General features: G+C 37.8%; 3 protein-coding genes across 3 annotated transcripts; all 3 read left to right on the top strand.

Moving 5' to 3' along the window:
* The first annotated feature begins 15335 nt into the window (after positions 1-15335).
* Positions 15336-17648, top strand: LOC142847202 (olfactory receptor 8B4-like). Its single transcript, XM_075967928.1, has 2 exons — positions 15336-15347; positions 16716-17648. The coding sequence occupies exons 1-2, from the start codon at positions 15336-15338 to the stop codon at positions 17646-17648; spliced, it is 945 nt and encodes a 314-aa protein (XP_075824043.1).
* A 32302-nt stretch (positions 17649-49950) lies between these two features.
* On the top strand, positions 49951-50892 carry LOC142847201 (olfactory receptor 8B8-like). Its single transcript, XM_075967927.1, has one exon. The coding sequence runs from the start codon at positions 49951-49953 to the stop codon at positions 50890-50892; it is 942 nt and encodes a 313-aa protein (XP_075824042.1).
* An 8926-nt stretch (positions 50893-59818) lies between these two features.
* LOC142847200 (olfactory receptor 8B8-like) lies at positions 59819-60760 on the top strand. The gene has a single exon (XM_075967926.1). The coding sequence runs from the start codon at positions 59819-59821 to the stop codon at positions 60758-60760; it is 942 nt and encodes a 313-aa protein (XP_075824041.1).
* Positions 60761-72089: the final 11329 nt, after the last annotated feature.

Here is a 72089-nt window from a genome sequence, read left to right as displayed (position 1 = left end):
TAAGTACATAGGGATAAGCAAAATCTTTGGAAAGAAAGAACTCCATGATCTTAGCACTTCAACATTACCATCCGTGGCATTTAGTGTATGTTCTTTCAGAATATTCCACCTCAGCCCTACTGCTCCCTCTGTGTGTGTGGGCAAGTGTGTGTGTATGTGTGTGTCTTTCTCTGTAAGTAGAATAACATGGACCTTTTTGCAAAAAGCTATATATGCATGTATAAATTATTATATTACCATTTTGTAATTTTATTTTCCTTCTGTAAACAGTAAACAGCTTTCAGTGCAACTAATTATCTATTAAATCATGTTCTTTAATAACTACATATCTATTTTGTTTAATACTGTCATGGCAGTGGGGTGCTAATACTTTCTGATTGCTGCAGAGAAAGATAGTATTGTTTCCTCCTCGTGAAATGGCTTTTAAATAGACATGAGCTCTATTTAGGACAGGCAGGTTCTCAGGACCTTGATTTACTCAACCATTTTCAACCTCATATTCTTTGGACAAAAGATAAACTGTTTTCCAGCTTAATTTGGATGTGGACTTAGATTAAAAAATATCATCCATGGTGTGATGTGCAATGAGGGAATTATAAGGTCATATAAGAGGTGCACATCCAAGCTACAACTTCTAATCCATTGTATCCATTACAAGGCTTTTGTTTTCTGTTTGACTCTTGTAGATAATTTCTTTTTTTTTTTTTTAATTTTTTTATTGATAAAAGGAGGATAAAGAAAAAAAAAATAAACAAATTTCCACCTCCTCCCACCAGGCTCCCATTTCCCTCCCCCTCCTCCCACTCTTCTCCCCCTCCTCCCACTCTTCTCCCCCTCCTCCCACCCCGCTCCCCTTCCCCCCACTCCTCTCCCCCTCCCTTTCCAGTCCAGAGAGCTGTCAGGGTTCCCTGCCCTGTGGTACGTCCTAGGTCCTCGCCCCTCCATCCATATCTAGGAAGGTGAACATCCAGACTGGCTAGGCTCCCACCAAGCCAGCACATGGCATAGGATCAAAACCGCGTGCCATTGTCCTTGGCGTCTCATCAGCCCTCATTGTTCGCCATGTTCCGAGAGTCCAGTTTTATCCCATGCTTTTTCTGGTAACAGTCCAGCTGGCCTTGGTGAGCTCGCAGTAGATCATCTCCACTGTCTCAGTGGGTGGGTGCACTCCTCGTGGTCCCGACATCTTTGCTCATGTTCTCACTCCTTCTGCTCCTCATTGGGACCTTGGGAGCTCAGTCCAGTGCTCCAGTGTGGGTCTCTGTCTCTATCTCCATCCATCGCCAGATGCAAGTTCTAGGATGGTATGCAATATATTCGTCAGTATTGCTCTAGGGTAGGGTCATTTCAGGTTCCCTATCCTCAGCTGCCCAGGGAACTAACTGGGGACCTCAGCTTGGGCACCTGGGAGCCCCTCTAGGGTCAAGTCTCCTGCCCACCCTAAAGTGGGTCCCTTAACTAAGAATTGTGGTTCCGTGCTCCCCTATCCAACCTTCCTTTATCCCGATCCTCCTGTTTCCCCAAGTCCACCCTCCTTCCCTTCTACCTTTTCTCTCCCCATCTCCCCTAACCCCCATCCCACCCCACCCCCAAGATCCCATTTTTCCCCCCGGCAATTTTGTCTACTTCCCTTATCCAAGAGGATAACTATATGTTTTTCCTTGGGTTCACCTTCTTACTTAGCTTCTTTAGATTCGCCTATTGTAGACTCCATGAACCCTATTTATGGCTAGAAACCAATTATGAGTGAGTACATCCCATGTTCGTCTTTTTGGGCCTGGGATACCTCACTCAGGATAGTGTTTTCTATTTCCATCCATTTGCATGCAAAATTCGAGAAGTCATTGTTTTTTACCGCAGCGTAGTACTCTAGTGTGTATATATTCCATACTTTCTTCATCCATTCTTCCATTGAAGGGCATCTAGGTTGTTTCCAGGTTCTGGCTATTACAAATAATACTGCTATGAACATAGTTGAACAAATGCTTTTGACCTGTGATAGAGCATCTCTTGGGTAAATTCCCAAGAGTGGTATGGCTGGGTCCAGGGGTAGGTTGATCCCGAATTTCCGGAGAAACCGAAACACTGACTTCCACAGTGGTTGCACAAGATTGCATTCCCACCAGCAATGGATGAGGGTACCCCTTCCTCCACAGCCTCTCCAGCAAAGGCTATCCTTGGTGTTTTTGACTTTAGCCAATCTTACAGGTGTAAGATGATATCTCAAAGTTGTTTTGATTTGCATTTCCCTGATCGCTAAGGAGGTTGAGCATGACCTTAAGTGTCTTTTGGCCATTTGAACTTCTTCTGTTGAGAATTCTCTGTTCAGTTCAGCGCCCCATTTTTTAATTGGGTTAATTAGCATTTTAAAGTCTAGTTTCTTGAGTTCTCTATATATTTTGGAGATCAGACCTTTGTCTGTTGCGGGGTTGGTGAAGATCTTCTCCCAGTCAGTAGGTTGCCTTTGTGTCTTAGTGACAGTGTCCTTTGCTTTACAGAAGCTTCTCAGTTTTAGTAGGTCCCATTTATTCAATGTTGCCCTTAATGTCTGTGCTTCTGGGGTTATACCTAAGAAGCGATCGCCTGTGCCCATTTGTTGTAGGGTATTGCCCACTTTCTCTTCTATCAGGTTCAGTGTTTTCGGGCTGATATTGAGGTCTTTAATCCATTTGGACTTGAGTTTTGTGCACGGTGATAGATATGGGTCTATTTTCATTCTTCTACAGGTTGACATCCAGTTGTGCCAGCACCATTTGTTGAAGATGCTTTCTTTCTTCCAATGTAAACTTTTAGCTCCTTTATCGAAAATGAGGTGTTCATAGGTTTGTGGGATAAAGTCCGGGTCTTCTATACGATTCCATTGGTCGACTTCTCTGTTTTTATGCCAGTACCACCCTGTTTTCATTACTGTAGCTCTGTAATAGAGTTTGAAGTCAGGGATGGTAATGCCTCCAGAAGATCCTTTATTGTATAGGATTGTTTTGGCTATCCTGGGTTTTTTGTTTTTCCATATAAAGTTGATTATTGTCCTCTCCAGATCTGTGAAGAATTTTGATGGGATCTTGATGGGGATTGCATTGAATCTATAAATTGCCTTTGGTAGAATTGCCATTTTTACTATGTTGATCCTCCCAATCCAAGAGCAAGGGATGTCCATCCATTTTTTGGTATCCTCTTCAATTTCTTTCTTCAATGCCTTAAAGTTCTTGTCAAATAGATTTTTCACTTCCTTGGTTAGATTTACCCCAAGATATTTTATGCTGTTTGTGGCTATCGTGAATGGAGAAGCTTCTCTGATTTCCCTCTCTGCTTCCATATCCTTTGAGTATAGGAGGGCGACTGATTTTTTGGAGTTGATCTTGTATCCTGCCACATTACTAAAGCTGTTTATCAGCTGTAAAAGTTCTTTGGTGGAATTTTGGGGGTCGCTTATGTACACTATCATATCATCTGCGAATAACGAAAGTTTAACTTCTTCATTTCCAATTCGAATCCCCTTGATCCCCTTATGCTGTCTTATTGCTATTGCTAGAACTTCCAGCACTATATTGAAGAGGTATGGCGAAAGTGGGCAGCCTTGTCGTGTTCCTGAGTTAAGTGGGATGGCTTTGAGTTTCTCTCCATTTAATTTGATGTTAGCTGTCGGCTTGCTGTATATAGCTTTTATTATATTTAGGTATGACCCTTGTATCCCTAATCTCTCCAAGACTTTTAACATAAATGGATGTTGAATTTTGTCAAATGCTTTTTCAGCATCTAATGAAATGATCATATGGTTTTTTTCTTTCAGTTTATTTATATGATGGATTACATTGATAGATTTTCGTATGTTGAACCAGCCCTGCATCTCAGGAATGAAGCCTACTTGATCATAATGGATAATTTTTCGGATGTGTTCTTGGATTCGGTTTGCCAGTATTTTGTTGAGGATTTTTGCGTCGATATTCATGAGTGAGATCGGCCTGTAATTCTCTTTCCTGGTTGAGTCTTTGTGTGGTTTTGGTATCAGAGTAACTGTAGCTTCATAAAAGGAATTTGGTAATGACCCTTCTGTTTCTATATTGTGGAATACATTGAGGAGTATAGGTATTAGGTCTTCTTGGAAGTTCTGGTAGAATTCCGCATTGAAACCATCTGGCCCTGGGCTTTTTTTGGTAGGGAGGTTTTTGATAACAGCTTCTAGTTCTTCGCGACTGACAGGTCTGTTTAGCTTGTTCACCTGGTCCTGATTTAATTTTGGTAAATCGTATTTATCTAAGAAAGTGTCCATTTCTTTTACATTTTCCAGTTTAGTGGCATATAAGCTTTTGTAATAAGATCTAATGACTCTCTGAATTTCCTCTGTGTTTGTGGTTATGTCCCCCTTTTCATTTCTGATCTTATTAATTTGCAAATTTTCTCTCTGCCGTTTGATTAGTTTGGATAGGGGTTTGTCAATCTTGTTGATTTTTTCCAGGAACCAGCTTCTTGATTCATTGATTCTTTGGATTGTTTTTTGTGTTTCTATTTTGTTGATTTCAGCCCTCAGTTTGATTATTTCCAGTCTTCTACTCCTCCTAGGTGAGTCTGCTTCTTTTTTTTCTAGAGCTTTCAGGTGGGCTGTTAAGTCTCCAATATGTACTTTCTCTGTTTTCTTTAAGTGGGCACTTAGTGCTATGAACTTTCCTCTCAGGACTGCTTTCATAGTGTCCCATAAGTTCGAGTATGTTGTTTCTTTATTTTCATTGAATTCAAGGAAGACTTTAATTTCTTTCTTTATTTCCTCCTTAATCCAGGTATGGTTCAGTAGTTGACTGTTCAGTTTCCATGAGTTTGTAGGCTTTCTGGGGGTAGCATTGTTGTTGAATTCTAACTTTAATCCATGGTGGTCTGATAAGACACAGGTGGTTAGTAATATTTTTTTGTAGCTGTGTAAGTTAGCTTTGTTACCAAGTATGTGGTCAATTTTCGAGAAGGTTCCATGAGCTGCAGAGAAAAAGGTATATTCTTTCCTATTTGGGTGGAATATTCTATAGATGTCTGTTAAGTCCATTTGCTTCATTACCTCCATTAATTCTCTAATTTCTCTGTTAGGTTTCTGTCTGATTGACCTGTCCATTGGTGAAAGAGGAGTGTTGAAGTCTCCTACTATTAGTGTGTGCGGTTTGATGGCTGCCTTGAATTTTAGCAATGTTTCTTTTACATACGTGGGTGCTTTTATATTAGGGGCATAGATATTCAGGATTGAGATTTCTTCCTGATGAATTTTTCCTGTTATGAGTATAAAATGTCCCTCTCCATCTCTTTTGATTGATTTAAGTTTGAAGTCAACTTTGTTAGAAATTAGTATGGCCACACCTGCTTGTTTCTTAGGTCCATTTGCTTGATAAGCCTTTTCCCAGCCCTTTACTCTGAGTAGGTGCCTGTCTTTGTGGTTGAGGTGTGTTTCTTGTAGACAGCAGAATGTTGGATCCTGTTTTCGTATCCAGTCTCTTAGCCTGTGCCTTTTTATAGGTGAGTTGAGTCCATTGACATTAAGTGATATTAATGACCAGTGGTTGTTAACTCCGGTCACTTTTTAAGTAGTAGGGTTTGTGTGTTTCCCTTCTTTGAGTTGCGCTGGTGAAGGGTCTCTAGATGTCTGAGTTATTGAGGTCTTTGTTGGACTCCTTGGTTAGTGATTTTCCTTCCATTATTTTCTGTAAGGCTGGGTTTGTGGCTACGTATTGCTTAAATTTGTTTTTATCCTGGAAAATTTTGTTTTCTCCATTTATGGTGAACGAAAGCTTGGCTGGATATAGTAGTCTGGGCTTGCATCCATGGTCTCTTAGTTTTTGCAGTACATCTATCCAGGACCTTCTGGCTTTCATGGTTTCCATAGAGAAGTCAGGTGTAAGTCTGATAGGTTTACCTTTATAAGTAAGTTGGCCTTTTTCCTTTGCGGCTCTTAATATTCTTTCTTTATTCTGTATATTTTGTGTTTTGATTATTATATGGCGAGGGGATGTTTTTTTTTGATCCAGCCTATTTGGGGTTCTGTATGCCTCTTGAACCTTCATAGGTACATCCTTCTTCAGGTTGGGAAAGTTTTCTTCTATAATTTTGTTAAGTATATTTTCTGGACCGTTGAGCTGCACTTCTTCTCCTTCTTCTACTCCAATTATTCTTAGGTTTGGTCTTTTTATTGTGTCCCATATTTCCTGAATGTTTTGTGATGAGAGTTTGTTGGACTTGCTGTTTTCTTTGATAAGTGCGTTTATTTTCTCTATGTTATCCTCAGACTCTGAGATTCTTTCTTCTATCTCTTGTATTCTGCTGGTTATGCTTGTTTCTGTAGTCTCTATTCGTTTACCTAGATTTTCCATGTCCAGCCGGCCCTCTGTTTGTGTTTTCTTCTTTGCCTCCATTTCATTTTTCAAATCATGAACTGTTTCCATTATCTGCTTGATTGTTTTTCCTTGCTTTCCTAGGGTATCATTCACTGATTTACTCAATTCCTCGAACTTTCTGTTATACTTCTCATCCATTTCTATAAGGGCGTTTTTTATATGCTGTTTAAGGGTGTCAATCACTGTCATGAAGTCAGTTTTTTCTCCTTCTTCATGATTAAGGTGTTCATGTCCTCCTGTTGTGAGGTCGCTGGCTTCTGGTGGTTTCGTGTTGTTCTTCAGATTGTTGGGTGAATTCTTGCATTGGCGTCTCCCCATCTCTTCCTTCCAATATTCTCCTATGGATTTTCTTTTACAGGATCAGGTCTTCTTGCCAACTGATGTACCTTCCAAGTGATGTCACTCCCCCGTGATGTTTCTCATGGAGTCCAGTTCCGATCTCCTTGCTGCTTGGTTAGCTTCCAAACAAAGGCCCACCCTGCTTGCTGCAGGCAGGTTATGGAGACAAAGGAGCTACCACCTTCCCCTTTGCACTCACCTTCGGGTTCAGTCCCAGCGCCCAGGCAGGCTGAACAGGGCGGCACTCTGCTCCAAGAAGGGAGGGATGGAGGGAGACAGGGGGTAGGGGGATCTGGATGTAAGCTGGATGGGATAGGAAGAGAGAGGAGGTACCGGGCAGTGTAGCCCTGTAGGTTGATCAGGAAGTGTAGGCGGGCTGTTCCCGGGTGCCGCAGCACTCACTCACCACAATGATGTCTCACTAGGTGCCCTGATCGAAACTCCGTGCTGCTTGGTTCGCTCGCAGACAAAGGGCCCACCCTGCTTGCTGCAGGCGGGCTATGGGGACAAAGAAGCCCCCGAGCTCCCCTTTACCCTACGCTTGGGGTTGGGACCCAGCGCCCAAGCAGGCAGAGCAGGGAGGCTCTCTCTGTAGATAATTTCTTAGACGATTATAGTCTTATAGAGGGAGGAGAGAATGGTGAATTTACAGCCTTAACACACTCTAACAACACCAAACTCTCCTTATCGCGTATACCTGATTTAATTGTCAACATCATTTGCCGTTTTCTACATTTGAAACATTGGGCTTTTCCACTTTAGAACCCTCTTCACTTCCCTTTGTGGTTTCTTGTGCTCAGAATACCGTCTTGATTTCCAAGCTTGAAATCTATTTGTTATTCAAAACTATTAGTAATGGATTTCTCAAACTATATGATAAAGCAGAGTGTGCATTTCCATGGTAACAACATGATAATTAGAGACCGTTTTTGAACAGAATTAGCACAAACTACGTGCTATTAACTAAAAGATACATTTTCCATAAATGCTTGCAGTGATGTTTTTTGACTAAAACTATTTGCCACATTTAAAAAAATAAAGTACTAAAAAAAAATAAAAAAATAAAGTACTTAAATACTTGAGAATCTCATACATGCATATAGTATATTTTTGTCATAATTACCCCATTTCTCATCCAAATTCCTCTTAGATTAATCCCTTACATTACCATCTCCTCTCAATTTTTGTCTTCTTGTTCTTAAAACAAGCAAGCAAGCAAACAAACAAAACCAAAAAACAAAAAGCAAAAAAAAAAAATAATAAAGTTCAAGTTGTGCTGCCCATATACGAATGAGTTTGAGGCCAACAACTTCAGCATGGTCAACCTCCTGGGGGCCACACTCTTAGAGAAATTGATGCTCGCTGTCTCAGAAGCCTTCAACTGCCAAAAGTCATCAAAAGTCAGAGGTCGAGGTTGATGAAACCATTCCCCTCTGCACGCTAGAATGCTGACTGGCTTTGTCTTATACCAGTGTTGTGCCTCCAACTACGGTGACTGTGAGTTCATGACTGCAGTGGTCCTGCTGTGTCCAGAAGGCACTGGTGCATATCTCTCGCTCCAACAATCTTTCTGCTTAGGTCTCTAAGCCTTTTGGGGAGGGATTTAATACAGATATCCCATTTGTGGTTGAACAGTTGTGAGTTTCTGATTTAGCCACTGCCTATGCACAAGGAAACTTCTCTCTGGATATCTGAGAGCTGCATTAATAATCCATCGATATAGAGCTACATATTTAAATGGAAGTTTTGTAGTGGAATTTCAATTGTATTTTAGTAAATAAAGCTTGCCTGGGATTAGGAAAGTAATACAGTCCCACTGGTCAGCCTTACAGACCAGACAGTGGTAACACACACCTTTAATCCCAGTAGCCACAATAGTTGCCATTGAAACTGAGCAGTGCATGCCTTTAATCCCAGTGACGCACACCTTTAATCCCTTATGAAATGGGAGAAATAGCTCTCAGACATAGTTTCATTCTGAGATTCCTGGAGGCATGATTGCCATTTTGGATTGAGGTTGAGGTAAGAAGAGTCAGTGGCTGGCTGCTTTGGTTTTACTGGTCTTCAAGTTGAACCCCAATTTCTCTCCCTGAGTTTTTATTAATTGTGCTTAGCAGTTTGATCCTATGTTCATTTAGCAAAACCATAGTAGTAAGTTAATGCCTGAGGCCTATGGACTCTCCAGTGATGCATTCTTGGTCAGATCCCCCAAATTTAACAAGAAAATTTTGTTGAAAAAATGAGCTGTTCTATGTACTGATGTTAAAAATGTCGAATTCCTTGCTTTGTATTGATTTTTTAAAAGATGTGTAAAAACTATAATAGTGATTATACTCAAAGCTTATAAACCGACTCTATGATATACACAAAACAGGATATTATCATAACTCCAGATAATTTATACATACTAACCATTTAATTATTAGTAACATTAATTACTGAGCCATTAGATATTAATGGCTTAGATATTAAACAACTACCTTAAATCTAATTTTGTTTTTATGTAGCTGACATTTCATTTAAAAAACTGGACAGGTAGTTAATTGCATGCATATATCTTTAGCCAATAAAGCAATCCCCCCTCCAATAATGCAATTTATCTTCATTACATTTAGTAGCATAATTTTTTCACTTTTATTAGTTCTTTGAGAGTTTCATGCAATATATTTTTATCATTTTGTCCTCTCCCCCCATATCCTCCAGATTTACTTTCCTACCCATTCAACTTTGTATCTTCCCTTTTTAAAAAGCTTCTCAAGTTCCATCTTTTGTTGCTCATGTACTACTCCACTAAAGCCAAGTAAACCTACTAAGGAGTTTCCTTCCCAGTAGCTATCAGCTGCCAATAGCTCCTTAGCTAGGACTGAAGATCCCGCCTCCCCTTTCCATGTTGGAGTTTTCTGTGGTTTGATCTTGCACAGGCCTCAGGCTAATTGTCAAAACTGCAGTGAAGTCGTATGCGTAGCTGCCCCACTGTATTTCAGAAACCATGGCTTCCTTGTAGCCACCTGTTACCTCAAGCTCATAGTCAGAATACTCTAGAAGGCAAAACTTTGTGGATATTTCCCCAGTGTTGAGAGGGAATATTCCTTTGGGATGTGCATGGAATGGAGAAGATATCAGAAAAAGAAAAAAACCCCAGCAAAGTGACCAGGAGAATGACCGGTGCAGCTCTGGGTAACTTGGTTCAGCCAGATCTTGCTCACTATTTAGAAAAATCGCCTTTCATTATATATCTGAATCATGTTTTTGAAGTTTGTTTTTATATGCAAGCCAAGGATTTAACTTTGTAAAGCAGAAGGTGATTATGGTTAGCTTGAGAAAAAAGATTTTTTTTTTCTAAGAAGTGGGTTGGGTCGCAGATTCTTAGAACAGACTGGTGAACCAGCTGTTGGAGTCAGGCATGATGGGAAAGCCAGGTGGTGGAATTGTGGCCAAGACATTGAAAAACTGTTTGGTTAGACTGCGCTGGCTGCTCCTACTGATGCTGCCAACACCCTGCCTGTTTTTTAAAATGGAGATATTTGTTTTTTCTTCATTTTTTTTTTTGCCAAAATTCAGTACAAACAGTTTCTGCTTGTAATTTATTGGCATTGTCAGAGAAGGATTTGGAGTATGGGGCTCATAAAGGCTCATAGGAGGGCAGATTTCCCACACATGGAAAGAATTCAGAGGTTGAGCAGTCACAAAATATAATAACTTTATTTTCACTTATTTTTCTGTTTTGTGACTCGATTTCAGTTTCTTAGAGAGGTTTTTTTCAGACCTTCAAGAATATAAGGGTTCTACTTACGTCCCTAATTCCTCTTTTCACACTGATTGTATTTCTAATCAGTTTACGTGTAGGTTTTGTTTCGTTTTAGGTTTTTCCATCTGCATTATGTGTATGAGCCATACGACTTGTGTCTATTTTGATCACTGCCTCCTTTTTAGAGCAGAGATTTGGGTCTAAATTGAGTTAAGAGTTCTGTGTATGTAATTGTCTCTCAGTATACTTGGGGGTCTAGGGATAGAACAGATGTTCAAATCAGTCAATTTTAAATTATGTAGAGTGGCATACTATTTTAATACAGTTTACATATATTTATTTCACAGGTAGATTATTTATAATACCTAATGCAATGTCAATGCAATGCAAAGTGTTATAATGGTTGTTTAGAGAATAATAAAAAGAAACAAATTTGAGTGAATTAAGTATAGAGGGGACTTATCTTTCTCTGTACATTTTTGAGCTACTATTGTTTAAATCATGAAATCAGAAGGCTGACTCCCCTGACTTACTGGACCGTCTTATTTCTAGATTTGTTACATTGTATCTTTAATCCACAGTCTCCCCTACTCTCTGCTGATACTTCCTTCCAGGTAATGTCCTCCTATTTACTCTCTAGTTGACTGACTTCATTTTCTATTTATTTTATCTTCTATGATGTTTGATGCATTGATATGGTCAATTTGTCTTTGTTTAAACATATTTAGTTCATTTATTTAATATGCTGCCCTGACACACTTAATAATTCTACAAGTAGAAAAAACTATAAAGCATGTTTTTTTGTGTTTGTCATTCATGTGATTCTCATTTATGTTGTCTTGTCTCATTATGTTATCTCATTATGTTTGTGTTGGTTTAATGATTTATACAATGAGATCAAGATGCTTCTCTGGGGACTTGCTTTGGCATTTGTACCTAAATTTCATTCTCCATAGATGATTTATGCATATGTAATAATGATTTTCTAGCCTCACACATGGAGGTAATTATAGATTCTAAAAAAATAGTTTGTCCAATTTTCTATGTATTTTTTAATTTTATTATTATTTTTTATTCTTCTCTCACACATTACATCCTGACCACAGCTTCTTCTCCTCACACTCCTCCCTGTAAATGGAAGTTTCTGTCCCACCAAGTTCCACAGTCATTCAGTCCCAAATAAATACACAGAGGTTTATATTAATTATAAACTGTTTGGCCTAAAGCTCAGGCTTTTTACTAAGTAGCTTTGACGACTTAAATTCACCCATAATTCTGGCCTGTGTTTAGTCATGTGGCTTGGTACTTTTTCTCAGTAAGGCATTCTCATCTTGCTTACTGTATGTCTGGCTAGTGACTGTATCTCGGCCTTTTCTATTCCCAGAATTCTTCTAGTCTGATTGCCCTGCTTAGTCTTCCTGCCTGACTTTTGGCTAAGCAGCATTTATTAAACCAATACAAGTGCCAAAACTTTATGGTATACGAGAGCATTCTCCCACATCATTTCCCCTTTTATTCATTTCAAAACAAGAACAGTCACTTTAGGACTGAGGTAGAGTTAAGCTAGTGTTTGTCTGTTATGCTTTTGCGAACTTCAGGTTGAGCCTTAATATCTGTCTCTGAGTTTTTAACAATTGGGTTACACCTCCCAATCTCTGCCCCTACCTTCCGTCTCTCCTAGATCCACTTCTCCTCTGTTTCCCACCTACAAACAAGGCAGGTCTGCTAGGAATATCAACCAAACATGGTATAACAAATGACAAGAGTAGGCACAAACTCTCATGATATGGCTGGATGAGGTAACCAGTAGAAAGAAAAGGTCCCAAGTGTAGGCAAAAGGATCAGAGATACTCCCACCCACATTATTGGGAGTCCCACAAGAACACCAATCTGCCCAACCATACATATATGCAGAGGGTTTAGTTGAGGCCCATACAGAATCCATGAAACATGACTGGCAAAAAAAAAAACACTAAAAAAAACACCCCAAAATGTAAATTTTCTATTTGTTTAAGACCAAATTCAATCAGACATGTTTGGTCCTTTTCCTTTGTGAGATTTCTTTTTCTTCTTTTGATTGAGATATAAGATGCATCTTTCCCAAAGCTACAGAGAAACCCTGTCTCAAAAAACAAACAAACAAAAAACATGTATCTTTCAGGGTTCAGCATTATATGCTAGGTTTTATCTCTTGTGTTCCACACAGAAAACTCATGAAATCCACACTCACAGGTCCTCAGGAATCCACAGGTTCCCTGTTCTAGCAGCTGTTTCTCTACATTAGTACTTTCTATTTTTCCTCTTTACTCTTGTAGAGTTTTTATTTACTTTTTACTAGATCTTGAAGAAAAAAATAGATAATTTGTATATTTCACTAGAATTGCATACATTTTTTTTTAATCCAAGAGGAATCCTTCTGAATACAAAGCATTTTAATACTGCAAAAGAACTGATCTTTATAAATATTTGTTGAGTGATGAACAAAGTGGCTTTTACACTGATGAACAGGAGAATTCTTTCTCTTTCATGGCCACACAGCTGCTAGGTTGCTGCCCAAAGTAGGAGAATGCAGCGGGTAAAAAATATAAATTCCTGTTTTCTTCATAAAAAACAAACCTCAAAAACATCATTCAAATATAGTACTGAAAGGAGACTTTCTGGAGATTGAGCAAGATGTGACTAGACCAAGTAACTGAGACCTGTATTAGCTACTCCCATGGCCACTTTCTGGTGTCCCCCACGACCCCAGATATCTACTCTATACACATCCCAAAGGGTGTCTGTTCTCTCTCAACACTGGAAAAATAATTTTTTTTTCAAAAAAGTTTTGAAACATGGTCAGAGCTCTGTGGATATTCTGTACTGAATGGAACTGAAGGGTAATAGCAGAAAAATAAATGCAATATGAATATGCTTCTATGATCCCTTGTTGGATATCAGGAAGCATCAATTCTACCCTGATCTGTCAGTGAAAGAAACCCCAGACCATGAATAGAACCAGGATCCCATCACTTTGCTGGAAAAATGTCAGTCCTGTCACACCAAAAGCAAGTGCGATGCAAGGGGTATACATGTGTGTATGTGCGTGTGTGTGTGTTGGTAGGGCCATCTTTGGAAAATGCAATCTGCCACATGCATACACATCCCATAGTTGTTATAAACACAGCCTTATATTAGAAAACATCCAGCACAATGCTTGGAGCTCTGTAAATGCTCCAAATGTATTAATTATCTTTTCCATAGCTTTCCTCCTTTCATGCAAGAAAAATACAACAGAATTTTATTTTAAGAGACATATAATGGATGAGAAATATAAAACTGTGTTATTTTTCTTGCACGGTCTGCTATAATGGGTTGTCAGGGCAGCAAGCACCCATTTTCCAAATGAGAGAATTATGGCTCAAGATGTTTAGAAATTTATGCTTAAACTAATTTGGTAGGATGATTTATTTTTCATTTTCCACTTATCCTTTAAGCATTTAATTTAGGTCTAACATATATCTATAACTTGGTGAGTGTTTTGCTAACTAGATGCAGTTGAGGAGTAGTCATGCCAGAAATAGAATGCGGCCAGCAGCCCGTCTTTCATGTCTCTTTCTAGTCACTAGCCTCCAACTTCCCAGAGAGAGGCAGCATCTTGACTTCTAAGATCACAAATTACTTTTTGTTTTTCAAATCTGTATGCATACATGTTAGTTTTATTCCTGTTGTGACCAAATATTTGGAAGAAATTACTAAATAAAGAGAAGGTACATTTTAACTTACATCTTCTGGGCTAGATATTTGGCAGGAAATCTTGGAGTTGGGATGTGTGGAGGAGGAAGCCACTCACATCATGGTAGAAGGAAGCACTGAACTAGGAAGGGTCTAATGACCAGGTATAATTTTCAAAGTCACAGCTCTGGTGTCCTGCTTCCTCTGGCTACATCTCATATCCCGAAGGTTCTACAAACTCCTCAAACACCGCAAGCACATAGGATCCAAGTATCCAATGCTTGAGCCCAGGAGGACACTTCATGTTTAAAGCACAAGTCCATGGTGTCATAGGCATGTGCCCTTTTGTGCTTGTTTCTTTTGTTGTATGATAGCTTGATATCATGAACTTTCATAGCTAAGTGGAATCTTATTTTGTTAACATCCTACTATTTATTATCCAATTTATAGTTGGTGGTATATAGGTTGCTTCCAGTTTCCGGCATATATATAAAATCCTGCTATGAACATTATTTAGCATGAGTTGAGATCAACCGACATGCTTATCAAGCATGTACCTGACAGTAGAGAGTGTTCTTTCTGAAGTTAAACAATGCGGACCAATTGCTTATCTTTTCCTTGGTTCCAATCTAATTTCTCTACACTTAGTTTTCTTTTCTCAGCTATTTTAGGTAGGTAGCTTGGGTTTCTAGCTTCTTGCTTAAAGTTCCTGGCTTCAGTAAATCAGAAGCAGCTTGCAGTTTAAGCCCTTCCTATGTTTGAAGGCAAAGTGATAATAAATGTGCGGGAAGGGAAAGTTCAGTCAAGAAGGACTTTGCAGGGCAAAGAAGTGGCAGGCAGAGAACCAACAGAAAGTAGACAAAAGTTAGTCACTCTGCAAACCACAGAGCCAGAGGCCCTGAATAGCTGCTTATGCTCTTTTTAGTAGAACAAATACAAAATCTGCGACCCACATTGAAGTATATTTATGAGCGAAATGACATGCTATTAATAAATTATACCAGGTTAAAAGGTACCTTTTAGGGCTACCTCAGGAAAATTGGAATTATTTTAGGTAGCTTTAGTGGAAGCTTTCAAATGCAGATATTCATGTTTGAGAGTTTGAAAGGTAGATTTATTGTCCAAATAAGAGTAAGATAAAACCCTGAACTACCGTTTCCTATCCTATGCAGATATGGGTGCTTCCTCATGTGTGCTGTAATATTTTAATCTCCTCATATATGATCAAGACCTGTTTGTAGCTTTTTGTAGCACTGGCGGCATTTGTGGTGGTGTCTCACAGCCCTAAGAAACTCAAGGACCTAGGAATGTCTTATGTGAGTTGTTCTCTTTGTCTTCCTCTCAAGGCTTTTAGAAGAAATAGGAAATGGTAGAAAATCAGTTTGCTTTCATTTTTTCCTTAAAGTCAATTTTAGGCTCCAAGAATGGAGAGGAAAATGAGATCCCAAACTTAGGAAATAATAATATAACATCCCTGGAGAACAGAGAATGTTTGGATGGAACTTCAGCTCCCCAAGACTATACATAAATATCTAACCCATTTAAACAAAGGCAGTAGTTTCATCTCCATAGAGACTGCATTTAGAGAGATTCCCAAAGGAATCTGTCTAATCAAGTCCCCAAGATCACCAACCTGTGCAACAGTTTTTGGTTCCTGTTAAAAGGGTTGTTTGTTTCCTTGAAGTTGATGGAGAGCCACTGGAACAATGCAGCTGAACTTTGGTCCATTCCTTGAACACTTCAGAGAATTTGGGTCAGAGAAAACTCAGTTTATAAACATCAGGAGAACAAGAAGAGTGAACATCCATGACTGTCAGATTCTGAATAATGGAAAAAGCTATCACATAAAGCCCTGCACTGAGAAAAACCAAGGAGAATAAAGGAAAGTTCTGAATTTTGTCCTTCCAGATGGTTTTGTTCTAAACATGTACACAAGGTTGCTAGAAAGCATTGATCACTCTTGTATCTTCAACACTGACTCCGGTGCAAGGTAAGTAAAGAGGTTTGGAGGTAGAAGGCAGTATATACAGAGATGGGAAGATGTTGGGCTTTGCTTTCTCTTTAGGCAGGAACTTTGTATGTGGGAGAGAGAGAGAGAGAGAGAGAGAGAGAGAGAGAGAGAGAGAGAGAGAGAGAGAGAGAGAGAGAGAGAGAGAGAGACATGCAGAGCATAGGTTTTGCAGATCTACATTTAACAAAGTAACAAAGGCTGGGTTGTACTCTTGCATCTTGAGTTATCTTTTTGAGAGTCCATGGGTAATCAATTGAAGTCATTGGCTTCCTCATCTATTAGGCAAGAACAAAATTCTTGTTGCCCATGAAAACAGAGCAGCTTGAATTTTCAATCATCCCAGGGGAAATGAGCTACTGTCAGTCAAACTATTAATGGCTTAAGATGAAGAAAAGTGTAGATGAGGGAGGAGAGGACAAAGAGAAGAGGGCACACACACATGCTGACTTATCTTCTAGAGCCTTTCTCCATTGTGCATGCTTATGCTTGTCATCTTCTGTGTGTTTTATTTCACTTCCCCAGGGCAACTTATCAGAAGAGAATGACTCTGAGAAACAACTCTGTGACTGAGTTTATCCTTGTGGGGTTTTCAGACCAACCAGCTCTCCAGCTACTCCTCTTCCTCTTCTTCTTAGTTATTTATGTGCTTACTGTGGTAGGCAATTTGGGCTTGATCACTTTAATTGGGCTGAATTCTAGCCTTCATACACCAATGTACTTTTTCCTTTTCAACTTGTCCTTTATAGATTTCTGTTATTCCTGTGTGTTTACCCCAAAAATGTTGAATGATTTTGTTTCAGAAAATGTTATCTCCTATGTGGGGTGCATGATTCAACTGTTTTTCTTCTGTTTCTTTGTCAATTCTGAGTGCTATGTGTTGGTGTCAATGGCCTATGACCGCTATGTGGCCATCTCCAACCCTCTGTTGTATGCAGTTGCCATGTCTCCTAAGGTATGTACTCTGCTGATGCTTGGTTCCTATGTGATAGGCTTTGCTGGGGCCATGGCCCATACTGGAAATATGCTGAGACTTAATTTCTGTGCTTCCAACACTATCCACCACTATCTCTGTGAAGTTCTTCCCCTCCTACCACTCTCCTGCACCAGCACCTACTCCAACAAGCTTGTGTTTTTTATTGTGGTTGGGGTGGTCATCACAGTATCCAGTATCAGCATCTTTATCTCTTATGCTTTGATCCTCTCTACCATTCTTAGGATTCCTTCTGCCGAGGGCAGATCCAAAGCCTTTGGCACATGTGGTTCCCATGTACTTGCTGTTGCTCTATTTTTTGGGTCAGGTGCGTTCACCTATTTAACAAATTCTTTCCCTGGGTCAATGGGAGAGGGAAGGTTTGCTTCAGTATTTTATACCAATGTGGTTCCCTTGTTTAACCCACTGATCTATAGTTTGAGGAATAAAGATGTTAAAATTGCCCTAGATAAAACCGTGAAGAGAGTGCTCTTCTGATGGATCTGGTGGTATCATTGGCAATTAATTCCCAGTAATCATGAAGACTAGCTTTCATGGTACCAGAAGATACCATCAAAACTTCCAAAAGAGAAGCAAGTAACAGTACTATTCAATTATGATGTCTATGTACCCTATTAATGAGCAGCATGGCACAGTAACCTTAAGAATCCAGTAGTGGCATGCATGCCTTGCTGGTAAACAGCGACTCTTCTCTAATTGTACTTACGGCCATGCCTCATACTGGCAACCTAGTTAACTACTCAGTGCTAGTGAAGTCATGGTTGTTAGAGGAGTCTCTATAATCATTAATTTACTGAACCAGCATAACTCTTAACAATAGTCTATAAACACTTGCCCTTATACCTACAGATAAATGTAGCATTTGCCCCTCATCAAGAAAACTTCCCTTTGCAACAGATGGAGACTGCTACAGAAAGCCACAACCAATAAAAAGGCAGAGTTCTGGAGCTCATTCCCAGTGGTTAGATATATACTACACTCCCATCTAAGGCTCAGGAAACATTGAGGAAGTGGAAAGATTGTAAGAGCCAGAGGACAAGGGAGTTTGCCATGAAATTGTAACTCCTAGAAATATTAGAAGCTACATGCATAAGTCTCACCAACATGATTGCCCAAATATGAACCGAACAAGAACGACACCAGTAATCAAACCACACTGAATGGAGAAAAGCCCATGACTCCTCAACCCAGAAGCAAGAACTAACTATAGGCAACTGAGGAAGAGATGGCCTTCTCCACGGAAAAGCACACTAGTCAGTGTCCAGTGCTAAATGTTCAGCCCTGAAATCATACATACAGGTAGCAAGCGTTACATTACTGAACAGGTTATATTTAGGAATTTATATGTATACACATATACACAGTCATACAATATTAGTTAACGAAAATAGGGCCATTAGTTTGAAGGAGAGTGGTGAGAAGCATATGGAAGGGTTTGGAGGGAGGAAAGGGAAAGGAGAAATGTTGTAATTAAATAAAAATTTTTTAAATAGTTAATCTGTTTTCATGTGGATAAAGAAACAAGAAAGTCAATCACTATTGTCAGCAACGAGTAGGCACAGGGGAGAAGTGAGGTCTTGATTCCCAAGGAGAAAGCAACTTTATGAAGTAAATATATAAAGTTCAAGAATAACTTTTCCTGCATTTGGTTTCTTTTGGCATTGGGATGAATGGAGTGAGAGCATAAGTTTCACTTAGTAAAACATTGACTTGGGTCTTTGGAAAAGGAGTCCCTCCATCCCACAGCATCTGAAATGTGGAACTGTTCTTGATTCTTACAATAGCCAGTTGAAAGTCATCAATAGCTCCTCCAGAAAACTTACTATTTCATAAACACAGAAGGCTATGAGCTGATCATAGGTCTTCTTGTTTGATAGTTTTATTTCATGATGAAGAATTTTTATCTCAATTATCAAGAATGGGAACATAGAGGAACTGCTGATTTACAGTGCTAGCTGGTGTCAGATGACCCAGAGAGAACTCTGCCAAAACCCAAGTCTGTCATCTCATTATTTCACCTCATGCTGATTTTCAGCAAGGCCATTTATTTTTTCCCTTAAGAGAAAGTGAGTTAAGATTCTTCTGGGTTTTACCTTTGGTCTACTTTCTTGTCTATTTGCAGTGTCTCTCCAAGTCACATGATTTTCATAGTCACCAATGTGATGCCAACTTTCTGATATGTAACTCTGACCCTGACTGTTTAATATGTAATGAGTTTTAGATTAAAAGCATGAAAAGGCTATCAACATGGATGCAAATCGAGATTTTTCTACTAGTCAAGGAGTGATACTTCTTTGAAGCATGTAGATAAATACATTGCTCTTTATGTCCATGAAGCATCTTTGCTTATTCTAAACATGAAAGGACAGAGATAAGCAAGAGACATCAAATAGTGAAAGGAGAGCCCAAGGAGCACTTAGGGGGTTCTTGGGAATAAAGGATAAGCGCCAGAGCCAAGGAACATTTAGGGGGTTCTTGGGAATGAAGGATGAGTGCCATGCTCCATTCTGAGGAACAGATGGGAAGGTGTCTGTGTCCAACTCAGTGCGATCCTCATTCTCAGCCCAGATCACACTCTCCTGTCACACTTCTGTAAGTGAAATTCATTTGGCAAGTGCATCAGCTGCTAGTAACCAAGGCTTGTTGTTGTGGTATGAGCATGTAAGGACTCAAGTGGTTCTTTCTGAACACATATGGCACCTGGAAGTGGGCAGTCCAGGACTGATGTGGCAGAGCTGAGTCACTGAGGACGTAATCTTTCTTTTCTCAGCTAAGAGTTCATTCTCAAAGATGCGTTATGGTTTCCAGATGGCCACTATGATTTTATGGTTTTGTTCATATTTTAAGCAGAAGGAAGACATGGGAGTGAGCAAGAGAAAGCAGAAGGGTGCTGTACCTATCCAATAAGCAACTTCTACTGACATTTTGTTAGTCATTTTACTTGCATGGGAGATGGGGAAATTTAGCATTCAATTGGAGAACATTATCATTCTAGAAATTCTTTTTTTTTTTTTTGCTAACAAGTAGGGGAATGGCTACTGGGTAGATAGCTAGACGTTTTTAGTAAAGGATTGGCTTCCACTTGCCTAGAAGGAACAGGTCAGAACTGGGTAACATATTCCTATTTTTGCTTCTGTGGTCCAGTCTAAGAGAAGAAAGTTTATTGAGTAAACTAAGGGAGGATAGATAAGACTGAAAGAAAGAGAGTAGCATAATAAGCCTACTGTCCCTATCGCTGGCTTATGGGAGCTGAAATGAAGCAAAACCTTGACAGGTCAAGCTGTGACTGCACTATCACATTTTCAATTCTCCTGTCTCCCACTGGGCGAATTCAGGATCTGAATTCTGAGAAGGAGGCGAGGTTACTGGCCTTTTTACTAACAAAGACATAATGGTAATTTGTTCCCCTTTGGATCCTGGAATTTTTTCTTACTACTGAAATCACACAGAAGAGAAATAAGTGATGAATATTGCTATGTCATTACAGAAATTAGGAAAACTATTATTTGGAAAAGCTTTACAAAGCTATAAGTTACAACCCAAAATTAATATATAACATTATGACAGATTAATAAGCAAAGTATTGAGGGAAACGACTTCCTGTCACACACATTATTTATAAGAATCAGCCACGTTTTCATGGATGATTCATTTCAAGACCCCTTTGGATTCCTGGCACCCCAGACAGTACTGACTCCCAGATATACTATGATTTATGCACACATATATAGCCATCATAAAGTTTAATTTTCAAATAAAGCATAGTAAAAAAATTAACAACACCAATAATAGAATAATTAAAATATCATGCTTTAATAAAATTACAAGCATTACTATTCTTGTGTTTTGAAGCAATTAACAAATCAAACAAAGTTGCCTTGGACACAAGCGTCATACTAATGCAACAGTTTGGTACCCAAGAAGGTCGCTAAAGTGGCGAGTAGCATGTACAGCATGGGTTTGAAAGGTAAAGGGATGGGTCTCTTCTCAGGGAGGATTGAGTAGAATGCTGGAAAATGTTGCTGAGAATTTCATAGGATTTATTTATTTATTTCCACTGAATATTTTCTGATTACGGCTAATTATAGGTGGCTGAAACTGTGGAAAGAAAACCCACTGTCATACCAAAGTGAAATAAACTGCATTTTTGACCAGCATGTAACAAACTAAAAACTGTACCATCAGAAAACAAAAATTCTATTACCTTTGATATTAAAGTTCTCTATTAAGTTACATTTAAATCACAAACTATATAGAAAAGGATGTGAAAATATCACGCAATACATTACAAATTGTGGGATATGTAAAGGGAGAAAAATAATCTTACATATTATACTGAACAATGATGTGAATTAAGTACTTAATATCAATGATATGAAATAAGTACTTAATAGAAAATTAATTAAAGTAGAAGAGGGAAGGAGATAGTAAAGCTAAAAGGAAAATAAACTGAATTAGAAAGCAAACAACAGCAATGTTAATAAATACCATTTCTTGAAGCCAATGATATGACCAATATCTGCTATTCTAATATAGAAAAATGGGAAGAAGAGCAAGTTTAAAAAGACATAGGGATGGAGGAAATAACACAGTAGGACAAATGAAAAGCTAAATGACAGTTTTCATTAATAGTTAAATGATTATAAAAATCAGTTTTTATGGCAAACTTTGTTCAGATGAAAAAATTCGATATAGTTGTCAAATGATTAAAACACAAAAATGCTCATTGCAGATGGTTTGCCCAGGAATTCTACCAATGAACAGAGAATTCAAATACTAAAGAAATTCAGAGCCCAGAAAAAGAAAAAAAATCCTTCAAAGTTGTTTTTATGAAGTCAACATAACTTGGGTCCGATATCTGAAAGACTGCATTCAGAACAAAATTACAGACAAATCCTCACTTCCCTGAAGAAAACTGTAAGAAATATTAGTAAATATTCAGCAACAGAAAAGAGTAACACATTACATCCAAATAGAGTTTACTTTATGGGGGCATAAATAGTGCAGTATTATACCTATTTTTCATCTCCTTTCCTTCCTTCCTTCATATATATATATATGAACCAACCCATGCTGGTCTTTACCTCACCAAGTAGCCAAGACTGGTTTGTACTCTGGATCCCCTTGCCTCAGCCTTCTGAGTGCTGAGATTTCAGGCAAAAGCCTACAACTTTGGCTGGGAGTCACTGATTGGTTTTCCTTTTTTGGTGTGTACACACAGGCACTTCTGCTTGTGTGCACAAAAGTGTGTGTAGGTGCTCATAGAGGGTAGAAGTCAATCTCAGGATTTGTGGTATCCACCTTGTTTTTTGAGACAGGGTCTTTTTTTTTTATTGATAAAAGGAGAATAAAAAAAAATTCTACCTCCTCCGAGCCTCCCATTTCCCTCCCCCTCCTCCCACTCTTCTCCCCCTCCTCCCACCCTTCTTCCCCTCCCCCCACTCCTCTCCCCCTCCCTCTCCAGTCCAAAGAGCAGTCAGGGTTCCCTGCCCAGTGGTAAGTCCTAGGTCCTCCCCCCTCCGTCCATGTCTAGGAAGGTGAGCATCCAAACTGGCTAGGCTCCCACAAAGCCAGAACATTAAGTAGGATCAAAACCCAGTGCCATTGTCCTTGGCGTCTCATCAGCCCTCATTGTTCGCCATGTTCAGAGAGTCCAGTTTTATCCCATGCTATTTCGGTAACAGTCCAGCTGGCCTTGGTGAGCTCCCAGTAGATCAGCTCCACTGTCTCAGTGGGTGGGTGCACCCCTCGTGGTCCCGACTTCTTTGCTCATGTTCTCCCTCCTTCTGCTCCTCATTGGGACCTTGGGATCTCAGTCCTTTGCCCCAGTGTGGGTCTCTGTTGAGACAGGGTCTTTAATGGCCTAGCCTGGAACTCCCCAAACATACTCACCTGATCAGAGCCCCGGACAGCTGCCTGGGTCGGCCTCCCAGGACTACAACTACAAATGTGACACCACACTTGGAATATTTTCCTGAGAATTCTGGGGATTTAACTCAGGTCTTCATATTTGCATAGCAGGCAGTTTACTGACTGAACTGGCTCCTCACCCCTTCGAATGTTTCCTAATGAAAACATTTAATTAATGGAATTTTAATAACAATTAATTTCAACATGAAGGATTTGCAGTAGTTTAATAGAGCTCAGTAGAAAAAGAATGAACTCATCTGCACAGGAAGAGACGATTTATGATTCATTCTTGATAGATTCATTTCATAAAAGGATATTGATAGGAATAACTTAAAGACTGTATGTCTTTTCCTTTCTTTTATTTAAATGCTAGAACTAGAGTCTTAATTGGCCATTTTTACTTGTTTTCATTTCTAGTCATCTATGATCATCAAAATACTTTATCCTAGCACACAATTACTAAATTTTATTTTGTAATGATATATTACTAATACAATGAAGGTACATTTTGAAGAATGTTAACTGCATTGTTCATGTTTAACTGTAGCTTCTTTCTGTTTCTAGAATATTCCAAGATTTAGACACATAATCTAAGCCCCAGGCCTGTTAGAATCAAAGTCAAAACAAACTGAGTATACTGTCCAGCTAATTCTTTCTTTCTTTTTACTTAATTGATGTGTCTTTTACATCATGTATTTTGACCCCATTCATTTTTCCATCCCTTCGCATCTGTCCTCTACCCCTGCTTCCCTCTCCAAATAAAACAAAATTTAAGAGAAAAAAGGAAACAAAAAAAGGGAAAGATTAAAGATCTTGTCATGGAAGCTGCAGTGTGACACAGTGAGTCACATAGTAAACCTGTGGTCCATGTATCTTCATTTGCAAGTGTTCATTGCAAAGTATCCGAGGTCTCTGGTTTTTGTTACACTATTGATGCTCACTAGGCCTCTTCTTGGCTATCCTGTCAGGATATCCTGGCCTTGTGTCATGGAGATCCTGCAGCTCTGGGTCTGTGGGTCAGGTCCCTCCATGTGCCCCAGCAGATCACAGATGGGGTGGATGTTGGGGCAGGACAAGTCATAACCCTGGTTCTGGGCCTGGGAAGCTCCAGGGTTGGTTCACATACCAGTTCTCCTTGTCCTCACCATCAGGGTGAACTCTCCAGCATTGCCACAGCTAATTCACCTCTTGCCTCGAGGGGTGGGGCCAGTTCTCCTGCTTTCACAGCCTTAGGGTGGGCTCTCCCACACCTACACCATCAGGGCCAGCTCTATTGTGCTGTCCTCTAGCCATACCATACATGTCAGATGAGTAATGGGGACAGCTCTCCCTTGCTCACCATATCCAGGCTGGATCACCCTCACCTCTGACCACCATGCTAGCTCTATTGTGCTGTCTAGGTGAGGAGCAGGGCCTGTGTTTCCTGAATGCTGCAGCTGGTAACAAGGAGGGCCAGCTCTCTCCTCTGTTACAGGCAGTAAGGGTTGAGGAATAAGGGGGAGACATCTCTCCTCCACTCATACAGCTACATGACCCAGGAATAGTGGGGACAGTTCTCTCATGCTTACAACTTTCAGACTCATCCACACTGCCAACAGGGTTGGTTCTATTGTGTTGCCCAGGTGAGGTGCAGGACCTGTTCTCCCAAGTGTTGCAGCCAGTTGGGGGCAGAAATAGTGTTCCTGTTCTTGTGACCTCAGGATCAGTTCTTCCAGCTGCTTCAGGTGTTGATAGGTGGGTTGAGTTTTTATCACTAATGTATTTAGAGCTTGCTAGTACAAATGAAAAAAAAAAAGAGAGAGACTTAATCTTGAAACCTGTGGAGTAGATGGCATACTTTTTATGTGACTCTTCCTTGATCATCTGGAAGAGCAGTCAGGGTTCCCTGCCCTGTGGGGAGTCCAAGGACCTCCCACTTTCTTCCAGGTCTAGTAAGGTGAACATCCAAACAGCCTAGGCTCCCACAAAAGCCAGTACGTGCAGTAGGATCAAAACCCAGTGCCATTGTTCTTGACTTCTCAGCAGTCCTCATTGTCCGCTGTGTTCAGCGAGTCCGGTTTTATCCCATGCTTTTTCAGACCCAGTCCAGCTGGCCTTGGTGAGTTCCCAATAAAACATCCCCATTGAAGAAAGTATGGAATATATACATATTAGAGTACTACTCAGCAGTAAAAAACAAGGACTTCTTGAATTTTGCATGCAAATGGACGGAAGTAAAAAGCACTATCCTGAGTGAGGTAAGCCAGACCCAAAAAGAGGAACATGGGATATACTCACTCATAATTGTCATATGCCTTTTACAAGGCATAAGTGACATTCCATTCTACTCACAGCTTATTGTTTGTAGAGAGTTGCAAACAGAGTCAGATTTAACAAATCTGCTGCTCACCAGACTGGGGGGTTGCACTTTAAGGCCATCATTATGTGGCACCAGCTGATTGACTTATAATTCACGTTCAGTGAATTCTAGGAAGAAATGAGATTGATTTGTAAGTTTTAGAAGTGGAAGAATTGACAGAGGAATGGAATCAGAGCAATCACCCTGAATCCCAGACAGCAAACTGGAGAAATAACTGATACCAGACACAAGAGGATTGCCAGGTAGATAATGTCCTGAATCCCACTGGTGGGGAATAATCTAACCTTGCTTTGATTTTAAAAGAGATGTGTACTTTTTAGTGGGCAAACAAAGCTGTCTGCTGAGAGATGTTGAATTGTTGTTCGCTTTTAGCAATAACACTCACAGGCCTGAGAAATGGGCTAGCTTAATTCTGGGATGGTGTCAGACATACAAGGACATTGCATGTAGTTGAATATGTGGCTTGTGTCACATAACTTTGCATATTTAAATAAAATATATAAAAATATTTTCTAATGTAATTTAGTTAAATAGGCTTTGGGGGTAAGAATGAAAAACAATGGAATCCATTTTACTTTCACAATTTATTTCAAAGAGTCTTAGAGGATGTGTAAAATTTAAGTTATTAAATGATCTTGACATGCTATGAACACTTACTTTACAGGAACATATTTTGGCTATAGATTGTACTGGCAAGCATTTAAAGCCAAGGGACACAAAAACTAAAACCGTTTTATGTAATCATGAATTCATCAGATCAGTCATTCATTTGGCATTTATTGTGTTACATGACTAGGTGCTATAATGAACAATAAACTATTCTGCAAGAAATAGTTATACTCAACGTTCAAATTTGTTTATGTTGGATTTATTTATTGGTGCCTTGTCTGTGATTGTCATGTCTTTTCTGTTTTGCCTTTCTTCATTGTACGATTTAGAAAGTGCCCATTAAGCATCTGCAAATTAAATGTATTCAAGTTGCTTAATTTGAATGTTGATTTAAAGAACATTTTAAAAAGTTTATGGTTTTTAATAAGGCATTGAAATTTTATATAAGGAGTTATGTAAAATCCATGGTTATACATTTCAGGGGCTTGAAAAAGATTCAAAATATAAATTTGCTGCTAAATTCTTTTTTTTTTCTTTTCTCTTTCACATGAGCAATGTTATTGAATCACCAGCACAACCTGGTGGCTACTTAAGTGAACTGCCTGGTGCTGTGGTTTAGTGTGTGAAGGTTCTCAGTTTGTGTCTTTTTTCTAGTACTGGCCAGGCAATGTGTGTGTGTGTGTGTGTGTGTGTGTGTGTGTGTGTGTGTGTGTGTATACCACTTTAAATAGTTTATCAGCTGTAATTAAAATTAGCTCAATGTTTTGTAAAGCAAATATAACCTCTTTAAACCTAAACAATGATCTACTAACATACTGACTGGAAGTTTTTTTTTCTCTGTATAGTGGGATTACTTTCTGGACAGCAAGAATGGATATGCACTCTTTATCCCAATTCTTCATACTTCATATATTATTTTATTTACTTAGAACATTTTGAAGGTTTGTGAGTTTTTACAGTTGACTGATATCCACTTAGTAGAGTTTGAGGAGCTTGTTTTTGTTGGGTGTGTGATGTCTTTTAGCTAGGGAGGGAGAGATGGCCTTTTCTTCAAGTAACTGTATTTAAGGCAGAGTTAGGCAGATGTGGAATGGTTGTTCACCATAGTTGTCTTAGGCCTTTCACCAGGGACTTGGGTGATTGCACCAAAAGACCTCTAAACCTGAGATTTTAAAATGACAAATGATTAACTAAGTTGAATAACATCTGAAGAGTTCCCACTAATTATTGCAAGAATTCAACTCCTGAGAACCCACTTACATGTTTGTGAGAGTCTCCAGAGAGAACGGGTTGTGCTCAGGGGTCAGTCATCCCACTGAAGCACTGCCAGCTTCCTGAGCACCCTCTGGCCCTCCCTTGGAACTTCCTTCCTCCTTTCCCTAAGTCACAGGTTATCACTCTGGTGGAGGGGAGGGAAGATGCTCCTGCATCTGTGCTTTTGGCAGCTTCACCTGCTACCTTCTCTCTCCAGTAAGTGAGCTACAGAATGCAGACCTACTTTCTAAGGTTCTTCTGTTCGCTCCTAGCAGGGAGTCCCACCTTCTGGGGCCCTTCATTTCCTTCCTGCTACACTGATTGGCTGCTTTACAGATGCTGGCCATTTTCATCTTGCTTTTCTGTACAAGAAGCATCTAAATGAGTCCTCGAGTTATTCTGCCCCCCCCCCCCCCGGCTTGGTGGCACGGAACTGAATTGTTACCTGGAGGGTTCGTTCCAGCTAACAAACATGAATACAAAACTCATCATCTTTCTATGATTTCATAAAGCCTACATGTTCATTAAGCACTATGAAACTTCTTTGGCCTTCTCTGAGTGCTGCTATATAAGTACTGATTTTACTGATTCTGGTAAATACCACAAAATTTAGTGAGGGTTTGCAATAAAATTATAAGCTAAAAAGGCTAAAAAAACAATAAAAATCCAAGTGAATCACAGATTAAAAACATTATCACATTAGGTTAAAATATATACACCATGTAATAATATATGAGGTATGAGGTTTACATATTGAGCAAATATATTTTGGATGCTATTTATTTATTCATTTATTTTATCACCTTCATTTTTTGAGGTGCAGAATGATGGAATTTTTATTTAGTTTTAAAATTACATTTTAAAAATTTATTTTACATAACAACTGCAGTTTTTCCTCCCTTCTCTCCTTCAGTTTCTCTGCTCCCCATCTACCCCCCTTCCATTCCTTCTCTGTCTCCATTCAGAAAGGGGCAGACTTCCCATAGGTTTGAGCAAAACTTGACACATCAAGATGAGGCAGAACCAAATGCTTCCCCCATTGCATCAAAACTGGGCCAGGTAATCCAGCATGGGGAACAGGTTCCCAAAAGCCAACTAAACACTAGGGATAGGTACTGTTCTCATTGCTAGGAGCCCTACAAAGAGACCAAGCTCCACAACTGTCACACACATGCAGAAGGACTAGGTCAGTCCCATCTAGGCTCCTCAACTATTGGTCCAGAGGCCATGATTTCCCACGGAGCTCAAGCCAGCTGTCTCTAGGGGTGCTCCCATCATGAGCCCCTTGGCTCATGTAATCCCTCTCCCTTTCTTCAGCAAGACTCCCAGAGCTCAGTCCAACGCTTGGCTGTGGATCTTTTCTTCTGCTTCCATTAGTTACTGGGCAGAGTATCTCTCATGAAAATGAGGGTAGTCACCAATATGATTACAGTAGATGGCTATTTAAGGTACCCTCTTCACTTCTTGGGTCCTTGTGGATTCCTGGTACCTTGAATTAATATAAACCATCATCAGCATCTCGATTTGCTTAGGCAGTTTAGGAAATTCACCATTGTAAGAAAAATGAGAGCAATGAATGTGGTGTGTGTTAACTTCATAAATATGAGCAAAAATTTCTCTGGAGCACACAGCAAAGCTCTCCCAGGCTGTTTCCTGTGGCGACGAGGCAGTCTCTACATTCTTCCCCAGTTACACAGAGTCAAGCTGTAAAATTTGCATTAAGCTGCTTCATCCATATTCATTTCTGAGCCCGGAATAACCAAGATGGTGTCAAAAGATGAAGCTGCAATAAATTTAGTTTGAATACCTTACTTAGTTTTTATTCACAGTTCTGGAATCCAGCAGTTCTCAGAACTAGAACAAGCTCAAAGAACTGCAGGGCTACCACATGATCACACATTTATGGACTGAAACAGAAATTATGAACTATACCGGTTATAGCTTAGGGCTTTGTTTATTCAACTGCCTGATTACCATGGGCTGTAGCCCAGCTGCCATGACTAGTGGGTTCTCATCTATATGCCCTATGCTGGGTGTAATTAATTAGGAAGGACTAATATGTGAAGACACTTTCAAGGCCTGAATTTAACTTAAATTAACAATGGACAATATGAGCTGTATTTGGACATAAGAGACAGCAGCCTGCATCCCTAAATTCCTGTATTAGGAGGTCACATATTGAATGTTTTCAATCCCATATTCTCTTGGATCTGCTCTCTCTTTCTATTGCTGCCTTGGATTCCTGACTATAATCTTTTCCCTTTGGGACCTGACTAGATACTTACCCTAAATACTGAGCTATATATTAGCTATTACCCACAATTAACCAATGTTAACTTTTTGTTATATTTCTTCTGCATTCTAATTTGTAATTACCATAAACTATTCCATTGTAGAACTGATGTTCTTGGGGATGTATCTTGCTTGTTACATTTGACTCTTTCCTCTTGCTGCTCCCTGCTTCGTTCCCACACCTCTCATGTCACATTATAAACCCCTATCTCTTGTTTATCTAAGTCATTTCCTTCTTGCGTTATTTATCTATAGATAACTCTCTCCATAGAGACTCCCAGCCTCTTAAGCCAATCTTCCTGTTTGGGCATCTATGCACATATGTGTACAAAATGGTTTTGTAGGTTCTCCTGGAGTTGAAACCCTTCCGGGACAAAGGTCTTAATTAAATGCTTTGTCATTATTTTAAGACGTCAGTGGTAGGAGATTTCTAAATTTGGAAATATATAGTGGAGGTTAGTGTTGAGGCAGAAGGAAGAACAATCCATGACACATGGTATTTTTAAATTATCTGTTGCTCTTCTGTTATTCTTGTAAAAAAGCCCATGAAGTTCAGAGTCACAGTGAATATAATTAACACTGTGCTGGATTTAGCTGGCCATCAAAGGGTTGTGTTTTTCCTATCAAACTTTCCGAGAGTGTGATTTGAGTGTAGCACTAATTAGGTAATGCAGGTGTACTGGGTCCTTTTGATCTTATTCTTCCCTATAATTTTTGAAAAATTATTTTATATTCTTATAGCTTTTTGTGACAACTACCAAACTGCAGCAAATGAGGCTGATATTTTACGAAAAAAAAACCCCTCAATATTGGAATAACAATAATGTCATCACTTGCCACAACAGGAAATTTAGTATTTTCCGTTTTGAAAAGTCAGGTACAAGAAAGGCTGCAAAAGCTACTGCTTTCAATGTTTCAGTGATTAATTGTGATGTGAGTTAGGACACCTTAACAACATTCCTTTTTTTTTTTTTGAGACAGTGTTTCTCTGTGTAGCTCTGGCTGTCTTGGAACTAGCTTTGTAGACCAGGCTCACAGAAATCTGCCTGCTTCTGCCTTCCGAGTTCTGGAATTAAAGACCTGTGCCACCACCGCTTGGCTTCCTTACAATATTCGTTAACATTTCTTAATGTTTACAACTTAGGAATGGACATAATTTTCATAGATATGCCTCTGACAGGTAGTTCCTGGTTTGCTTTATCATGTAAGAAAGGTACTGTGTTGAGGTTTATGTTGACAAATGAAACACAGAAATAAATCTATGAATTGATAGAAGGAATAATAGAGATACAGAGACTTGGAATGATGCTGTAAAACCATGCACAGAGAACTAGCAAATGAATTCTTCAGCTGTCAAGAGAAGGACACATTTCTCCATCAGTGGGACCCTTCTGCTCCACAATACTATAACCCATGATCCTGTTGCAGTCATAGATAGTTCCCAATGGTTCCCTATGTGTGCATGCTCAGGAGGGAGCATGCAATTTATTAAGCATGGGAAGATGCACCTGTGTTTGGTTTTGAACGTTTCTACCACAGGATTGTGGGTTTGAAGATTGGTATCTGATGTAGTGATGTTAAATTGTGGGGAAACATTTAAGAGGTGGAGCATAGTGGGAGGCGAGGTGCAGATACTTTCCTTTTTACGAATCAATGTTCTCCAAATGACTTAGTTTTTTCAGAGCTAGTTGGTGTTATAAAGCACACGTCTGTCCCTGCTATGTGTGGCAGACTCCCTTCTAGATTTTATTGTGATCTGGTGGCACAGGGAGGGGGCTCTCACCAGAGGCTGAGCAGTTGACACTGCCCAACCTTAGATCTTTAGTCAGAAACTGTGAGCTAAATAGATTTTATTTATAAAAACAACTCTCACTCATTTGTGATAGCAAAATAGAAGGGGCTACAGCAGTTTATTTTCTGGTTTCTACATCTAAAATTACCATTTATATAATGTTATATATAAATGAAATCTTACTTCATGTATGATCATACTATGATCTCCACAGTGTACTCGGAAGTGGACAAAACCTTGTTATTCGTGTCCCAGCCTTCTGCTGGTCTGCAAGCCTGCTATACAGGGATCGTGCAAACTCTTCACTACCCTTTGGAGTTTGTTTTTTCATGAATCCTGTCTTACTCTTACTCTAGATTCCCCCAAGAAATGGTAGATAATAGAGTTAGAAGATTTTGGATGAAGTTATAGATTTATAGAAGAAACATATGTAAGATATTCTTTGGATGTTTTTGTAACTGTAGCTAGCGTTGATATACTAAATCATTGAAGAGATGGAATCAGCTGTAAACAGAGACTGCATGTGTGTTCCAGGCTGCTCAGACCTGAATAATTACACAAAAACTATATTAATTATAAGAATGTTTGACCAATTAGCTCGAGATTCTTATTAACTAATTCTTACATCTTAAATTCACCAAGTTCTATTAATCTATGTATCACCACTAGGCTGTGACCTACCTAATGGCAAGGTTCTGTCATCCTTCTCCTTCCGCAGCTACATGGTGTCTCTCTGACCCTCCCTACTCTCTCTATATATCTCTGTTCAGATTTCCCACCTGGCTTTACTTTGTTAAGCCATTGATTGGAGCAGCTTTATTCACTAGTGAATAAAAGCAACACATATATAAATGACATCCCACCTCAATGGGTATTATGCTTTCTTAGCACAGAAGTAATATCTGAGGTTAATTGTTAATTAGATAGGTTTTAGAAAATCACTACATAGATACTTCAAAATGCTACATATAGTAAATACATACAATTTTGTATATTAATGGAAACTACATGAGTTTGATAAAGCAAGTGGGAGACAGTGTATCTAGATGCTATTGTTAGTTTAATATTGGTGTGATAACGCATATGAGTTCTTTTACAGACGAATACAGTGCCGTTGACAGCTAACAGCTCACTCCTCTGCTTCTTCTAGGAAGGGTAACTTGGGAGCTGAGGGGTGGACTTGCAAATAGACTTTTGTCATCATAGTCATTATACTTAAAATAAATTTCTAACTTTTGACCCATAGTGATACAGTACAAACTCAACAAAACCAATTATGCAGAAAACTAAGAGCTCTCTTCAAGGCTGGCAGAGAACTGGTGTGTGCTATACCCATACAAGTGACCATGAATGGGGACCTGAGGAGCACACTTTTCAGAATCTTTCCAAATTCCAAGAAATGTTCTAAAGCTATGTATGGAGGAAGTAACTTACTCCCACAACAATTACCATTTTAATTTTATAGATGATGTTAGCAGGGATTAGAGAAATTATGTAGCTTATTTAGAAGGAACTCTAGGTTTATTGATTTTTTTGTATGTGCACACACACACACAGAGCACATTCTGGCTCATACTTCCTCCTTCTCCTTCCCTTCCTTCCTTTCCTTCTCTTTAGCTCCCTTTCTCCTAGGCAGTTTTTCTTTTATTTTTATATCTTACGTACCTACACAATTTTGTATCTCTATAGAGAAAATCAGAACAACAAATTAGAGAAAACATGACATTTGTTTTCTATGATTAGTGTAATTCAACGAATTTTTTTTGAGAGTTGGACTCAACTCACTTGCTTTAAATATTTCTGAGGAGTGTTTCTGTCAAAATCTCTATTATTTCTATGTTTTCTTCCTTTTTAAGTTGTTTGAACATGCATTAAAACATATTTGACTTATCTACAGTATTTTAAGGTTTATATAACTGAATAAACATGCATAGTATACACACACACACACACACACATATATATATATATATATGTATATATATATAATGTCTGTGAGTTCACCTGGAGTTTAAATCCTTGCCTTCATATGTCTCTTTATCCTCTTCTGTTTATAATAGAATTGCCTTAAATATTTCTTCTTCATATATTTAAAATGTATACAACGATTGAACATCTTTTAGACCCAAGAATAAAATTTAATTTAGAAAATTCATGAGGAAAACCAAAGTCTTCCTCCTATTTTTGGTCTGTGTTTTGTCTTTCCTCCTGTTCCACAAGATTATTTTTGTCTTTTTTTTTGTTGCTGGTTGTTTGTTTTTTGATCAGTACTTCACTCTGCAGCCCTTGCTGTCCTGAAACTTCCTCTGTATACCAGCCTGGTCTCGAACTCAGAGAGCCTCCTACCTCTTCCACCTGAGTGCTTGGATTAAAGGTGTGCACCACCACTGCCTGGCTCAAAGAATGGTTTATTTTTTAATTTTTGTTTATATACTTGTATCTTTTCTAGATTTCAGATTTTGAATGGGGATGATCCATCTGTTTTTCTTTGGTGAGCATGGTGTGGTTCTCATTAGTTCCTGGAGGATATTTTATTGATGTAAAATCACATGTTGAGAGTTTTCAGCTTTGGTACTTGAAGCCTGTTTCAGTTTTAGCAATGTCTCTGTTGAGAACTAACAGCACTGCTATTGGATCATTTGTTATGGTGCTGTTGGCCTTCAAGACTCTGTATTTGTTTGCCAGTCTTTTTTCTATATTGCTCTGTTGAGAAATTTCTGTTTTATTTTTCAGTCCTTCAGTTCTGCTTTCTGTATCTTAGCTTATTTTCCTCTAGAGTTATTGTTTGTCTTCTGTAGTCTACTCTTCCTTTGATAAGATTATTTCTGACACGAAACTTCTAGTTTTTTTCTTTTATTTTCTCAGACATTTTATTATAAATACTTATTAAATAATTATGTGCCTGGATTAGATACATTAGCACCAATTCTCTATGTTTTCCATCCATCCTTTCTCCTTCTGTCTATCCCTTCTCTTTTCCCTCTCTCCACCTCAGCTTCCCACTCGCTTTCTGTAGGAGGTAGTACAGTTTCTTTCTTGTCACCACAACACAGGACTTGACCAAAGCAACTGAAGAGAGGGGCCTTTACTTCTGCTCATAGTCTGACACTGTGGAAAGCCATGGCATTTAGAGACACTCTGTTCTGGACAGTGGAACTGGAGGTTGTGGCTACTGTTTTCTCTTGTCTTGAATGATCAGGAGGCAGAGAGAGCAAACCAAAAGAGGGAGTCTGCTATAACCTGTAAAAGTCCATTGCTAATGGCCTACATCTGCCAGTTGGCACCAAAACTCAAAGGTTCTAAAACCTCCCAGACAACACCACTATTTTAGGACCTGGTGTTGAAACATGAACATTTTACATCTAACTTATAATAGCCATGACGAGTTTTCAGCAGTGTTTGACAGGGTAAAGACTTTGCTTTTTAAATTTTCACTTACAAAAGTATCATTTTTATTTTCTTTGGCTAGAAAGCTGAATTTGAAGAGGATATAGAGGTGGGGGTGTATCTGGGGTAGAGGAGAGGCACACACACAGGGTGGGAGGTATTGGTAGGGATGGAGGGAGAGGAAACTGATTGGGATATATTGTATGAGAGAAGAATCTATTTTCAATAAAAAAATTAACAGCTAACATTCACACACAAGTGTAAAAATTATCAGTATTTTCCTGATGCCAGCCTTTTATCTATGGGTCTGAACTATTTGGGAAACAGTAGAAAACCAGGAAATTTATCATCATGCTTCTCTTGTGTTCTGAGGCTGCCAGTCATTTTGCCTGATCCTCTACAACATCTTTCAAATTCTTGTGTGTATGTGTGTGTTTCCTTTTTAAAATAATTAATCAAGGTTTTTTGTCTGTAATTAGAAGTAGGAGCAGGGCAACGAGCATATTTTCCATCTTGTTAGAAGCAGAACTCTTTGAAAAATATGTCTTTGTGCTAGTGAGATGGTTGAGCAGGTAAAGGTGTTGGCTGTGAGGCAAGATGACCTGAGCTGGCTCCCCTGAACCTGCACTGTGGAAGAAGAGAACTGGCTGCCCCAGTCTGCCCTGTGATCTCCAAGAGTCACGCTATGGAATGCATACATGTACACATATTCCCTGCCTCACAAAAACAAAAACAAAAACAAAAACGCGGCTGGAGAGATGGCTTATCAAAAGTTAAGAGCACTGTTTGCTCTTACCAGGTTCAATTTTCAGCCATCACATGGTGACTCACTACAATCTTTAAGGAGATCTGGCGCCCTCTTCTGGCCTGCAGCCATACATGCAGGCAGACCACTGTACAAATAAATGAGTAAGTCTTTAAAACATTAAAAACATTTAAAAGTGTTTACTAAGATTAAAAGCTTCTTTTAGTTTGTTTCAAGAATCTTTATGATTGAATTTTGAAGCATTTTTGTGATTGCTCATTATTCTTAGATAAGTTTTTAAATCATTTTTATTATTTTGAGATTATATTATTACATCATTTCCCTTTTCCTTTCTCTAAGTCTTCCCATGCACCCTCCTTGCTTTATGTCAAATTTATTAATTTTTCATATTAATTATCATTACACGCATAATGTATGTATCAGATAATTTTGACATAGTATCATTCTAGAAATGCCATCAGTGGTTCATTTTCTGTTTCAACTTTGAGCTCTGTACAATATCCCCGTAAAGTTAAAGTTCTGACTTTATCTTGGACATAGAGGATAAGAGATCAGCCTCCACCTCTGTGCAGCTGGCTGTAATGCCACTATGTATGGGTGGACTTACTGGTCCCTAGTTGACCTTTCTGACTGTAGTGTCCTGGGAAGCAGTGTGTAGCACATCATCTTGTTTCCCCATTGCTTTTCTGTGCCTGTGTGGGGGCAGAAGCTCCGGTCTCTATAGTCTCCCTGATTCACACTGGAGGGGAGGTTGATTGCCACCTGCAGTATCTTATTCAAATCTGTTGTTTCTCAGCAGAAGTTTGGAGTTTTCCCTGGTCACAGTGGTTGGCGCCAGCTTTCCACTTGCAATGACCAGGCATGCAGAGAGCAGTTCAGCTCAAGGTTTCCCAGTGATATAGTCAAGGAGCAGGAATTACAAGCTGGGAAAAACTTTAAAAAATTGTAACAATCTGTGTTTGCATCTTTTCTGTTTCTGTAAAGTAAGAAAAAGATTTTCAGATCATTGCTTTTTAGTTTGAATTCTGAGTCCTCCCTGGAAAAATAAGGAATTCATCAATATACTTTTTCTCAAGTTCTGGGTTTTTAAACAGTCTTTAGAAATGTAACCATCTGTCCATGTTTATTCATTTTTTATTCAAGCAGTTGTTACTCTTAAGAAAGCTAAAGGGAAGAATGGAGCTCTTGATCTGGCTTGAATCATATTTTTTATTATTCAAATTTTTTAAAATACTCATTTGAATCTTCTCACATTTGGCATCTGCGCAGCTGTTGCTACACTGGGCTATCTCAGTAATCACCTACAATGGAAAGAAGCTGATCACAGATCCTCAGTTGCTGTTGAGATTTTCTTGCTTAGTAGAGGAGTATATTTCAGGCTGAAGGCATTTTCAAATATGCCTTTAGTTATATTTTATCATATGGCCTTGAACACTCTCCACTAGGTATGGTTTCCTACTCTGGTAGGAGTCTGTGGACAGCTTCAGATGTGTAAATCTCCAGTGTACCCTACGAAATTGTATTAGGATATACTTACTTACTTAAGCCCCACCATACCTTCAGAATGTTAGAGTCACTGAATCTCTGCTTACTTGTTACTGAATGTGACAGTTATCTGCAGCTGTGGTATATATAGTGTGTGTGGTCATGTGCTCACAAGTGAGCCAGTACTCAATACAGCTCAACTGCTCACACTCATAACCCTGCCCATCCTGGGGTGATGGGAGAGAGGATGAGGAATTGTGGATTAGAGGATCATATGCATATGAGGCCTTTGTGAAAGGTATTGTTTCCCTGATTTCTTCCTCAGGCAATTTGACATTTTATATAAGAAAGCTACTGATTTTTTTAGTTACTCTTGTATTCAGCCACATTGCTGAAAATATTTATCAGTTGTAGCAGTTATATGGTGGAATATTAGGGTCATGTATGTGTTCTATTATATCATTTGCAAATAAAGATACTCTGACATATTCTTTTCTAATTTATATCCCCCTGATGTTCAGTTGTCTTATTGATCCAGTTCATACTTCAAGTATTATACTGAATACATATGGAGAGAGTGGCCAACATTGTCTTGTTCCTGACTTTATTGAAATTTATTGAAATTGTTCTACATTTAATTTGAGGTTGTCTATAGGTTTTCTCTAAATTGTCTACATTATGCTTAGATATATCCCTCATTATTCTAATCTCTTCAGGACTTTATCATGAATGGTTTTTAGATTCTGGTTTTTAGATTTTCTGCATCTAATGAGATGATCATGTTTCTTTTTTTCTTTCAGTTTTTTTTTATATGATGTACTTAATTTATTGATTTCTTCATTGCCTTTAGTTTTTGTCTAGTGTTGAGGCCCAGTGAACTTTTCCCTACTGATATAAGCATGTCCATTGATACCTAAGCAAGTGACACAGAGAGGTGAAAATATAATTTTCAATCTTTGTGTGCATAGAACACAAAGAACTTTAAACATAGAAATTCACATGTATAGGGAGTAGTTTATCACAGTTCCATATATAGCCATCCTCTTTTTACTATTGTATTTGGGACAAGGTCTTATTGAATTACTCATGATGATCTTGAGCCTTTCCTAGAGTCTGGGTAGGTCTTGAACTTAGCATCTAGAGTTTTTATGATTATAGGCATATATAACCCGATCCATTTTTTCTTTATTTTTAGAGGGTTATAGTGAGATAAACAAAACAATGAAACAAACCTAAAAACACTGCCAGTTGTGGTGTATATACCATATTAGATACTATAATCACACCCATGGAAGTCTGTGGCAGAAAGATGAGCAATTCAAGGCTTTCCTGAACCACATAGTGAGTTCCAAGTCAACATGTGCTGTACAAGAGGACTGTGTCTCTCAAAAACAATGAACCAACAATCCAACCAAACAACCAATAAACAAAATAAACTGCTAAATAAACCAAAAACATTAAAATGAGAAACAGTATAAGTGAAATACAACCTTTCAAAGTTTGAAAAATGGAATTTTATGTAAAGAAATATAGTTTTAAGTTGAGGAATAATAACTGCATATATTCAAGTGACAATGTCTTCTGAAATCAGTTGTATTGTTCACCTGAAATACAAGTTGAATGACTATAATAGTGAGAACAAGGAAGATAGTCATTGGGTAGAGAATATAAATCTCCTAGAGAATGAAAAGATTGTTTCAAAAGTGGCATCTGAAGATTGTGTTCTTTCAGACTAAAAGGAAGAAGGAGAAGAAGAAGAAGAAGAAGAAGAAGAAGAAGAAGAAGAAGAAGAAGAAGAAGAAGAAGAAGAAGAAGAAGAAGAAGCATAAAATACAAATAGAATAAGTAGTAGTCATAGTAGTAGTAATAATAGTTGTAGTAGTTGTAGTTGTGGTAGCAGTAGAAGAAGGAAGAGGAGGAGGATGAGCAGGATAAAGAGGAGGAGGAAGACTAAGAGGAGGACAAAGAGGAGAAGGACTAGAAGGAGGAGGAGGTGGAGGAGGAGAAGAAGCAAGCCTATCTCAATACACTGTGCATTATTACTGAGCTGGTAGTTAGAAGCAGTACTGACTGCTGATCATTTGTTCCCTCTACTCCAGTTAAGAATCCTGATGAGCAACAGAAGGCCAGAATGGTGACCCGAGATATGGCTCAGTGGTTAAGAGCAGCTCTTTGTGAAGAGGATCCTGTTTCAATTTTCAGTACTCACATAATAGCTTACAACTATAATTGTGGTTCCACATTCAATACCTTCACATATAGGCAGGCAAAACACCAATGCACATAAAAGTAAATAAATTAAGAAAAGTCACACAGAAGACCAGAACGACCTTCGTGACTGAAGTCATACCTCATGCTTCCCTGGGAAATGAGATTTGTGATCACATTTTTGTGACATTTTAAGGTTTTTTCCCCACAATGTAGTTAACCTACTGATTAAATCTGAGTATTTACTATTTTCTTATCCTTGTTTATTGATAATTTTTTTGAGGGGTAAAGAACATTTGAACACATCTCTTTTAGTAAGATTTTATTAAGAAGAGCTATCCCACATCGGAAGGATGGGATTATTAGAAGCTTTCAAATTCTTGAAAATAAAAAAATAAGCCTAAAATGTTTACTCAATTTTTGAATTTCAAACTTTTTCCATATGTGAGTTACTAATGATTCTTTTTACAGTTTATATACAGGAGATGATTGAATTTAATGAAATAAATACATTTTTTTTTCTGGTTGATTTTTGGAAAATCTTATTTTCCTAGGTAGGTAAATATAAAACAATCAGATTTACATTTAGAATTAAAAAATAATGCTACATCCATAATGGAAATATCTTATTCAATATGATAGTTTAATATGTTTATTTAATCTCTCTAACAGTCAAAAGATACCCATATCAAAATTAATTTTACTGATGACTAGTCTCTTTTTGTGATATTTTATTATTGTCCAATAGATCAAACTCCATCTAAAGAGGCTATTGAAAATGGAGCCCAGTGAATCAAAGGTGAGTTATTGAAATGAAAATAATACTTACTGATAGAGTCTTCTAAGCAAGATGGTGGCTAGTGTCCAGGAGTGGCCATCTTAACTCAGCACTAATTTAAGTTCCGTTTGACGTTGGCATGGGTTAAACGCAGGTTTATGTTAGCAACGTGCTAGTGATTAGAGCCTTGTGGGCAATATGTTGAAGCTGTAACCTGGTAATTGTTAATCTGTAACCTGGTAATTGTTAATCTGTTGGTCCTGATGCTTCTGTAAACCTTGAAGCTATGCTAGTCACACAATGTATATTTAGCTTTGAGAGGGACTAAAGAGATAAATAAATTATACCAATCTCCTACTGCCTTACTCTGAATGTCTAACATGTCTGTGTGCAAAGTTTAACAGGGCAATCTGACCCAAAGGTAAGGGAATGCGAGGATACTGATACAGCATGAAGGCAGAGATGTCAATCTTATCACCTTCTTTGCCTCTCTAGAACAATCTGCAGGCTCAATTGATGAGTCCATGCCTATGGCAAAAGTCTATGAAAAGATCCTCAGGCAATCACAGCCATTCTTACCCACAAATCAACATGATGATTACAGCAAAACAAAGTGAGAGAATGCATACTATGTCATACACGTGTACGATATTCAAGAGTAGTGATTTATAAGTTAACTGGAAACAAGAGAAGCTACAGGTTTTACTGAGTTTGCAAAGCATGTGAAAGTTAATTCATTAAATCATAGAAAGTTCTGAAAATGTTCACATCTGTCCACTTGGGGGCATTCTGAGCTATTATTTTTTAAACAATTTAGATTATTGGACAAGTCCGGGAAATTAAACGATGACGGATCTCAGTTCAAAAACACATGTGTCACTTTAAAGAGCTCATTTATTCTGGATTGACTACAACTCAGAGACAAGGATGCAGCTTGTTCCAAATACCATGCTACAATGCTTTAGCAATTTTATGAAGGCTTTTACAGTAACACAACAAAAGAAAGTTACAAATCAATGCACCTTTAATTACTAGCAGGGTCATCATGTAGGAGGTTAGAGCAAAGTGGAATCATCTTTGTTATAGTCCTCAGATGCTGTATGCTGACATTTTTAATATTTGAGTTGGTGAAAACTAGTGGTTAGTAAATGCATTCCCAAAAGATTTTGCTTTGTGGTTACAAGATTTGAAGGGTAGGATGAAGGAGGGGTGAGTGAGAAATAACTATCCCTAAACTGTAAATGGGACATACTCCCCCACGCATGGTACAGGTAACTTCTTGGAAGACAGGACAAAAGTATTGTAAGAGCCAGAATGAGTTCTAGTTGGCAGAGAAACAGTCTCCTGTGCATATGACATTGACATAGAAGAGGGAGCTCTACCGATTGCCTGTATCCCAGTGCACAGATTTGATTTTAATCTGTTAAAAGCAAAACAATAATTAATAGTCAGAAAAATAAAAACTAAATACATTTTAATTAAGCAACTATTTTTACATCTCAATTTTTGTTTAAAAACCAAAGTCTAGTTTTCCTTCCTAGTCCTTAATTATGGACACGTGGTTATTTAAATAGAGAATAAAAAGTGAAACAGCACAATCAATAGTATGCAGTACATATACTTTTCCTAGAAAAATACACTATATAGAATTCTAATTAGTTAACACTGATTCCCTTAATTATATTTCCTTTTATATAAACTACTGCAGAGGGCCCATATCACCTATATTCAAGGGACTACATAACTCTCAGTGGGATTTTCAAATCAACTATCATCAATGTAAATTCAGTGTTTTAGTTAGGGTTTCAATTGCTATGAAGAGACATCATGACCACAGCAACTCTGATAAAAAATAAACATTTAATTGAGGTGTTTTACCGTTTCAGAGGTTTCATTCATTATCATCGTGGTGTGACATGGTGGTGTGCAGTCAGACATGGAATTGGAGAAGTAGCTGAATGTCATCCTACATCATTGTGCAGGCAACAGGAAGAGGTCTGTTACACTCAGAGTAGTTTGAGCATAGGAGTCTTCAAAGCCTAACCCACAGTGACACACTTCTTTCATTAAGGCCGCACCTACTCCAACAAACTCACATTTCCTAATAGTGTAACTCCATTTGAGGGCCCTTTTCTTTAAAGGCACTATATTCCCTTCCTTGGCCCCCCAAAACTAGAAGCCATATCAAAATGCAAAAATGTATGCAGTCCAGCTCAAAAATACCCATAGTCTATAACACTTTCAAACTTACTTAAAAGTATAAAGCTCAAAGTCTCTTTTGAGGGTAATGCTGTCATCCCCTGTAAAATCAAAATCAAAAAGCTGATCACATGGTTCTCAGAAGAATAGGCACAATCAACTACCACTGTGGCTCAGTTCTGGGAGGACAACTGGTCATGGTGAAGCTTTCAGTGTTGACCTGACAATTGACTCTAGTTTAAGTTTAAAAGTTGTGCATATGTTGAGAAGAAAACCAGGGGATTAAGCAGTTCAAGGTTTCAGGAAGGAGGAACATGTTTTAAGGAGAGTCAATAATTTCTAGCTCAAAATGGTTAAAAGAATAGTCTTGAGATGTTTTCATGAAGAATTGGTGAGAATGTGTGATGATAGATATGTTAAATACAGCAATTTAATCACTGGCAAATGTCCCCCTCTGTGATACCATTTTACTGTACTTCATAAATGCATACTTTTTTGCCAAATAAAAATAAAAATTGAGAAAGGTGTTGTTTCCCTAATTCATCAGTCCTCTTATAATTTGTTTTTTATTTTTATTTTATTTTATTTATTTTTATTTTTTCATTTGTATATAGAAGAGCTACCAATTTTTTAAAATTTATTTTATATCCAGTCACTTCACTGAAGGTATATATCAGCTCTACAAGTGAACTGTGATCAGGCGGAGAAAACTTGATTGATTGATTAATTAATTAATTAATATAAACTTAACAAACATCACCTTTGAATGTGCATTTTCTGTGTCAGTAGGCCTTTAAAGAGAATTAAGGGTATAATTTTTAAGTGACCAGATTTTCAAATATCTGGTTTACCTGTACAACCTGACACAACAAACCATGATCATAAAGAAATATATTAAAAATTGGAAACTATGAATATACTTTATTTGAGAAAAACATCTAGTAAATATGAAAGAAAGTTTATCCTATTTTGAATGCTTGGCCTATCTTAGGCACATCTTAACTTTTAATCATTCTTTCTTTATCTGCCTTTTGTGGCGAGGCATTTTACCTTTACTTAATGTCTTTCTTTATGTCTTACTCTGTGACTGCTGGCTGGCACTTGCCTGGCTTCTTGTCCCAAGCATGTTGCTCTTTCTCCCCTCCTTCTTTTCTTCTTCTCTCTTCCTTCTTGAGCCTAGATTTCTCCTCCTATTTAGTCTTTCTTTTTGCCAGCCACACATATCTCTCTCCTGCCTAGCTATTGGCAGTTTAGCTTTTCATTAGACCAATCAGGTGCCTTAGGCAGGGCAGCTGAAACAGATGAAACACATCTTTACATAATTAATCCCACATCCATACATCAATAAACAAATGCAGCATAAACAAAAGTAACACACTTTTACCCAGTTAAAGTAATATTCCACAGCATAAACAAACATTGCACATCTTTGCCCAGTAAAAATAATATTCCATAACAATGTCTTCACATTGAGTGCATTAAAAATAAAATTTGAACTTATTTTAGATTTACAGACAAATATTTGAAGTTAGGCAGAAGCATTCAGCTTAGTTAATACTATGTTTTTTATAGTTATGAAAATATAGTACAACATGAAGCTTTGGTCAGCACTGATCAATTAGGTTGAACATGGGAGACTTATCAAGAGTCAGGAGTGAATGAAATATGAAGTTCTATATGTGTTAGTGGAAGGGTTACTATTTGAAATATTTTGCTAAAATTGAATTAGGATGATGTGGCCTAATGCAAATGGAAGAAAGAGATAAGATAGGTGTGCTATCTTAGAACCCGTCTACCTTCATTCCGTGTTTATCTACATGTACATTAGATATTTAAATTTGAAAGACTTTCATCACAAGGTCTAGGTTAGGACTTGACAGAAGCCTCTTGCAATAATATTTCATATATTATACTTAAGGCATATTTTAGGTTCTTTTTGAACATAATATTTTTATTAAGTTTTTGAGAGCATCATACCATGTGTTTTGTTGATATTGACCTACTCCTCCCCTAACTCCTTCATGTCCAAATCCATTTCTTATCTTTCTAGCCTCTCACAGGTTCATGTCTTATATTTGTTTGTTTTCATTTTAAACACCCCCCATAGTTTTATTTGTGCTGGACATATACTCATGGGTATGGGGCCAACTACTTGAGCATGATTGACTTAACAGGAATTATAACCTTAAAGAAAAATGGCTCTTTCCCCAGTACGAACTATCAGTTTTCAGTTTTCTTTTTTTTTCTTCTTTTCTCTGTGGCTTTGGAGCCTGTCCTGGAACTAGCTCTGTAGACCAGGCTGGTCTTGAACTCACAGAGATCCACCTGCCCCTGCCTCCCAAGTGCTGGGATTAAAGGCATGTGCCACCACCGCCCGGCTCGAACTATCAGTTTTCAATAGTTCCTCAGTTAGGGGTATGGGTCCTTGAGCCCCTCTTACCTCCCTCCATATTTCATATTCCTATATTAACTATTAGGGCCACTAGGCTAAGGACAGTCAACTTTCTTCAGAACATCCCATGCTTCAGTGGATGGCTCCACCCCCATTATGATACAAGCAGCACGGATTTGATTCAGTGAGCTTTAAAAAGAGGATATAAATCTGAGAAGAGGATGTGACAGACAGGCTTAAGAGGAGCTAGAGAAGGAATGGGAGTTGATATAATCAAAACACATTGAACAAATATATAGAGTTTCAGAGAATATGGGGAGGGACAACTAACACTAAAGGCTTTTTGAAGAGCCATAATGAAAACCCTCTACTGTAGAAATTTCCTAATACAAATGAATGATATTTAAATGGAGTATTGTGGAGGACAAGACTTCAACTAGACATTTTATACCTCCAACTAAAAACTGCAGGACAAGAGTGGGTAACATGTTGTTAACTTGTTGACCCAGAGGATCATATAGAGAAGCCCCTCAAAGCTCACACGCCATTGACAAAGCAATTCTCAAGAACCAGATGGCCTTATTGCTGACACTGTTTATGTCATTGAATGTGGAGAAATCCAGCTGGTACCCAACTAGAATCTTCACTTCTACTGACTAGCATTCACAGGGCTGGAAGTCACTCTGTATGGTACTGGAAGAAAGAAATGAGTAAAAAAGAAAATAAAAACAAAACTAACCAACTGTTGTAGGAGCTGTGGGCTACATTTCTGCCACCCTGCTCCCAGCCTCCTGGCTAGCTTATGCCCCGAAATAACAACACACAAATTGTATTCATTTAAACACTGCTTGGCCCATTTCTATTAATGTGTGTAGCACCCCAAGGTGTGCTTACCGGGAAGATTCTATCCTACGTCCATCCTGGGTTGGAGCTTCATCACGTCTGTCTCTGAGAGGAGCTACATGATTTCTGAGCTCATTTCCTCTTCCTCCCAGCATTCTGTTCTGTTTACTCCGCCTATCTAAATTCTGCACTATCAGATGGGCCAAGGCAGTTTCTATTAGCCAATGACCTTCCTCCATCAACCAACAAAAATTTTTAACATTTTATAGAACATATCATGAATCACAATGTTTGATTGCCTTTGTGCCCCCAAGGAATACATAACCTGCACAGAACATCTCAAGTTTGCCCTAAGGAATTTTGGTCCCATAGTAATTTTGGAGAGTCAGGAATAATTGAGATTAATTTTCTCAGTTGCTATATTTCTTTTCATCCTAAGTAGAAAAATTTGCAATGGGGAGATTCCTTATTTAAAATTTCTTTCTGCTCTATTATTTACTTTGTTCATAGACTTCTCCAGTCTTTGAATATCTTTATTATCCAGAGAAATGACCTGAGATTCTTCTCTTGTTCTGACATTTGTTTCTGAATTGAGTTAGCTTCTTGGTGCATTCTCCTACTTCAAACTTATACTTTCATGTGCAGATTAAGGTAAAGCATGAAAATTTAACCAAAAACACACTCTTTCTAATTTCTGTTTGTGACAACTCTACAATTTAGTCAGCCTTTAGGCTAGTGTTTTGGAAGGTTTTGTTACTTTTGTTTTCCTGTATCCCTTTTACTAGAAACCTTGCTGAATCCTCTCTTCTAATATCTCTTTTATATTTTTGTTTATCAGAACTTCTCACAGAGTTACTCTTAATTCAGGGACCTTTCTTTCTCTTCCTCGTTTTCTTCCCCTTCCTTGCTGCTATCCTATACTTCCTCACTCCCTGTCTCTTGTCGTTTCTTCTGTTCCCATTGCTGTAATTGCCTTTACAACGCATGCTCTTTTCTCTCTCTAGTGCTAGTCATTTTCCTAGTATTCTCAGGTCATAGTAATCTTTCTGAGTACTGCAATTTTTTAGTTTTCTGACAAAAAAGAATAAAACATTTTCATGACTCCCAATGGCATCATAAATTGAACAGACCCTAGATTTTGGCATTTCAGACCTTATTATATACTGTACTCTTATAAATGTTTCTGTGATCTCAGTTTATGTAACACTTGTATAGAAAAAGACATTGGCTACTCTAAGTATTTCTCATGAAAGCAGGGTGATATTAATGGATGATAGCAGTAGCTTTTTATTTTTATTTCTTCTGATCTGAGTAACTCTAATCTGGAATTACTTATGATGGTTTGTGGGTGTTGGCTATGGCTGTACATTCTTTGGGGATGACTTTGTTGCCCACCCTCTTGTCTATAAATAAGAGTATTGACACCTTACACTTTTTTGCCTTTGGGGCAAATTTTGTGAGCAATATCCAGTATGCATTCTTAGAGAACTAGACAAAGATGTTAACTTATTCATTCTTTCATATATCTTTATAGAGCATCCCCTGCATATGTCAGGATTAATTGATTTAAGTGCTTCAGATGTAGCTGTGAGGAAAACAGACAAAATCCTTCAACATAATAGACTTTGATTAATTAAGTAGTATATGTGATACACATGAAAGAAGACATTATAAAAATGTATTGAATTTCATCTAGTGCTAGAAAGTTTGAAAGATTCATTGTATACTAAATACGTTCTCTTGAATCTCTATTTGTAGAGTGCCAACAATGACAGGAATAAAATGTGCTTTAATACAGAGCACAGGTGATGAAGTAATGATGGAGAATAATGCAGAAGGAGGACTGAGTTGGACAGGATATGGGAGGGCAGAATAGAGGGGGCACTTAGAGGAGAGATAACTAACATTAAGATCTTTGAGAAAGCTATGTGTATGCCTACCACCATATAAGCTCCTCAAAATATATTCATGTCTGCAAAATTCAAGATGATGTTATATTTTTCTGCCATGTAGTACTCCATTGTGTAAATGTACCACATTTTCCTTATCCATTCTTTGGTAGAGGGACATTTAGGCTAGAAAACATCATTTTGAGTGAGATAACACAGACCCAGAAAGACAATTATCACATGTACTCACTCATAAGTGGTTTTTAAACATAAAACAAAGAAAACCAGCCTACAAATCACAATCCCAAAGAACCCAGACAACAATGAGAACCCTAAGAGAGACATACGTAGATCTAATCTACATGGGAAGTGGAAAAATACAAGATCTCCTGAGTAAATTGGAAGAATGGGGACCTTGGGAGAGAGTTGAAGGGGAGGGGGTAGGCAGGGAAAGGAACAGAGAATAATGTAGAGTTCAATAAAAATCAATAAAAAGATATATTCTTGTCTTTTTATTTATCGTATCTCTTATCATATATATTCATATAAAAATAAATTAAGTGGAGTTACTTTCTAATTGTGAGACATCATTCCTCCTAGATACCATAGGCTATCAAATAAAAACTGAAATATGGGATTGGGCTACCATTTTTGGAGTTGTATGCCAGTTGTGGTCCATTTTAGCATCCCAAAATAATGGCAATTACCACTGCTCTTGATTATGCCAAAACTTCAAGGTGAGAGCCTATTGCTGAAGATACCATATATTCAAATCCTAGCATGGAGAAATAAAGCTGGTATCTGCCAGGAAACTTCATCCCCATTGTCCAGATTCTGTAGAGCTAAAGTCTGGGCTTGTTATCATAGGCAAATAGTAATGATCAATTATTTAGCTGTAAACCTGAGAGCTACAGTAATTGCTGACCTGGCAGAATACACCCTCTGTGTTATATTGGTACAAGTGTTGTGGGATTAACTTAGCATCTTTTTGTTGTGATTTCAGGCTTGCTCCAGAGATAGTACTCATTCCTAGCATAGAACTCATTCTTAGAGTGAGCTACCTGAGACTAGATAGATATAGTCTCTAGGGAAGTGACCCTGTCTGGTTTTCTACTGTAGATATAGAATTAATTTGACTCCTAATAAATTTCCATTATATTATATACCCATAGATTAGTGCATTTCTCAACATTCATCAGAAATGCCTCTTTTGGAAGTAGATGGTGGTTAACATAGACATCCACAACTGAAAATAGGCAGATTGCCAAATCATAACCCTTCTCCCAAGTCTAGGGGATCATAAGAAAAGAAGGGGTGAAAAGATTTAAGAGCCACTGAAACAATGTTTTTAGGATTCAACAAGTTTACTCCTCAAATGAACTCACAGTGATTGCAACAGTCTGCATGAGACCTATGTAAAATCAAACCGAACAAAAACTAAGCATTGAGGGAGGTTATAGTCATGAAGTTCCACATCTAGCTGAGGAACTATTGGCTGTTGACGGTTGCTTGAAGAAAAAGTCATTTTCAAGGATCTACATCTTGATGTAGATGTCTCTGCAGACATATACATACAGGCAGTGCTGATTGGACTCAGATGACTTTAAAAAAGAGAGAAAAGCAAAGATGAAGATGTGAGGGGATGGTGGTATGAGGATAGAGGAAGAATTGGAGGGGGAAGAAATCAAGGATGAACTTGGTCAAATTACATTGTATATATGTATAATCCTTTCAAACAATAAAAACAAAACATTAGATATCTCCAATAAGCCAGTATCATTACTAATGAATTCATCTGTGAGTAGTGTAGCTAGAGGCCCGATCTCTTGGGAGAAATAGCTGGAAAACATAAGCTTTACCAATTTTAATAAGGTCTCTAAGATTACAAACTCATAAAAGCCTCTTGGGTCATTACCAGGTGGCTCCTGTGACATTGGTTGTTGCTATTTACCAATCTCTGGGCTAGAGAGGACATTCTGGGCAAAGCCACCATTAAAAATGATCTACAACCCATGGTTTTTCTTAATCTGGAAGAATGAGGGCTCTGGCTTACCTATCTAAAATTAATTTTCTTCATCATCAGAAGTCTAAGCCTAGTAATAACAAAAATAAATTATTTTTCGGGGCTATAGACTTTAAAGCTCATCAGTGTCACTTGTATGTACCATTCTGTGAGGGTGGAGAAGAGAAGATTTTAAATTCTCTTAGTTCCCCACGGAGAAAGGTAAGTGTTGGATTGGATGCATGCTAGATTTCCTCCCATCCCCAAACTACCACTGAGAATGCCAATGAGTTCTATGCCTTGGGTCTTCTCTTTTGCTAATACCTCTGAGCTTGAATTGGGAGGTAAATTTTCAAGGTATAAGCAGAACAGAGATGCTGCAGAACAAAAAATGGTCATTGGTGCCCTCAATATTATTCTAAAGAATTGACTTTTTACATATTCATATTTATTTCTGGAGATTAACTCTCATAAAATGAAGAAAACAGAGGCACGGAGAAGTGTGAGCTTGACTTTATCCTTCCATTCTGGTTCTAAGTCTCATTTTCATGGTAAAGGTTGGAGAGGGCTGGGATCTCATTCTAATATAACTATTTTATACTGTTCTCACAGCTATGACCCGAGGAATGGCCTCAGAAAATGACTCTTCAGTGAAGGAGTTTATCCTGCTGGGTTTAACACAGCAGCCAGAGCTCCAGCTGCCTCTCTTCTTCCTCTTCTTGGGAATCTATGTGGTCTCCATGGTGGGGAACCTGGGCTTGATTGTTCTGATTGTTTTGAACCCTCACCTGCACACCCCCATGTACTACTTTCTCTTCAACCTTTCCTTCACAGATCTCTGCTACTCCTCTGTTGTAACTCCTAAAATGCTGGTGAGTTTTGTGAAGCTGAACACCATCTCCCATGCAGAGTGCATGACTCAGATCTTTTTCTTCTGTTTCTTTTGTATTGACGAATGCTACATTTTGGCAGCCATGGCCTATGACAGATATGCTGCCATCTGTAAACCCCTGCTTTACCACACCACCATGTCCCATAAGGTCTGCCTCTTGATGATGGTGGGTGTGTATGTGATGGGGTCTCTTGAAGCCATGACCCATACTGGTAGCATATTAAGTCTGACCTTTTGTGATGGCAACATTATCAATCACTACCTGTGTGACATGCCTCCTCTCCTGAAGCTCTCTTGCACAGATACTGCCATTAATGAGCTGGTGGTTTTCATTGTTGTGGGTTTTAATGTCATAGTGCCCAGTCTGACTATCTTTATTTCTTACACCTTGATCCTTTCCAACATCCTTGGCATCCGTTCTGCAGAGGGTAGGTCAAAAGCCTTCAGCACCTGTGGCTCCCATGTTGTAGCTGTTTCTCTTTTCTTTGGAGCTATAGCCTTCATGTATCTTAAACCTTCTAATGTGTCTGGTGATGATGATAAAGTATCTACCGTTTTTTACACTGTTGTGAGTCCAATGCTAAACCCTTTCATCTACAGTTTAAGGAATAAGGACGTCCACATTGCACTGAGAAATACTTTGAGGAAAAGAATGTTCACTTAAGTAGAATTTACATTTGTTATGAAAGAAAAAACTTAGGATATGTGAGGTTTACAATTAGGGAGAGGTATAGAAAAGTAGCCTATTTTCTGAGCATTTGCTTATACACAAGCATTTCTGTATTGAACCCATAGTCTGGTATGGGAGATACTTCTGCCTATGTTTTGCTTTTAATAAATAAAGAAACTGCTTTGGCCTATAGCAAGGCAGAACTTAGCTAGGTGGGGAAAAGTAAACCAAATGCTGGAAGAAAGAAGGCAAAGCCAGAGAGAAGCCATTGTAGACCCACCAGAGACAGATGCCGGAATTTTACCCCATAAGCCATAGCCTCATGGCAATACACAGGTTAATGGAGATGGGTTAATTTAAGATACGAGTTACCCAGAAATATGCTTAACACATTGGCCAAACAGTATTGCAAATAATATGGTTTCTGTGTGATTATTTTTTGGGCTAAGCAGCCAGGAACAAATAAGCAGCCTTGCTACTATGATAATCTTCAAAAGCAGCTATAGCAAAACAACTAAAATAATATCAAAATTCAAAACCTATAGTAATAATAGTGCAGATGCAAGATTATTTAATATTATGTAAAATTAATTTATTTACATAGGAAAATCCAGAAGTAAAGGGAGAGAATAATTATTAATCCATCGTCGTTTTAGGTTATAGAACACAGCTTATACTGTAATTCTCCAAAACCATATGTATATTTTTTCAGTATAGAAAATTTAAATAAAAACATTAGTGCAGCCATCTACTGATATAGTACACTCTAGCCTTAGAAATCATAACCATTTAAGTACAACACTCTGCATGATATTATAGTCAGAGACCATAAGATCCTAAAATATATTTAAAAGGTACACATTTATCTTATTTTTTTGCAAGTGTGTGCTTGGGGATATATACTCGGGACTCCTCATTGCTTGTCAATTGCTCTTGCATAGAGCCTCATCCTAAACTGTTGACATCTTGAACTAGGGTACATCTAGAGGTCTTATGTTGTTATTCCACTGAGATACTGATTTCAGTGTTCTTAGAGATAGTGACTCAATAATTTGGTTAATAATGCCCTGTAAATATTTGGAGAGCATAACATTTTAAAGGTTTCTTTGTTTCTTGAGATGCTGAATTTTGGAGGGGAAATGCCCTTTTTACTATATTCTTTTATCTATAGCCGAATGCAGTTTGGTGACTAGGAGGTGATGAGTCTGTTGCGATTCCAGTGCTTGCCCACTGAAATGAAACTACAATTTTATGTTAGGCAATTCAGGATAAAGGGAACCTGTACTAGGGTTTCCTCTCATGGTCTAGAGGGTAGGTATGAATGTTTGTATAAACACATGCTATGTCTTCCTTGGAAAGAATTTAACTTAAGATATTTACTGGTTATCAGTATATAAATTTTGTGGTTTCTGTAATAAAGCATATGATCTTAATTAGTTATCACATGGTTTTTTCAGTCTATAATTTCACTTTCATTCTGTATCAGAAGTTTTCTCAAAGTGATGTAGTTTATTGATGTTGTAAATTTAGACTGATGGTCCATCCTATTTTAGACATAGAGCTATCTATACTTTAATAAAAAAATTAAGCATACAGCTTTGAAGAAGACTGAAGATGCATCTGATTGCAGAAAGCTAAAAACCAGTAAGTCGATGAAATAATTTTCATATTTAGGATTTTGTGTAGGAAAAACAACGTACAAGGTCTTGAACAAATTCTAAGTATTTGTACTGAGAAAAACTGTCTTATATTGGGTTGTCTGATCACAGAACTCTTTCTGAGAAGGTGGCAGCAGGCTTTATGAAGACAACTCTGTTCAAAGGCAGGAACAATCTTGACTATTATGAGCAATAGTATGGAAACTGATGAATGCTACGGAAGAAGGCTAAGCAGAATGATGTGTATGCAAGTGTGAAGAATAATTATAACATGAGGTTGAATTGGGAATTTGCAGACAAAAAGAATGAATCTCAGTAAGCACAATAAAAATCCAGATGATATCAATCCGATAATGAACTCCGTTTTCTTCCTTCCCCATATTTGGAATCGTAGTAGATGTTCATTTATAAGCAGTCCAGGTTCCATGAACAAGTTTTAGTGTAATCATGAAACAACAAATCTTAAGTAACGAAAACATTCATTTTCTGTGGAATGAATGATGTTTTTTTGGCTAAAGATAAACACATAAAAGAATGGGCCAGGTAGAGACCAGCTGAAACTGCACCAGGAGTTTTCTGGGGCACCCTGGCCCTGTGTCTTCTTGCCCTCAGTAGGCTGTGGGAAACAGAAAGCCCAATGGAACTGGTTAGGTTTGAATTTGGATTGTGCAAGATTTGATTCTTTATCCTCTCAGTCTTAGATTCTGGATAGCTAATAATAAAACTGTTGTGGTACACATTTAATAAATAGTAGAAATTTAAAAAAATAATACATCCTGTATTTTAAGTATCATAATCCTGAAATATAAACAATGCTTATTTCATACAACTTTCCTTTCTCAGTATAGCATTGATTTTTCATAGCCTGTCACTGCTTATTTCTGTCCCTTTGCCTTGAGACAGGATTGTGTTGTGGATCTCAGGGAGGTCATGAAATTATCATCTTTCTGACTTTGTCTCTAGAGGACAGAAATAACAGGCATGTGCCACTACTCTTGACTAACAGATTATCAGCACTGATGAGGGCCGGCTGACAGGTCTGACACAGCGGCCACTGCTAGTATCAGTGTAATCAACTGATCCTAGATATTGGTATCACTGTCGCTGCAATTGAATAGGTGGAGAATTTGTGTAAATACACACTTGGGATTCACATGGTGCCATTTATAGTTCAAGTATACCTATGAAAATGTATTTATTGTTACAGATGCCAGATCAATTCAATCTATAATTTAGAAAGCAAATATAATTCTTCACATATAATACATATGAATCAGCATACAGAGAATAGACATAAAGGCATATTTTAAAATATTAAAAAAATTAATTTTATGCTGCTGGGAATGGATGTAGTATTCTCTCATGCTACATATACAGGTATCCATGAATATACAGCAAGTTTAGAAGGATTTTATTGGAGAAATGCTACCATTTTTATAAACTTTTTATTCATTTAATTCAAAACAATATCACTAAGAAATTAGGATAATCAAAAGTCATAGAAATCTTGGTCATTTTATCTGAGACTCATTCACAAAATGGAGTATATAATAAATACCTTAATTCTGAAGACAGGATAAAGAATTGAGTTATCTGTAAAATAGGAGTGTATATATAAATATAATAGGATCCTTTTAATAAGAGTAGAGTAGACCACCAAACAATATGTGATTTCAAGCCAGTGTGGTTGGCAGCTTCGTCTCTTTTCTTAGTGATATGAATCAAAACATCATGTTTTACTAATCCTGATATTGCTGTCTTAGTGAAGTTCCGTGCACACTTCACTTTCTTTGTGGAACAGTGATTCTTATTCAGGTGTGTTCTTGCAGGAACTTTTGTCAGTGTCCCCTTCCCCAGGACATTGGACTGTAACTATACTTGGTTCTTAATGATGTGATTAGTTTAAAACTCATTTAAGTTAATTTGCAATAATGTTAAGGATGTCCCTAAACCAATCTGATTAGTATTCTTATGAGGGAAAAAATAGGGAGACATAAACATTACGATTGGAGATCCTCATTCAAGGGAAAGAGCTTGGTGCAACACAGCAAAAGCATAGTCATCTGTATGCCAAACAGAGAAGCCTCAGAAAACATATGACTGACAGTTGATAAAGAACTTTTAGCCCAAGATTTACAAGAAAATGATCTCCTCTTGTTTAAGCCATCCTGTCTGCTGCATGTGCCTAAAAATTTTATTTGGCAGACTTATACAAGTGAAACAGTGGTAAAAATACATTTTTCAATCTTTGTGTGTCAGGTATTAAACATAGGATTTCATACATGCTAGAGATTGCTTTCTTAGAGTTCTAGGTATAATCATTCCTCTTTTTACTTTTGAATTTGTAACAAGGTCTCAGTGAGTTACTTATGATGACCTTGAACCTTTCTTGGAGTCCATCTAGGGCTTAGCATCCAGAGATGTTAGGATTATGGGCAAGTATATCCAGGCTCAATTATTTTATTTTTTAGGAGGCTATAGTGAGATAAACAGAACACTAGGACAAGGGAGACAACCCTGCAGTTGTGGTGCATAGTACTGTATCACATACTGCAATTCCAGGCATAGTACTGTATTACATACTGCAATTCCAGGCATAGTACTGTATTACATACTGCAATTCCTGGCATAGTACTGTATCACATACTGCAATTCCAGGCATAGTACTGTATTACATACTGCAATTCCAGGCATAGTACTGTATCACATACTGCAATTCCAGGCATAGTACTGTATTACATACTGCAATTCCAGGCATAGTACTGTATCACATACTGCAATTCCAGGCATAGTACTGTATCACATACTGCAATTCCAGGCGTAGTACTACTGTATCACATACTGCAATTCCAGGCGTAGGAGTCTGGGGCAGAAAGCTGAGCAGTTGAAGGCTTTCCAGAACTACATAGTGAGTTCCAGTCAGCATGTGCTGTACAAAGAAACTGTGTATTTCAAACCCAATAAATTAACCAAGCAAGCAAGCAAGCACCAACCAAATACACAACCAATAAACCAAACAAACAGCTAAATAAAACAAAAACAAAAAGAAAATCAGTAAAAAAAAGGAGAAAGAGTGTAAGTGAAATGCACACTTTCAGACACATTTTATGTAAAGAAATATAGTTTTAAGTGGATGAATAATAATTACACATATTCATGTGGCAGCATCTTCTAAAGTGATTTAGATGAATTAATGTAGTTAAAAAGTTACACAGAAGGTCAGAATGACCTGTGTGCCTGAAGTCATGCCTTATGCTTCCGTGGGAAACAAGTTTTGTGATCACACTCTTGTCCCTCAATGCATTCAGTCTACTGCTCAAACTTGAGTATTTAATATTTTCTTATCCTTGCTAATCTACAGTATTTTTTGGGGGTAAAGAATATGTGAACACATATCTTTTAGTAATATTTCTTAAGAAAATCCATCCCACATTGGAAGGATGGGCTTATTAGAAGCCTCACAAACTCTTTAAAATGAAACGTAAGACTAAGGTGTTTACTCAGTCTTTGAATTTCAAACACTTTTTTCAGATGTGAAATATTAATAATTTTTTACAATTTATGCAAAGGAAATGATTAAAATATTAATGAAATAAATGCATTTTTCTGACTAATTTTTGAAAAAATCTACTTATTGAGTAGGTAGACATGAAACAATCAGATTTACGTTTGGATTTAAAAACAAAGCTAAGGTACCCTCCCCCACCCACCTGACCATGCAAGCTACTAGTCCTATCCGCCCTCAAACTCGCCTATCCTCCTGCAACCTTGGTGGAACTCTGAAACACAGTTTGCTTCAAAACTGAATCAGAGATTAGTGACGAGGCACACGGTAGTACACCTCACTCTCTATGACCTCCATAGTGGGACAAAACCCCAGGCCCCTCTCCCAACTACCTTGGCTTCTCTAGCCAGTCAGCAGGAGAGTTTCCTGCAGGCAGGCTCCCGTAACACCTAACCCCCATCCATTGGACTATGCAAGATACTAGCCCCATCACAACCCCAAACTCACCTATCCTTTTGCAACCTCAGTGTAACTCTGAAACACAGCTTGCTACAATACCAAGGGGACCAAGAGCTTGCTACAACCCTGAGGAGACCAATAGAGAGGACCAAGAGTGTGAACCAGGAGAGAAGATGAAGAGAGTAGGTTAGAGAGACCTCAGTGGCTCCCTGAGACACAGACATTGACAGTACAGAGCAGACCAAGAACAATTCCCAAAGACCCAGACAGACACTGCAAGGATTGGATCAAGATATAAAGACACTGCCAGTCTCATTTGAAGGAATAGATGGGTAGGCACCAAGGCCAGAATTCAACCAACAACAGGAAAAGCAACATAGTAGCACCAGAACCCAGTGGTCACACAAGAGGAAGACTTGATCATCCTAAACCAGAAGAAGCAGAAGAAAACAACTTTAAATGTAACTTTATGAAGATGATGGAGACACTTAAAGGGGAAAGGAAAATCACCTTCAAAGAATTGGAGGACAGCCAAACAAAAAATTGGAAGAAATTAATAGATCCCTCAAAGAAACCTAAGAAAACCAAGAAAAAACAATCAAACAGATGAAGAAACAGTTCAAGGCTTGAAGACTGAAATAGAGGCTATAAAGAAAACACAAACCAAGGGAATTCTGGATATGGAAAATCTGGGTAAATGAACAGGAACTATAGAGGCAAGTATAACCAACAGAACACAGGAGATAGAAGAATCTCAGGTGCTGAAGATACTACAGAGGAAAACAAATCCAACAAAGTTTTAACACAAAACATCCAGGAAATCTGGGACACCATGAAAAGACCAAATCTAAGAATAATAGGTATAAAAGAAGGAAAAGAACTCCAGCCCAAAGGCACAGAATATATATATATATATATATATGAAAACTTTCCCAACCTAAAGAAGGATATCCCTATGAAAGTACAAGAAGCTTACAGAAAGCCAAGTGTACTGGATAAAAAAAATCCCTTCACCATATAATAATCAAAATACAAAACATATAGGACAAAGAAATAATATTAAGAGTTGCAAAGGAAAAAGGTCAAGTAACATATAAATGTAGATCTATCAGAAATATGCCTGACTTCTCAATGGAAACCATGAAAGCCAGAAGGCCTTTGAGCGAGTTGTGTGTATGCCCACTACTGTATAAGCTTCTTAAGATATAGTCATGTATAAAAAGGAATGATTTGGGAGATAGCCTTCCTCCTAGACATGAAGGCCATCAACTAAAACTGAGATTCAGGAATAGGATTCTTATCTTGGAATTGTTTTTGAGCTGTGTTCCATAGAACTCTCCAATATTACAGGCTATTGCTACCGCTCTTGGTTATGCCCATAACTTGATGGTGAGATCCTTTTGTTGAAGATGCCATATAGTTTAGTCAAACCATGGGGAAACAAAGCTCATTTCTCCCTAGAAGCTTCATCCCTATTTTCTAGTTTGATAGCATTTACAATGTAAGCATCCCATAACAGGCAAATAGTAATAATCAACTTTATATAGTTGTGGATCCTAAAAGCCACAATAATTGCTGACCTGACAGAATATACCCTCTAGTTCTGTATTGGTACATGTGTTATGGGAGTAAACAGGCAATTTCTTTTTGGATTTCAGAGTGCTTTACTGACAGAGCTCATTCCCAGCATATTCTTGGGAAGAGCTACCTGAGACCAGATATGACAGAAGCCCTAGGGAAGTACGTAACATATGGCTGTTTTTCTGCTGTGAATATAATGCCAAAGTGATTCTAAAAAGTTTCCATAATAAATCAAACCCATCTATTAGTGCAAATTTCCACCATCATCAGCATTTTTTGGCATAAATAGTGATTTATGCAGACATCCATAATTTGGAATTTGGCAGTGAACAAGAATTTGGGAGTGTTCATCTTAAAAGGGACCACCACATCATACCCCTTTCCTAGGCCTAAATTGTCAAAAGTAAATTAGAAATGGGAAGATTATAAAACTCAGATGCGACATATAAAAACACCGAAACTATGTTTTGAGTACTCAGTGTGTTCAGTATTCAAGTATACTCCCAGTGGTTTAGATAGAATGCATAAGACCTGTGTAAAATAAAACCTTACAAAACACAGGTATTGAAGAATGATATAGTTATGAAGTTTCACTTCAAGGTGTGGAACTTTTGTCATTTGGTGGCTACTGGTAGAAACAGTCATTTTCAAGGATGGGGCCCCAGAGAGGCTCTTTATTCTCACATAGATATCCTTACATTATAAGCATACTAGCAGTGCTGAGTAGACACAGTAGGTTAAAAAAATAAGGAAATAAGTGAAGTTGTGAGAGGATAGTGGTAAGAGGTTCGGGAGGAATTGCAGCGGAAGAATTCGGGGTGAACTTGTAACACATTGTATCTATGTCTAAAATTTTAAAACAATAAAAACATAACAAAGTGTATCTCTCCAAAAGCCATTATCATTACTGTTGAACTAGTCTCTGAGTACTGTTGCAATAAAGCCTGATCTTTTGGGATAAATACCCAGGAAACAAAAACTTTTCAAGTTTTAATGAGGTTCCTAAGACTACAGTCTTATAAAATTCTCTTGAGTCATTATCGCTGGGCTCTTTTGACATTAGTAGCTACTATTTAATAGCCTTTACGCCAGAGAGGACAACCTTGGAAAAGACATCACTCCAAATAATTATCTACTGTCATGATTTTTTTAATTTATAGGAATGATGGTTTGACTTTGCCAGTCCAAAATTAATTCCCCTCATCAAAGAAAGGCAAATGTTACAGAAAATTATCTATATGTGTGTTTGGGGTTATGCACCTTTACAGCTTTTCAATGCCACTAGAACTTGCCCATCTGTGAGCAGAGAGAAGATTCAAAGAGGTCACTGATGAGTCCTATATTCCAAGGGTAAGTATTGAGTTGGGTACATGCTTTTCTTTAATCCAACTTGAGACTTTGATCTGGCATGTTTCTTCTCTTTTGTGATTATCGCTGAACCTAAAGTGGGAGGTGGATTTACAAGATAGAAGAAGAACAGAGATGCTGTAGAAACTAAAATGATCACTGCTTTTCTTAATATTCTTCTCAGAGAAGTGGCCTTTCACCTATTTATGTTTATTTCTCCATGAACTCCCATGAAATGTAGAAAGCAAAAGCACAGAGAAGTCTGAGATTGATTTATCATTCAATTGTGGTTCTTAATTTCATTTTAGTGTGGTTTGGAGAGGGCTGAGATTTTATTTTAATGCAATTTTTTCTTTCTGTTCCTACAGCTATGAACCAAGGAATGGCCTCAGAAAATGACTCTTCAGTGAAAGAGTTTATTCTGCTGGGATTGACTCAGCAGCCAGAGCTCCAGCTGCCTCTCTTCTTCCTCTTCTTGGGAATCTATGTGGTCTCCATGGTGGGGAACCTGGGCTTGATTGTTCTGATTGTTTTGAACCCTCACCTGCACACCCCCATGTACTACTTTCTCTTCAACCTTTCCTTCACAGATCTCTGCCTCTCCTCTGTCATAATCCCCAAGATGCTGGTCAGTTTTGTAAATCAGAACACCATCTCCCATGCAGAGTGCATGACTCAGTTCTTTTTCTTTGTCTTCTTTGTTATTAACGAAGTCTACATTTTGACAGCAATGGCTTACGACAAATATGCTGCCATCTGTAAACCACTGCTTTACCAGGTCACCATGTCCTATCAGGTCTGCCACTTGATGACGGTGGGTGTGTATGTGATGGGGTTTGTGGGAAGTTTGGTCCATACTTGTAACATGCTAAGTCTCAGCTTCTGTAATGGCAACATCATCAATCACTACATGTGTGATATACTTCCTCTTCTGAAGCTCTCCTGTGCACATACTGCCATTAATGAGCTGGTGGTTTTCATTGTTGCGGGTATCAATGTAACAGTGCCCAGTCTGACTATCTTTATTTCTTACACCTTGATCCTTTCCAACATCCTTGGCATCCGTTCTGCAGAGGGTAGGTCCAAAGCCTTCAGCACCTGTGGCTCCCATGTAGTAGCTGTTTCTCTTTTCTTTGGAGCCTCAATATTTATGTATCTTAAACCTTCTAGTGTGGCTGGGGATGAAGATAAAATATCTTCTCTTTTTTATAGCATTGTGGGCCCAATGCTGAATCCTTTCATCTATAGTTTAAGGAACAAGGATGTCCACATTGCACTGAGAAAAACTTTGAGAAAAAAAATGTTTACCTAATAGAAACTGTATTTGTTATGGAAGTAAATCTTAGGACATGTTACACATAGGACCTGAAGGATCATTCATTTGTATTTATGTCTGAGGTTCTGGATTTGACCAACTGTATAGAAACTTCAGTGACAACAATGGAAATAACATCAAAATACAAAAAACAAAACATGAAAGAAGACAACCAGAAGCAACTGACTAAAGTAGTGTGGAATTAAAGCAATTTAACATTACACAAAATTAAATTAAGTTAATTAACAAGGGAAATTTCAGAGGTAAAGACAGTGAAGAATGATTACCCCGTTATCCTTTAACAACAGAAAGCATTGTTTATTCTGTAATTTTCCAAACTCATATGTATCTTTTTTCAGTATTGAAAACTGATCAAATGCATGTGTGCAGCCAGCTACTAGTATGTTACACTCCAGTTTTGGGAAGCATGAAGATTCAAATATAAAAAGCAATAGTTGATAATACACTCAGAAATAATATCATGAGATCTTTTAAAACTACATCTTTGAATATTTTTGTAGGTTGTTTCTTTGGGGTGTCATATTCATATTCTCTTACAAGAGCTAGGCAAGTGCTCTTCCATTTATCTATATCTTAATCACAACTGGGATTGTGAATCATCTGGGAATAGTTGTAGACTTCTTTTAGAATGATTCTCTTTATCCTTAAATCAGTTTAGTAAAGAGGAGTTGATGAGTCTGTTATGATTCCAGTGTTTGCAGACTAAAAATGAAACAATTGTGGTCTTTTAGAATAAAGGGAACCTATATTATGTTTTCTATTTAAGGACCTGAGAGGAAGAATGTATGTATAAAAACGTACTTTGTATTCATTGGGAAGAATTTGACTAATCAGTTTTAGTTGTCATTGTTAATGGTATTTTGTCTTTTCTTCAAAAAATTACAAAATCTTAATTTATTGTCACTTCTCTGTATTTACTAACTTAATTTTATAATATACAATGAATGAGTTTATTGAAGAGAAAATATAAACTGAGCATCTATCCTATTTTAAACATCAAGTTATCTAGGATTTGGTCAAGCATTACAATTGTAGCTCTGAGAAAGGCTGAAGATGTTTATGATCTCAGAAGGCTACAGACTAGTAAGGTTTTGATAAAACTAGATTTTGTCCTTGTGAGTATAATGGAAAAATAATATGCAAAGTCTTGAAAGAATGTAACTGTACTGAGAATACCTGTCTTACTCTCTTGGGTGGACTGGTTGAAGAACTTTTTCTGAGGAGGTGGCAGGTGTCTTGACTGAAGGCATGCTTGCCAACAGAACATCTAAGTAAAGGGAGGAGCTGAGCAGAGTTTCAGAGACAGCAACAATCTTGATGAGGACAGGAATGGTTTAGGGAAACAGATGAATGCTGTGGAAAAAAGCTGAGCAGAGAGTGTGCATACAAGTGTGAAGAGTAATCAACATGAAGTTTAATTGAGCTAGGAATGGCAAAGAATAGATGTAAATAAACACAATAAAAGTATGAGTGTTGTCAGTCAAACATCTGACAGCTTTTTCTTCCTTCTCCAATGTCCAGAAGCATGGTTAATATTCATTTATAACTAATGGAGCTTCCAGGAAAATTTTTTACTGAAATTCACGAAATAAAAAATTTAAATAATAAAAATTTTCATGCCCTGCTGGAGGAATGATTTTTTGCTAACTGTACACACCTGAAAAATGAATCAATATTAGTAGATGTCAGCTGAAATAGCAAAAGACTTAGGTGGGTGCTTCATGATCCTATATCTGCATGAGTTTAATAAACTGTGTCAAATGGAAGGACCAACAGAAATGATTTGGTTTTGAGTTTGAGTTCTGCATGTTTTGAATCTTAATTCGAATCTTAGATTCTGCATGTTTCTATTAAAACTTCTGAGTTTCACATTATATAAATGATAAATAATGATACATATTTTAAAAGTATTATATGCTTTGTTTTAAATACAATATTTAAATACATATAATTCTAAACTTCTAAGTTTTTCTTCTTAATTTCCTTGAAGTAAATATGTACTTGATACTCAATATCTTCTCACTTCTTACTTTTGAAATTTTGCCTTGAGACAGAATTATGTTGTGGATTTCAGAGAGGGCAAAAAATTATCATCCTCTTGTCTTTATCTCTTGAGGACTGAGACTATAGGCATGTGCCACTACCCTTGGCTTAACAACTTATGAACACTGATGATGGTAGCTGGTTGTTCCAACACAGCTACCATTCCATTGCTAGCATCTGTGTAAGCACCTGATCATAGATAATGCATCATGTCACTGCAGTTGAATGGGGGAGAATTTGTGTTAATATACACTTGGAATTAACTCAGGGCCATTTAAAATTCATATATATCCATGAAAAATATATTTATTGTTACAGTTGTAAGATCAATTTAAATAGTAATATAGAAGTCAAATGTAATTCGTCACATATAACACATATGAATTAACAGGTGGAGAAAAGAACTAAAGGCATATTTAAAAATAGTTAAGGAAAATAAATTTTTGTACTGCTGGGAACGAATATAATATTTTCCAATGCCAGACAAGCACTAATACCCATGAATATACAACCAGTTTGAAAGTATTTTACTGGAGAAATAGCACCATTTTTATATACTTACTTTTTAGTCAGTTAATGCAAAGCAATAATACCTACAGAATCAAGACAACCAGGAGTCATAGAAGCTAGGTCATTATATCTGAGACTCATTCACAAAATGGAGTTTGTATTGAGTGTCTTATTTCTGAAGACAATGTAAATTGTTGAGCCATCTGTAAAAAGGGAATGTAAACGTACATATAACAGGATCCTTTTAATAAGAATAAAGCTGACCACCTAGCAGTAGGTGATATCATGCTAGTGTGGATTGACAGGCTCCTTTTCTTTCTTAGTGATATGAATCACAACATCAAGTCTTACTAATCCTGATATCGCTGGGTCAGGGCAGATCCATACAGTCTTCACTTTCTTTATAGAACAGTGGTTATTACGTAGGTGTGTTTTGCATAAACTTTTGTCGGTGTCTCATTCCTCATGACAGTGGACTATAACAATACTTGGTTCTTAATGATGTGATTAGTTTAAAACTCATTTAAGTTGATTTGCAATAATGTTAAGTTTGGCCCTAAACCAATCTGACTAGTGTCTTTAAGAGAATAGAAATGGGAACACATAAGCATTAAGATATGTTGGTGACATCTATGTGGCTTTGTCTGTTTGTAGGGCCCCTGGCAGTGGGAACATCGTCTATCCCTGGTGCGTGAGCTGATGTTTTAGAGCCCATTCCCTATGATGGGATGACTATCTCAGCTTTGATGCATGTGGGGAGAGGCTTGGTCTTGCCTCAACTTGATGTTCCAGACTTTGTTGACTCCTCATGGAAGGCCTTCCCCTTTCAGGAGTGTGGATGGAAGATGGCAAAGGGGTTGTGTGTTGGGGGAAATGGGAGTATGTTGGTACATAAAATGAATAAAAAATTTAAAAAAATGATGGAGATACACATAACAAGGACCTGGTGACAACACAGCAAAAACATACCACATGTAAACCAAACAGAGAAGCCTCAGAAAGCGCATAACCCACACTTGATGAAGCACTTTCAGCCCCCAGAGCCGCAAGAAAATGACCTCTTCTTTAAACCACCAGTCTGTTGCACATGCCTAAAAACGTTTTTGGCAGACCTCGGCACGTGACACAGAGGCAAAAAATACAATTTTTAATCTTTGTGTTCCACAAAGGGCTATTGTTGCACAATGCCTTTACATTCATGGCTGAGGAAGAGAACAAACACAAGACCTAAGTTAGTCTCACAATGTCTTAAAGACAAACCCAGCAGTATCCTTCTGAGATAGGAAAAGCCAAGCCTGACCTGAGAACATGTAAAAATTTGTAGAAGGCCAGAGGGGTGTGAACTATGTTTGTTTTGGTTTTCCATATTTGCAAATACTAAATTTGAAAAGAAATGGTAAACTATGATGGAAAATTGACCTATTGGGTTAGTTCTTTTGTTTTTTTTTCATTAAAAAAAGGACTGGTGATTCTTCACCATAAAATGTCCGTATTAAAAATCTGGTCATGCTCTTTAGAAGAGGGAGGAGGGCTGAGGTACCATGTCATACTTATTTTAAAAGATAATGTATAATTAGCAGTACAGGTTAATACTTATTCATCATGGCACAGCCCTCCCAGTTGTAGGGTGACTGATCTTTAGTGAAATGGCTGGGCTGAAGTTCTAAGCTATTAAGAATTTCATAGAAACGTTCAAAACTATTTCTTAAAAATTGTCAACATCACATCAATGGTCTGGGTCCATTTGAGTAATGTATTTATAGGGTTATTAATGGCATTGTTGTATTTACCAAATTGATATATTTTCTAGGTTAAGTCAAGGTTTGTCTAGCTCAGATAAATTTATTAGATAATTGTCCTTAAATCTACCAGTAATCTGTTGAACATGGCATTTAAATTATTTAATAAAAAAGCTTACTGTGACAGATGGAGACAGACCTCCTATCAATTACCCGGAGGTCTCCAAAAGAAATATGGAACAACATGACAATACAACCAAGATGGTTGGTAACACTGACCACTGGGCAAAATGACCCAAACGCACCAGAACACCAGAATCCAGAACAGACTGCAGACAAGCAGGACACTGGAGAACTGATTGCCCTTCTTTCCCTCGACAATAGAAATTGAGTCTTCTCCATGTTCCACCTCAGCAGGAAAACTCTCACCTCATGGGCCTGACAACTCAAAACTGATCCTGTCCTGGGGACTCTGCCCCAACACTATGGAGATCACAGGAGCCTGGGTTGACCATTCATGTAATAGATTAATCTCTGTCATTTAAAATGATACACAGACATTTCGTTCATATTGTACTTCATGTTATAATTTATCCTTTTCAGATATCTGATGGTATTGTTGGTTAGGCAAACTATAACTCTGTCAGCTAAACAGAAGTAGGCAACCAGGTTATTCCACAAGGCTATACTCTGCTTGTTATCTCATTTTGTATGTAAAAATCAAGTCTCCATTTCTCAGAAGCTACTAGTTTTCCTGTGGAGAAAAATAAAAAGGTTTCGGATGTAACATTCTACCAAAAAAAATCTTGCTTTACAATGATTGTTCTCAGAAATAATTACTTGTATCTCTGAAAACTGATTAGATAAAAATGGGTTAAAGTCTATACCTGCTTTGAAGAACTAAAAACATTTTAAAACATAAAAGTTTAGGATGTTTGTGCATCTAAGAAAATGTTTGTACTTTTTAACCCAAATCTATAGCTTTTGGTAGGACTCAAAGGTACGAGTCTACTCTTGCTGTAGAAACCTGTTTTATAGATACCTGTTACCTGCTTTTCCACAATGTGTATTTTAGTACAATGGCAATGTTAGTATATCTAAAACTTTTATCTTTTGATAAGCTAAGCTTCATGTAAACTTGAGGGAGTCAAATCGTAAAGCTCGAATCGATCTGTCACAGGTCAAATGAAAAAGTTCCAAATATAAGTTTTTTTGTTCTTATTTTCTTTTTCTTTTCATTAAAAATTTCCACCTCCTCACCTCCTCCCATTTCCATCCCACTCCCCTTTCCCCTCCCCTTCCCTCTAAAGTCCTAAGAGAAGTCAGGGTACCCTGACTTGTGGGAAGTCCAAGGCCTTCCCCTCTCCATCCAGGTCTAGGAAGGTGTGCACCCAAACAGACTAGGCTCCCAAAAAGCCAGTACATGCAGTTGAATCAAAACCCAGTGCCATTATCATTGGCTTCTCAATCAGCCCCATTGTCAGCCACATTCAGAGAGTCCAGTTTGATCACATGCTTATTCAGTCCCAGTCCAGATGGATTTGGTAAGCTCCCATTAGATCAGTCTCACCGTCTCAGTGGGTGTATGCACCCCTCGCAGTCTTGACTTCCTTGCTCTTCTTCTCCCTCCTTCTGCTTCCCATTTGGACCTTGTGAGTTTAGTCCAGTGCTCCAGTGAGGGTCTCTGTCTCTATCTCCATCCATTGCCGGGTGAAGGTTCTATGGCGACACTCAAGATATTCATCAGTGTGGCTATGGGAGAAGGCCAGTTCAGGCACCCTCTCCTCTGCTGCCCAAGAACCTAGATGGGGACATCCCCTTGGACACCTGGGAACTCTTCAAAAGCCAAGTCTCTTGCCAACCCTAAAATGGCTCCCTTAATTAAGATATCTTCTTCCCTGATCCCATATCCACCCTTCCTCCATCTCAACCATCCATTGCCTCATGTTCTCCCCAATCTTCCCTGTCTCTCTTCTCTCTCCGTCTCCCTTTCCCCCACCCCACCCCCTGTGCTCCCAACTTTTGTCCAGCAATCTTTTTTACTTTCAATTTCCAGGAGGATAAATATATGTTTTTCTTTGGATTCACCTTATTATTTAGCTTCTCCAGGATCATGAACTACAGGCTCAATGTCCTTTGTTTATGGCTAGAATTCACTAATGAGTGAATACATACCATATTCATCTTTTTGGGTCTGGGTTATCTCACTCAGTAAAGTGTCTTCTATTTTCATCCATTTGCATGCAAAATTCAAGATGTCATTTTTTTAACCACTGAGTAGTACTTTAATGTGTAGATGTGCTACACTTTCTTTATCCATTCTTCCATTGAAGGGCATCTAGGTTGTTTCCAGGTTCTGGTTATTACAAATAGTGCTGCTATAAACATAGTTGAACAAATGCTTTTAATAGTATGATTAGGCATCTCTTGGGTATATTCTTAAGAATGGAATTGCTGGTTCCTGAGGTAGGTTGACTCCCACTTTCCTGAGAAACCACCACACTGATTTCAAGGTAGTTGCACAAGTTTACATTCCCAGCAGCAATGGATGACTGTTGCCCTTACTCCACATCCTCTCCAGCATAGGTTATCATTGGTGTTTTTGATTTTAGCCATTCTGACAGTTGTAAGATGATATCTCAAAGTTGTTTTGATTTGCATTTCCCTGATTGCTAAGGAAGTTGAACATGACCTTAAGTATATTTTGGCCATGTGAACTCCTTCTGTTGAGAATTCTCTGTTCAGTTCAGTAACACATTTTTTTAATTGAGATTCCACTTTACACCTGTAGGAATGGCCATAATCAAAAACACGGATGACAACTTATCCTGGAGAGGTTGTGGGGTAAAGGGAACAGTTCTGCATTGCTGGTGGAAGTGCAAGCTGGTACAGCCCCTTTGGATCTTCAGCATGGTGATTTCTCAAAAAACTAGGAAACAACCTTCCTCAAGACCCAGCAATATCACTTTTGGTTATATACCCAAAGGATTCTCAATGGTACCACAAGGACATGTGCTCAACTATGTTCATAGCAGCATTGTTTGTCATAGACAGAACCTGGAAACAACCTACATGCCCTTGACCAAAGAATGGATAAGGAATATGTGGTACATTTACATGATGGAGTACTACACAGCAGAAAAAATAATGACATCTTGAAATTTGCAGGCAAATGCATGGAGCTAGAAAACATCATACTGAGTGAGATAACCCAGACCCAGAAAGACAATTATCATATGTAGTCACTTATAAGTGGTTTTTAAACATAAAGCAAAGAAAACCAGTCTACAAATCACAATCTCAGAGAACCTAGACAACAATGAAAACCCTGAGACATACGTGGATCCAATCTACATGGGAAGTAGAAAAAGAAAAGATGTCCCGAGTAAATTGTTAGCATGGGGACCATGGGAGATGGTTGGATGGGAGGAAAGAGGAAGAGAGGAGAGCAGAGAAAAACGTATAACTCAATAAGAAAGGAATAATAATAAATTAATTAACCTGTTTTTTCCCTACCTTTTGCCTCAAGTCTTTTTCCTTCTCTCTCTCTCTCTCTCTCTCTCTCTCTCTCTCTCTCTCTCTCTCTCTCTCTCTCTCTCTCTCTCTCTGTCTGCAGGCTGGCCCCTGCCTGGCTTCTTGTCCTCGGTGTGTCCCTCTTTCTCTTCTCCTTATTCTTTCATTTACTTTTCTCCTCTCTTGAGTCTAGAGTCCTACTCATATTTATTCTCTGCCTAGCAGTCCCCTATCCTTATATTGCTTAGCAGTTAGCTCTTTAGCTTTTTATTAGACCAATTAGGGTTCTTAGGCAGACAAAGCGAAACAGATGCAACACATCTTTACATAATTAAAACACATCTGTATATCATTAAAAAGGCTGCATAAACAAAAGTAAAACTCCTTTAAAATAATATTCTGCAGGATAAACAAAAGAAAAATATCTTTGCCTCATTAAAATAATATTCTATACCAGTTGTTGATTTCATTTAGTTATTAAAAATAGATTTGGACTAATTTTAGATTTACAGACAAATATTTGAAGTAAGGCAGAAACATTCAGCTTAGTTAATATTATGTTCTTGTAGTTTTGAAAATATAGTACAACATGAAGGTTTGTGTTTTAAGTTGGCGCTGACTAATAAGGTTAAACATGTCAGGCTTGTCAGGAGTAAATGAACGATGAAGATCTGTATGTCTTAGTGGAAGGGTTAACATTTGATATTTTTTACTATCATTGAATTATGGTGATGTTGCCCAGTCCAAATGGAAGAAAGGAAGAGATGAGATAGCCTTTCAAGTAGAATCTTGGAACCTGTCTACCTTTATTCCATGTTTACCTCCCTGTACATTGGAGGTATAAAATTTGAAAGACTTTCGTCATAAAGTCTAGGTTAGGGTTTGACAGAAAACTCTTCTTGCGATAATATTTCTTCTGATGTACTAAGGGCATATTTCAGGTTCTTTTTTAACATAATATTTTTATTAGCCTTATGAGAATGTCATACAATGTACTTTGATGATATTCATTTGACTCCTGCCCTAACTCCTCGCATATCATAATCTGTTGCTTACCTTTCTAACCTCTCCCAATTTCATGTCCTACTTTTATTTCAGTTTTTAAAATATCAACCTAGTCTTACTTGTGCTGGGCATATACTCATGGGTGTGGGGTCAATCACTTGAGTATAATTGACTTAACAGGGATTATATCCTTAAAAAATGACTCCCTCCCTATTATGAACTATAGTGTCTCAGTTCTTCTATTAGTGGTATGGGTTCATAAGTGCCTCTTACCTCCATATTTAGTATTCCTGTATCAACTAATAGTGCTATTAGGTTAGGGAGAGTCTTTCTTCAGGGAAGTCTATGCTCCAGTGGATGTCTCTATACCTGTGATGACACAAACAGTACTGGTTTGACTCAGTGGGTTATAAAAAGAGGTCATGACAGCCAGGCTAAAAGAGGATCTGGAGAAGAAGTGGTAGTTGATATAACCAAACACACTGAATATGTATATGAATTTCTCAGAGATTGTGAGGAGAAATACTAACACTAAAGGATTTTAGAAAAGCCACACGAGAACCTTCTATTGTAGAAATTTCCTAATATATATACAAATGGAGTTTAAATGGGATCACCATATAATGCGGAAGACAATACTTCTACTACACATTTTATGCCACCAACTAAAAACTGCATGCTCTGGAGTGGGTTTCATTTTATTAACTTCTTGACCAATAGGGTCCTATAGACAGGCCCCATAGGCCATTGCCAAAGAAATTACTAAAATTTCTCAAGAACCAGATGGTAAGTGCTTATTCTTGACATTGCTTATGTCATTGAGCAGAAAAACCCAGCTGATATTTAACTAGAATCTTCTCCCCTACTGACTAGCATTCACAGTGCTAGAAGTCACTTTGAATGCCAATGGAAGAGAGGAATAAGTAAAATCAAATCACAACAAAACTGAACAACAAACATTTTTAACATTTTACAGAAAATATTTAATGAATCACAAAGTCTTGATCTCTTTGGTACCCCCAAGGAATACATATCCTGCAGGGCACATTTTAAGTTTGCCCTAAGGAATTTTGGATCCCTTAGTAATTTTGGAGAGTCAGACGAAATTGAGATTCATTTTAGCAGTTGTTGTATTCCTTTTCATCCTAAATGAAAAAAACTTATAATTGGCAATATTTCCTTTTATAAATTTCTTACTGCTCTATTATTTATTTTATCTACAGACTTCACCAATTTTATAATTTATTATCTAGAGAAATGAGTCATGATTATTCTCATGTTCTGATGTTTGTTTTTGAATTCATTTAGTCTTCTTGGTTAATTCTCCTACTTCAAACTTGTACTTTCATATCCAGTTTAAGGTTAAATGTAAAAATTTAACCAAAAGCTCACTCTTTCTAATATCTGTTCATGACAACTCTATAATTTAGTTATCACTTAGGCTATTGTTTTGTAGGATTTTGTTTCTTTTGTTTTTCTGTATCCCTTTTACTATAAGACTTGTTGAATCTTCTCTTGTAATATTTGTTTTGTATTTTGTTTATCAGAACTTCTCACAGAGTTAATTTAGGGAACTTCCTTTCTCTTTTTCCTTTTCTTCTCCTTTCATCCTTCAGAGATATACCTGCTTTTGCCTCCAAAGTGCTGAAATTAAAGGCATGCATCAACACTGCCCGGCCAGGTTTAATTTTTTTAAATGCCTTAAAAGTAACTGTAAGGAAAACAGACAAATTTCATTTGATATTACACACTTTGATTAAGTAGTATGTGTGATATGTATGGAAGAGGACATTATAAAAATATATAGGAGTTCATTAAGTGATAGACAGTATGAAGAATTAATTGTATATTAAACAAGTTTTCTTGATTTTTCTGTTTGTAGGGTACCCACAGTGGCAGGAATAAAATGTGTGTTAATCCAGAGCACAGGTGGGATGAAGGAAGAATGGAGACTAATGCAGCAGGAGAACTGATTGGGACAGGATATGGGAGGGCAGAATAGAGCAGGGGTTTGAAGAGAGATAACTGATAGTAAGACCTTTGAGAACGTTGTGTGTACGTTTACTTGTGTATGAGCTTCCTAAGATATATTCATGTATAAAAAGAAATTAAATAGATCTACTTCTAATTGGGAGGCATCATTCTTCCTAGACACCATATGCTATCAAATAAAAACTGAAATTCAGGAATGGGCTACCTTTTTTGGAGTTGTATGCCAGTTGTGTTCCATATAAGCACCCTAAAATAAAGGCAATTACCACTGCTCTTGACTATGCCCATAACTTCATGGTGATATTCTATTGCTGAAGATACGATAAAGCTGGATTCTGCCTAAAAACTTCACCCTTGTTGTCTAGATTCTGTAGTGCTAAAACCTAGGCTTGTTATTATAGGCAAATAGTAATGATCAATTATTTAGTTATAAAAATGAGAGCTAAAATAATTGCTGACCTGGCAGAATACACCTTCTCTGTTATATTGGTATACGTGTTGTA

The sequence above is a fragment of the Microtus pennsylvanicus genome, chromosome 3 (genome assembly GCF_037038515.1).
Source record: "Microtus pennsylvanicus isolate mMicPen1 chromosome 3, mMicPen1.hap1, whole genome shotgun sequence".
In the NCBI taxonomy this organism is placed as follows: domain Eukaryota; kingdom Metazoa; phylum Chordata; class Mammalia; order Rodentia; family Cricetidae; genus Microtus; species Microtus pennsylvanicus.
Note: the sequence above shows the minus strand (reverse complement) of the source record. Positions and strands in the feature narration are given on the sequence as shown.

Excerpts from the sequence above, each read along its gene's own strand:
- LOC142847201 (XM_075967927.1), top strand. The coding sequence starts at position 49,951 with ATGACCCGAGGAATGGCCTCAGAAAATGACTCTTCAGTGAAGGAGTTT.
- LOC142847200 (XM_075967926.1), top strand. The coding sequence starts at position 59,819 with ATGAACCAAGGAATGGCCTCAGAAAATGACTCTTCAGTGAAAGAGTTT.